This window comes from Malus domestica, chromosome 04, assembly GCF_042453785.1.
Source record: "Malus domestica chromosome 04, GDT2T_hap1".
NCBI classification, from domain to species: domain Eukaryota; kingdom Viridiplantae; phylum Streptophyta; class Magnoliopsida; order Rosales; family Rosaceae; genus Malus; species Malus domestica.
In genome coordinates this window covers 20,425,398-20,497,486 of record NC_091664.1, presented here as the reverse complement: position 1 = coordinate 20,497,486, position 72,089 = coordinate 20,425,398, and the positions used below count along the sequence as shown (strand labels likewise).

Sequence of the window (72,089 nt, the reverse complement as noted above, 5' to 3'; positions counted from 1 at the left end):
CTTCTTTAAGAAGACAGAAGAACATGTGATCACCTACAAGAGTGGGTCGTCAAAAACACAAATAGATTTTCTTCTAATGAGGAAATGGGATCGTATAACTTGTAAGGATTGCAAAGTTATACCGGGGGAGAGCTTGGCTAATCAACATCGCTTGTTGGTGATGGATGTACATATCAAAAGAGTGAGAAAAAAGAACAAGACTTGGAAGTGCCCAAGGACTAGATGGTGGAATCTAAAAGGAGAAAAACAAGTCATTTTCAAAGAGAAAGTAATCACCCAGTGTGTGTGGGATAGAAAGGGGGAAGCTAGCCAAATGTGGGATTCCATGGCTAGCTGTATCCGAAAAGTAGCAAAAGAGGTATTAGGAGAGTCCAAGGGCTTTGCTCCACACCGAAAGGAATCTTGGTGGTGGAATGAGGAGGTACAAACAAAGGTGAAGGCTAAGAAGGAATGTTGTAAAGCCTTATACAAGGATAAGACCGATGAAAATGGTGAAAGGTATAGAAGAGCGAAGCAAGAGGCGAAGAAACCTGTGAGAGAAGCTAAGTTAGCGGCTTATGACGATATGTATAAGCGACTAGATACCAAAGAAGGAGAGTTGGATATCTATAAACTAGCTAGAGCAAGGGAAAAGAAGACAAGGGACCTAAACCAAGTGAGGTGCATCAAGGATGAGGATGGAAAGGTTCTTGCTACAAAGAACGCGGTCAAAGACAGATGGAGAGGTTATTTTCATAATCTTTTCAATGAAGGACATGAAAGGAGTACTTCTTTAGGGGAGTTGAGTAACTCAGAAGAGTGTAGAAACTACTCATTTTATCGTCGAATCAGGAAGGAAGAAGTGGTTGTAGCTTTGAAGAAGATGAAGCATAGAAAAGCAGTGGGCCCAGACGATATACCGATTGAAGTGTGGAAAGCCTTGGGAAAGACAGGTATAGCATGGCTCACTGACCTTTTCAATGGGATTTTGAAAATGAAGAAGATGCCAAACGAGTGGCGAAAGAGCACCTTGGTGCCTATTTATAAGAATAAGGGCGACGTACAAAATTGCATGAACTATAGGGGTATTAAGCTAATGAGTCATACAATGAAGCTCTGGGAGAGAGTCATTGAGCATAGATTAAGGCAAGAGACATGGGTTTCGGACAACCAATTCGGGTTCATGCCAGGGCGCTCAACCATGGAGGCAATCTATCTCTTACGAAGATTGATGGAAAGATATAGAGATGGGAAAAAGGATTTACACATGGTTTTTATAGATTTGGAAAAAGCGTATGATAGGGTCCCAAGAGACATTCTTTGAGGATTTTAGAGAAGAAAGGAGTACGAGTAGCATATATCCAAGCTATAAAGGATATGTATGAAGGAGCAAAGACTGCCGTAAGAACTCATGAAGGACAAACCGAAAGCTTCCCCATAACTGTAGGATTACATTAAGGCTCATCCTTAAGTCCTTACCTTTTTGCGTTGGTAATGGATGAGTTAACAAGACATATTCAAGATGATATTCCTTGGTGTATGCTTTTCGCAGACGATATAGTGTTGATAGATGAAACTCAGGAAGGGGTAAGTGCAAAGCTTAACCTTTGGAAAGAAGTGTTGAAATCTAAAGGTCTTCGCCTAAGCCGATCAAAGACAGAATATATGGAGTGCAAGTTCAGTGTAAATAGAGGCCAAAATGAGTTAGGGGTAAGGATCGGAGATCAGGAAATACCAAAGAGCGACCGTTTTCGCTACCTAGGATCTATCTTGCAAAAGAACGGAGAATTAGATGGAGATCTCAACCATAGAATACAAGCTGGATGGATGAAGTGGAAGAGTGCATCCAGCGTGTTGTGTGATCGTCATATGCCACTGAAGCTTAAGGGAAAATTCTATAGGACGACAATAAGGCCGGCGATGCTGTATGGCACATAATGTTGGGCGGTGAAGCATCAACACGTACACAAAATGGGTGTAGCGGAGATGAGGATGCTTCATTGGATGTGTAGGCACACGAGAAAGGATAAGATTAGGAATGAGGATATCCGAGATAAAGTAGGAGTAGCCGAAATTGAAGGAAAGCTGAGAGAAAATCGGTTACGGTGGTTTGGACATGTGCAAAGAAGGCCTACTGATGCTTCGGTTAGAAGATGCGACTACAAGACAGAGGTTCAGGGCCGAAGGGGTAGAGGAAGACCTAGGAAAACTTTGGAAGAGACTCTAAGAAAAGACTTAGAGTACTTAGATCTAACGGAGGACATGACACAGGATCGAGCATAATGGCGTTCTAAGATTTATATAACCGACCCCACTCAGTGACTTGGATTTTTTCAAGTCTCCAATCGAGAAGTTTTCCCCACTCTGGAAATTAAGGGAACACTACCTCAACCTACATGCTCCACTCACAAAGCTTCAACATACAAGCTTCAACAAAAGAAAAATTTAAAGAACTTAGCGAAGAAGGCTTTGGTGTATTTAACACAATACGTTGAAATGAAACAAAACTTATTTATTGATATCTCCAATAAGTTACAAATATGTACATATACATGAGTCAAAATAAACAAACAAGAGGGAGCCTTCACAAAGGTTGCTTAGGAGAAGCCTCAGCAGTCGGTAGAGCCCCAGAAAGAGAAGGCACCAGAGGGGGATCATTCGGAGCCTCAGTACTGGACAGCACCCTAGAAGGAGGAGGCATCGGAGGTTGATCATTTGGAGCTTTATAACGCGGTACAGCCCCAGAAGACGAAGGCAATAAATGCCTTTGGAACAAACCCACAAACCTCTGATGATCATGTAAAATCTGACCATCAGATTCCTTCATCTGGTCAAGCTTCCTCTTCATGTTTGTAGCATAGTCATGTGCGAGCCGGTGCAACTGTTTATTCTCATGCTTGAGCCCTCTAATCTCCTGTTTGAGACTCATCACTTCAGCCGCCAATGATTCAACTTGGCGGGTTCGAGCAAATAGGCATTGGGCCATATTAGACACAGAACCTGCACACTAAACACTGAGAGCCAGAGAATCCCTAACAACCAACTCATCAGATCGTTTGGAAAGTAGTCTGTTATCTTTGGGAGTGAGAAGGTTCCTGGCCACCGCCGCAGCGGTCATATCATTCTTCATCACGGAATCCCCAATGGTAAGAGGACCAGTAGGGGATAAGAAGGATGGGTGCCATATGTTGTCTGGAGAAGGCGTGACTGCCTCTTCAACAAGGTTCAAGTCAAAACGACGATCGGAGGGGCCAGACATTTTCAAAGGTGTTGAAGAAAGAAGAGGTCGAATAAATCAAGATCTTAGAAATGCAAAAAGGGAGCTTCTACTGGTGGAGATTCAAGTGTGCTTTGGAACTTAATACCAGCCTCTATAAAAATCCGCACTCGATGAAGCTTCAGAAATCGAAGAGGTGCCTGCTCAGAAATCGAAAAGGCGTTTGCTTTCTCAAAAGCTGGGCTGCTCAGAGACCACGAGGGCCGATCTCAGGAAACGAATAGACGTTTGCTTTCTCAAAAGCTGGGCTGCTCAAAGACCACGAAGGTCGATCGCAGAAATCGAAGAGGCGCTTGCTTTCTCAAAAGCTGGGCTACTCAGAGACCACGAGGGCCAATCTCAGAAATCGAAGAGGCACCTGCTTTTTCAGCGTTGTCAGCACCTGTCACATGCACACTCAACTTTGCGAAAATTACGGGCATTCTGTCAAAGATTTCTGGTGAAGTAGAAAGCACGTGAATGTTACTGTTCAATCATCCACTTTCCACACGCAACATCAGCTCACGGGTACCACAGATAACTTTGCCAAAAATATCTGACAAAGTTTAGACACATGAAGCTTGCAGCTCCCATTACATCGCTATGACCAAGAAGGGTAAAAGAATAGCAAAGAAACAACACTAACAAAGTTTAGACACAAAAATTTTGAAGGTCTAGCTACCATATTATTACCCACAAGGGTAAAGGAACATGACCACTGCTGGATAATTGGAAAGTCCCTGTGTGTCAACCTCTGTGCTCCGTGGCAAGGTAGACTAGCAAACAGGCCTAACCTTTACTCATATTCGAGAAAACACTCCCAACAAGTTGCTTGCTTCAAGATCGAAGAGGCACCGCCCTCCGAATCTCGAGAGCCAGACTCCCAACATGATTACTTTCTCAAAAAGCGACGAGACACCGCTCTCCTAATCTCGAGAGCCAGACTCCTAGCAGGATTGCTTTCTCAAACATCGAAGAGGCACCGTTCTTCGAATCTCGAGAGACAGATCCCCGACAGGATTGCTTGTTCGAAAACTGAAGAGGCACCGCTTTCTCAACTTCGAGAGCCAGATCTTCTTGGATAAAGCTTGTCTGTAATCTTCACACGTAACATCAGCTTTCCAGATACCACAGACCACTTTTTCAAAGTGCTTTGACAGAGTTAAAACACGTGAAGCTGGCAGCTCCCACTACCGTGCTATGACCAAGCAGGGTAAAGGAATAGCATTACTCCTTGTTGTTAGGGAGACTCCTATATATGTCGACCTCCATCCTCAACGGACAGGCAGACCTGCAAAAATGCTCAACCCTTCCTCATATCTGACAGAGCACTCCCAACGAAGCCTATCAAAATACTCAGCTTTCTTTCCCCCCAAGAATACCTCTGCAAACAAGCTACACCAGAGCAAGAATATCTCATATCATCAAGGTTAAAAGCAAGTGTATCTCATATCATGCTTTTTCCCTGTCTTTTCCTTTGGCCTTGTTCTTACCTGCAAGACAAGGAGAAATAGAGCAATCAGTCAGCACTTGGAATCAAGCTTCCAGTCCGGAACTGACTGCCTGGAACCCCTTACCTGATTACTTACCTGGCATTGCTCTCGAGTACTCATCTTCAACATTTTATGCTTCCTGAGAAGATACCACATCTGCCTGAGGAACAAATAGGGCAAGTGAGAAGGATACAAGGAAGCATGTCGAGACAAGCGCAACAGAACACGTGCCGATACATCCACTACTTTGTCAACAGCAAAAGTATCCCATATCAACAGGGTCGAACGTACTCTAGATTTGATGGACTTGTTTTGACCCTCAAATTCTTCAGTCGGCCTTATACTCTGGCGGAAACCAGAAAACCCTCTAGCCCAGTTCAAGAATAAGCTTGTGGAAAGTTACTTCTTCAAAACCAAAAGTATCTCATATCACATTTTCTCCTTTTCTTCTCTTTATCCTTCATGCTGCCTGCAAGATAAGGAGAAGGATAACAATCAGCCAGAACTCGAAATCAAACTTCTGATCTGGGACTGATTGCTTGGAGCTCTGATTGCTTACCTTGTCTATCACCTCTTTCAGCAGATCCCCTAGCTCGGCGACTTGGAAGACTCCTACTACATGGTTTGTATCACGTTTGACCAAGCCTGAAACTACAAGTAAGCGTCAAGTGAAATTGATACATTACCTTGTGCATCTCCACCAGTTAAAGATACCACCCGTGGAGGGAGGAAGAGTACTTCCAAAGAAGATGCCACATCTACCTATGAGACAGATAAGGCAAGTGAAGATGATACCACACTTCGGTACTTAAAAGTTTCGTGATTACGAGATCATTCTCCCATAATATTTCCTAATGTCATTTGTACTAAATCATTCACTTATACTCACTAAAGGAGAGCTTGAACCTATGTACTGTGTAAACCCTTCACAATTAATGAGAACTCTTTTACTCCGTGGACGTAGCCAATCTGGGTGAACCACGTACATCTTATGTTTGCTTCCTGTCTCTATCCATTTACATACTTATCCACACTAATGACCGGAGCAATCTAGCGAAGATCACAAACTTAATATTTAAGATGATATTCTTTGGTGTATATTATTCGCAAACGATATAATGTTGATAGATGAAACGCAGGAAGGGGTAAACGCGAAGCTTAACCTTTGGAGAGAAGTGTTGGAATCTAAAGGTCTTCGCCTAAGCCGATCAAAGACAGAATATATGGAGTGCAAGTTTAGTGCAAACGGAGGCCAAAATGAGTTAGGGGTAAGGATCGGAGATTAGGAAATACCAAAGAGCGACCGTTTTCGCTACCTAGGATCTATCTTGCAAAAGAACGGAGAATTTGATAAAGATCTCACCCATAGAATACAAGCTGGATGGATGAAGTGGAAGAGTGCATTCGGCGTGTTGTGTGACCGTCGTAGGCCACTAAAGCTCAAGGGAAAATTTTGTAGGACGGCAATAAGGCCGACGATGCTGTATGGCACAGAATGTTGGGCGGTGAAGCATCAACACGTAGGTGTAGTGGAGATGAGGATGCTTCGTTGGATGTGTGGGCACACGAGAAAGGATAAGATTAGGAATGAGGATATCCGAGATAAAGTAGGAGTAGCCGAAATTGAAGGAAAGAGGAGAGAAAATCGGTTACGGTGGTTTGGACATGTGCAAAGAAGGCCTACTGACGCTCCGATTCGAAGATGTGACTACGGGACAGAGGTTCAGGGCCGAAGGGGTAGAGGAAGACCTAGGAAAACTTTGGAAAAGACCCTAAGAAAAGACTTAGAGTACTTGGATCTAACGGAGGACATGACACAAAACTAAGCGCAATGACGTTCTAGGATTCATATAGCCGACCCCACTTAGTGGGAAAAGGCTTTGTTGTTGTTGTTGTTATTGTGGTGATGGGTTGGTCGAATAATGACTCGAGCATAATTTATCGACCTACATGTTGCTTTTAAACAGGCCAACCCACCCAATGCTCAGTCCTAGTAGAGATTAGGGAAATGAACAATGCTTGGAGAAGGAAACAATTTTGATGAAGAATCGTATTTGTTTGATTTTTTATTTTCGATAGAACATAGTTGGATTTCTAATACAAAAAGAGTTAGATTTCAAATAAAAAAAGATTTGGATTTGTTAAGTGAGGTTAAGTGGATGGCCAGTTGCCAAACTTGTTTACAAAAAATATACAAAATTGGTTATACTAAAAATTATACAAAATTGATTTAACATATATTTAAAACTAACAAAAATAGTCGATGAGAGGTTGGGCCGATGGGATGTATGCATTTTTATTGAAAATATACAAACTAATTCTACTAAAACTATACAAAAAGATTCTACTTAAAAAGTATACAAAATTTGACACACCCTGACCCGGAATGTCCACTAGGACTCCGAATCGAGCTGTTCTGGCCGACACCGTGAAGGTGACGAAGCCATAAAGTGTGATGATGTGGAAAATTGTGAATAAATTTAAACCTAAGAGTGCCTAAATACCAGAGTGCACTGGTGAGAGGGAATGAACCCACTTTACACGTGACGTTAAAGCATAAGCAAGTACAGAAGAGTGAATTAAGAATCGTATCCTCGAAATAGTCTCCAATACTAAGAATTGCCACGAATCTTCGGCAATAAGAAAGCTCAGCTAATAAAACCAGGAGGGTGAAGACAAGACAAGGGTGAGTGGCCCTGTAAGTAAAATTTTAATCGAAACCATATAAAACATTATAGCCTTTCGCTACAACACCTGTATAATTTCCAAAAAAAATCATAAATATACCACAACACAGCATCTCATTAATAATATCAAATAATCATGTGATTAATAATTCATACTAGCACGCAAGTCGGAGTCACCTAGGGTGACCTGTACAACTTACCCATATCTCATCACATATACTAGTTCATCACATATGCTAGCTTATCACATATCTCATCACGTATGCTAGCTCATAGACAAGACAAGGGTGAGGGGCCTTGTAAGTAAAATTTTAATAGAAACCATATAAAACATTATAGCCCCTCGCTACAACACATGTATAATTTTCAGAAAAATCATAAATATACCACAACACAACATCTCATTAATAATATCAAATAATCATGTGATTAATAATTCATACTAGCACGCAAGTCGGAGTCACCTAGGGTGACCTGTACAACTTACCCATATCTCATCGCATATTTCATCACATATGCTAGCTTATCACATATCTCATCACGTATGCTAGCTCATCACATATTCATCACATATGCTAGCTCATAACATATCTCATCACATATGCTAGTTCATCACATATCTCATTACATATGCTAGCTCATCACATATTCATCACATATGCTAGCTCATAACATTTTCATCACATATGTTAGCTCATCACATATCTCATTACATATGCTAGCTCATAACATTTTCATCACATCTGCTAGCTCATCACATATTCATCACATATGCTAGCTCATAACATATCTCATCACATATGCTAACTCATAACATTTTCATCACATATGCTAGCTCATCACATATCTCATCACGTATGCTAGCTCATAAGTCAGAGTCATCTCTAGTGACCTGTATGACTTATCCATACCCCAATAAGTATACCTACACACGAGTCGGAACTACCTAAAGCGGTCTGTACGACAGGACTGGGTGTAAATAAATACGCTCAAGTGCTACGATCACGTGAAGATTGTACGAATAATCGCAGGTCATCTACGAGTCGAAACCACCTATAGTGGTCTGTAAGATAGGCATGTGCACCTACCTTGGATCCAAAGTGAGCATAAGGTGCGGGAGGTGAACATCACGTGAAGGACTGTGCACTGGCCACGGGCGGGAGCACTAACACTGGGGTGCAGGTTTATGAGCTCTCAATGTATCTCAATATAACATATACGACTTATGGACAACCCATACGACAATGTCGAAGTTGCTTAAAACATGTATGTAGTCATGCCATGACTCCATCATTTCAACTAATACCATAAACTTACTTGAACTTACCTGCGTGTCCTGCATTTACTTTTGCACTTCAAGTGTTGACAATAATTATGTGCAAGTAATGTACATATAAATGAAACATGATGCAATCTGATACTCAAACATGTCATAGTATTATCAATTATATACATCCATATATATATGGCATAAAATGCATAAGCTGTAACGCACTACTCTCAAACTATTTATTTTCAGAAATAATTATCGGTGATAGGCCCACTAGACACTAGTTTAATTAACTATCATTACTTACATTTCCTTACTTCAAATTCTTGATTCTTCACACATTGATTTATGACCAACAATTAATCACCAAGTAGTAAGGTTAACCTTCACACTTTCCACCAATGTCCCTCACATTACTCAATTCCCTAACTAGACTATTACCTCAATTATTTAGTTTCACTTCTTGTATGGTTGAATCTAACATCTCGTTAGACTGCCTACGTACCCTAAACAGGGATCAAGCCATTCGTAGTTCACATTAGTACTTCAAAGCATTAACAGTAATTATATGCAATAATCAATTTCTGACCATTTGTGGAATTGTCAATCATATATATATATATATATATATATATATATATATATATATATATATATATATATATATATATAACCCACTCACCTAAGGTCCGTGCTATGACTCCCTAGCACACATATCGAGACATCACGAACTATCGTCGTATGTGACCAATTATCAAATCACATCTCAGAGTTCTGACCGATAGAATACATCATTTACATAAAACACATCACTACATAATTCAATTCGGAAGATCTGCACCACAGATTTCCGATCCATTTCTTCCAAAGATCCAAATTATACTTCTAGAACAACATCCTAAGGTTTCATTATGATTCAACGGTCGGATCTCCACCAATTGCCAAAAACCAAGTGGTGGTCAACATTTTATTTTATGAACTTACAAATCCAATTCCAAAAGATCTGTATGTCAGACTCCCGATCCGTAAGTTTCTATGGTTCTCAAATATTACGTACTATAACATATTAAAGTTTGGTGACGATCCAACGGTTGGATCGTCAATTCATATCTTTACCAAGTAACGTAGAGGATTTAGATTCCAACAATCAACCTATGTCATACAATTACCAAAACTGAACTCAAGGCATCTAATTAGCCTAACAATAACATCGACAACCCCCTGACCACGCGTCGCCACACCAGCCGGCGCAGGTGGCGGTCGGCCGCCCCGGCTCGCCGGAAAACTCAACTATTTCTAAAAATTCTCAAAAATTACAGAAATGAAGATCTCAAAGAGTAGAGCAAACTTTATACCTGTGGCCAAGTCCAATTTGGCCTAAAAAGGCTTCAATTTGCCTTGAATCCGCCGGGAACCCTAGAAATGGGTGTTCTTGATTTGTCCCTAATTCGACTCCGACACTCCAACCAATGGTTGGACATTGTTCTAGGCTTCAAGGGAAGTCTATTAGTGGTGGCAATTGGAAGAAATTGCTTCAGAAATGGGAGAATCGACATAAGACCCGTCGGTGTCACCATTACAAAATGTCACAAATATGACCCAATTTCCATATAATCTTGATAGAAGAATGAAGGGGAATAGGTATGGTGATGATTGCAGGTGTAAATGGGATGAAATTCGCCTAAAAAAACCACTCGAAACTGCCGGAATTCCACCGGTTTCGAAGCTCGGTTGGGTGCGGGTGAACGGGTCACCAAAAAGGTTCCGGTTGGGTGCTCTACACCTTCCTCCTTTCCCTCCTGGTTCTTCTCTCCCATTCGTCACTCTCACTCTCCTCCTTTCTTGATTGGGCAGTGTCCATCTTCTTTCTCTCCCTCTCCACTTCGCTACCATCAAGCAGCCTTCCTCTTTTCTTCTTTTCTTTTTATTTTTCCCTCAATTTTTCTAGCCCCTCAATTAGTAAAAATAACAATAACCATAAGAAATGAATAGAATAATGAATAACAACCCTTAAAAATTTATAAAATCGTAAAATTTGGGACGGGTTGTCACAAAATTGATTCTATATGAATTTGAAACTGATTCTGCAAAAAATGGTTAAATACGAGTTGAACTAATTCTGCATAAAATGATCGAAGATGGGTTGAACTGATTCTACAAAAAAAAAGGTCGAACGGGTTCAATTGATTCTGCAAAAAAAAATGATCAAAGACAGGTTAAACTGATTTTGCAAAAAAGAAATGGTCGAGGAGAATTTGAAGTGATTATGAAAAAATTGTCGAGAATGAGTTGAAGTGATTTTGCAAAAATGGTCGAGGATGGGTTGAAGTGATTCTGATTCTACAAAAATAGTCGAAGACGATTTGAATTGATTCTACAAAAATAGTTGAAGTCGGGTTAAAATGGTTTTACAAAAAATGGTCGAGGAAGTGTTGAAGTGATTTTGTAAAAATGTCGAGGACGGGTTGAACTGATTATGCAAAAATGGTCGACATCAGGTAGAAGTGATTATACAAAAATGGTTGAAGACGAGTTGAATTAATTCTGCAACAATGGTCGAAGATGGGTTGAACTGATTCTGCAAAAACGGTCAAGGACGAGTTGAATTAATTCTGCAAAAACGGTTGAGGACGGGTTGAACTGATTCTGCAAAAATTGTCAATGACAGATTAAGCTGATTCTGCAAAAATGGTCAATGACAGATTAAACTGATTCTGCAAAAATGGTCAAGGACGGGTTGAACTAATTCAAGTAATAAATGTTATAAACTGGTTCTACATATAGGTTCAAAACTAATTCTGCAGAAATAGTCGAGCATAGGTTAAGCTTATGTCACATATTAATTTTGTTGAACTTGTGAGGGTTGAGTTTTATATATAACCCTAAAGCCTTAGGGGTATGACTGGTATTTTAAAACATTGTTTCCATGTTTTTGGGCTAGGCTTTAATTTTTTTTTTATATTTTTGTCTCTCATTGACATATTTAAAAACTAGTGGAGTTACTTGAAATATAGTGAAAGTTTTTATCTCTATATATAAAGCTCCCTTGATTAAACATTCTCCTACAATTTTGGTGCCATGTGTATTTTAATTAACCCATTGTAATGTACCTAAATTACATATTTTGCCATAGCTTTTAACATATCAGTTTCCCATATCCAATTTCTTCACGCCAAAGGATAGAAGGTTCCTAGATTCTTGCTAACTAATGTCTTAGAGTTTTAATCTAAGAAGAAAATTGATTGTTGAATATCAAAAGGATTTAAATTTAAGAAAAACTAAGCAAAAGGCCAAAAAAACTTCTCTTTTAACGAAAAGCCATTTTTAAATGTATAGTGAATAATGTCAGTTAAAGGTAAAAATATGATTTTTCGTTAAAAGTGAACAGTACCGGGAGTGTTTTGTTAAAACTCCCTTAAATTAAATTTAAGGATATTAGGAATGTTTTTTTTCTCTAATGAATTCTATTTTCCAACGACACTTTCTTCCCTCCTATGAACGTACCATAAGTTTCATAAGCCTTCTTTCCGTACCGAGGTCGACGCTGGTATTCAGGTTCTAATTATTGATCTTTATTCAAATTATCAGTTGGGTGCATTCATTTTTTATTGTCTTTTGAAGTCAAAGGTTTTGATCTTATGTGTGTTGGCTGTGATTGGTACATTGGTTAGCGTACTGCTATATCTCTTCTTGTAGTATGCTTGAACATGAATATGATATGCTGTTTGGTTTTGATAGTCTTTTGAATTCAAAGGTTTTGATAGCAATTTTTAATTGGTAAACATGTTCGTAGTTTAACACCTACCTTTTGGTACGTTTGTAGCCTATAATTTATGATTCGTGTAGTGTGCTATATATATAATTCGTGTGGACATCTTGCATCCTAGAATTTATATATATATATATATATATATATATTGGTACAAATTATTTGACTAAAAATGTTTCAGGTACATCATGGCGATACTAACGGCTAAGAATGGGAGCATGAACTACTGACCTAATCTTCTACACTTCGCTGGTTTGTATGGTACAATTGAAGAATATGTTAAAGCTGGACATGATATTCATATGAAGACAACACTATTTTGGAGATATATTGAGCATACAGAGATAAGCTTGTGACAACTGAGCACTTTAGACAATGATATCAAGATGATAATTGAACAATATGACAAAGACCAAAGGTGCTTTGTATTTGGTGACATCAAAGGGGTGATATATTTGGCATTCCTAATGAGGGGAACAAAATTGGAATACACCAGTACGCCAGGAGAGAAAACAAAAAAAACAACATTCATACAAAGACTAGAATTGAGGCATCCATAAGAAATATAGTTGCCGAAAGATCAAATGAAGAGCGTGTAGACCTTGCACGTTTAATGTGCATTTATTTCTGTAACACACTCTTATTGTGCAATAGTTGTACTCAAATTTCGTGGAAGCTTGTGGGTATATGTGAAAACTTAGATCAAATTCAAACATATAATTGGGTAGCAGCGATTGCTGAGTGTTTGAACAAATCGCTTGTACATGCCAATAAGCCACATTTGGTAACAAGACGTGTTCCGGCTTTGTTGGTACGTTTTTCATAATGTGGTTTTTCTTTCTTTTGTTGAAAAAGTGCTATAGTTGTTGATTCTGATGCATTATACTACTATTTATGTCTATACTTTTGGTTTGGTGGAAAAACAAGATTACTTACCCCATCATTGGTAGAGAGAACAAACTACCTAACTTTTTAAGGTGAAGTTTATTCCAATTACACAAAACATTGACCAAAATGGACTTGAAAACCTTGGAGGTACATTTATATATGTTAACTAATGATATTATGCTTTTTTGTCTAACTTTCTTTATTTCGTGCATCTTACTATGAAAATAAATGAATTTTTGTAAACTTTCTAGTTTAAGTGTGATTGTGTAAATCCCAAATTAGATTTGATTCTAGTTATTCTTTCCTATGCGGACTTGTATTCCTTAGGGATGAAGGATTTCTTCTCTCCCTTATTACTATAAATAAAGGCACTACGTAGGGGGGAATAATATAATCCTCTACACATTCTTCTACACAACCCTACAAACACATATCTCTTCAATCTCTCTCTGCCGCCAGCCCTCTTCCCCTATCAATTAAATATAGGCCACAACACGTTATCAGCATGCTCCTACTGCTGTGCTTAGGAATCTAACATAAAAATTATTCGTCTTTAATCAGGGGAGTATTACGTTTCAATTGTTTTTAATTGATTCATATACTTTTATTGATTCAATTTAAATTTTTTGTGTTGAACATGATATAAACTTTGGAGATGGAAAGTCGAAATTGAAGAATTTTTTTTGCATCAAACCAATTCATCAATATCATCACGCAATCATGTTCTTTCTAAACAACGATTTTTATCTCGATATTTTTGCAGCCCTGATAGCATGAACATGCACCATAATGCATGGCACAACTATACATTTTTCAAATTTTAGATTTTACATAAATTGTATATGCATTATATCCGTAATTGTTGAATTATGTGAATTTGATATTGCCATGAATTGTATCAAATATCTGCTCATGCATTAAATTATTTATATGAATATGCATTGAATTAATCTGGAATTGAAAAAAGTTATAAAGAATTTTTTAGGGTTTCGTTGAAAACTCATCCATGTCGATTGGCTTCTTTTCCCCCGAGCCGAGAACCCGAACCTGGATCCACGTCTCCAGACCCAAACCCTAAGCTCGACGCCTAGATGGTGTCGCCTCCCTTGAACTGTCGAGTAGCATAGCATGCAGCCATGCCCAGCCATTTCTAGTTACTTCCCTGACGACCTGAAGTCGTCATCGACGAGTCCTTGCTTGAAATTCGATGTATTTTTTCTTTTTTGAAATTAATATCGAAAAATTCTAGGTTTTACAACATTGAGAGTTTTTCACTCTCCATTCAAATTTATGGGTTGTCGTCAAACCAACAGCCTTTGCAGTGATTTTTTACACCATGACAGGACCGCCTAAAGTGGTGGCGCCGGTCTTCTTCTTTAGCGAGTTCACCCAGCTCACACTGGGGTGTCTAGATAAAAAACCCAAGCACACTTGGGCTTGGCCTGTTTCTCGGCAAGTATCAGCCCGTTAGTGTCCCCCGTGTCCCTGCTACAGTAGAACCCAACCTAAGCGGCAGTTGTGGACCCCCTACGCTGTGACACACCGGAACCTAGCTTTGCTGGTGCATCCGTGCCCATCGCACACAATCTAGCCGCTGCTGGAACATCGGTGCACTGCGTAGCACTGGATCAAAACCCATTTGGGCTTTCTTTTGGGTTTTGCCTTTGCAGCCCACTCCTGATTCCTGGGCCTGCAGCCCTAGGCTTGTTACCTGTGCCTTACCCTAGCCCAATTTTTGGGCTTGCGCCTATCAATCCGATTTGCTCAACCCACCTGTGGGTTTATGGTCCCTGTTTTTGGACCCTGAGTTTAATTTTTTTTTTTTTAGGCACGTTGGGTTTTATATTTTTTTCACCCACACTTTAAATTTGGCCTGAAGTCCAAATAATTAATTCAATTATAATTCTAGACCTAAAGTTCTATTTGCATATTTTCTTATTACATATTTTTGTATATATATATACATTTGTTTGTAGGTACTATGAACCTGAAGTTCATAAATTTTTCTTGACAAAATTAATTGAATGGATTTAAGTTTTCAAACTTTTATGCATGTGGCCAATTCAAATTAATTTTTATTCTAGGCATGATTAGTGGGAAAGTTAGTTGTCTACCAGATAATGCAACCATGCACATCGTTTTGCATGAACGCATATATTTCACTAACTTCATACCTAAGAATACACCTCTGACAACCCTTTCAGGTTCATTCAACCTAATTGAAGGATATGGAAAGGCCTGTATAATGTTGTCCAATGTCATTATTTTGACCATTCAAGAGGCACTTTATTTTCCACATTTCGAAAGAACGTTGTTAAGCATTAAAGATATTCGAGACAATAATTACCACGCTAAAACCTATGTAGAAAATGGATTTGAATTTCTGTGCATAACGTCCTACGAATATGGCAAAAAGCGTATTCTATAGAAGATGTAGGGTATCTCAAGTGGTATGTATACTACGACCATACACCCTATTGAAAGCCACTATATGGCTGGCCTTACCTCAAGGGACCGCACACGAAATTACACTTTAGCCTGATCATTTGGGACAACTTGGATGAACAGTGATACGCTGTATCTTCAAATCTTCACATGGGCATCCACTAACCTGAAGTTTAGGTTCGATTCAAGGAATCACATGCGAAACCTGCTTCATGGGAAAACTTATTATTAAGCTTTCTTATGATAAGATTCGCTCGAATCCTCCTATTTTTCTACAAAGGATTTAGGAATCCTCCTATTTTTCTACAAATGATTCAGGGGGACGTTTGTGAACTGATTCACCCTCAATGCAGACCATTTAGATATTCTATGGTTTTGGTTGACGCCTCCACACTTTGGTTACACGTATGCTTGTTGTCCACAAGGAACGCTACATTATCCAAATTGTTGGCTCAACTTATTAAGCTTAGGGCTCACTTCCCTAATTATCCGACCAAATTTATTCGATTGGATGATGATGGAGAATTCACATCTAAAACTTTTGATGACTATTGCATGTTGGTTGGGGTTGAAGTTGAACATCATGTACCCCATGTTCACACCCAGAATGGCTTGGCTGAGGCATTCATTAAGCACTTACAAATGATTACTCAATCGTTGATCATACGTACTAAGCTCCCGATCGTTGCTTGGGGCCATGCAATATTGCATGCAGCCATGTTGGTCTGCCTGAGGCCTATTGTAACCCAGCCATATAGCGCATTTCAGTTGGTTACCAAATACGAACTCGACATATCGCATCTGTGTGTTTTTTGTTGTGCGGTCTATGTAACAATTTCTTCGCCTTTACGTACAAAAATGGGGCCTCAGCAAATGATGGGAATCTATGTCGGATATGATTCTCCTTCAATTATTCGTTACTAAGAACCTTTAACAAGCAATCTGTTTACCGCTAGTTTTGCGGATTGTCACTTCTATGAGACAGTCTTTCCGTCATTAAGAGGAGATAAGAATGTCAACGTTCCTGATGAATGACGTGAATTATCATGGACGACTCCCACTTTGTCTCATTTAGATCCCCCCACTGCTCAGTCTGAAACTGAAGTGCAACGCATATTAGATCTTCAGAGCATAGCTTAGAGTATGCCAAATGTTTTCATCGATCTAGCGCGAGTGACAAGATCACATATTCCAACTGCGAATCTGCTTGTAAAGATGGATGTACCAAATGTACGACGGATTTCCCTCCTGGAGGCCCGGAATGCCACTTTAGCTAATCCACGTACATTAGTAGCTAGCCAATCATCTGCCCCTACACAAAAGCGTGGCAGACCTCTTAGTTCAAAGGATTCACACCCCTAGAAGAGGAAACCCATGACACAGGCACCTGAAGAGCCTACCGTGAATCCGACTGTCGCTTACTCATTATATCCAACTCATGAGGAAATTCAAGATTACAGAAGTGTCCTTGAAGAGATGAATCTACCTCCCGAGAATCATGAGATTTTGGTCTATTATGCTAGCTTAGATGATGTGTGGTGTAGAAATGAGATAATCATCGATGATGCATTAGCATATATAGTAGCTACTGAGATCATGTTGAGCAATGACATTGAACCACGTTCTGTTGATGAATATCAATGTAAAACCGATTAGTCAAACTGGAAACAAGCAATCCAAGTCGAACTCGATTTACTTGCGAAACGTAAGGTGTTTAAACCTATAGCTCCTACTCTTCCACATGTGAAGCACGTTGGCTAGAAGTGGGTTTTCGTTCGAAAGCGTAATGAGAAGAATGAAATTGTGCATTACAAAGCTCATCTTGTTGCGCAAGGCTTCTCACAACGCCTTTAGATTGACTATGACGAAACTTATTCATGTGTTATGGATGTGATTACTTTTTGCTACCTTATCAGTTTGGTAGTTTTCGAAAAACTGAGTATGCAGCTGATGGATGTAGCAACTACGTATCTCTATGGGGATTTTAATACGGATATGAAAATTCCCAAATGTCTTACATTGACTGGATCAAATATTTCTAAACCTCGGAACACACTCTCAATTCGGTTGAGGCGTTCACTCTACAGTTTGAAGCAATCCGGAAAAATGTGGTATAACCGTCTGAGTGAGTATAGTCAGGGATATGTGAACAACGAACTATGCCTTTGTGCATTCATTAAGAATTCACATTCCGGTTTTGTAATAATTGCAATATATGTTGATGACATGAACCTTATCGAAACTCCTGAGGAGCTCGCGAAAACTGTTGCGCACCTGAAGTCAAAATTTGAGATGAAAGATCTAGGAAAGACTCGATATTGTCTCGGTCTTAAGATATAGCACCATTCGGATGAAATCTTAGTACATCAATCTAACTACACCCATAAGGTGTTGCGCTGCTTTATGAGGATAAACCAAAGCCTTCGAGTACTCCTATGGTCATTCGATCGCTAGATGCAAAATGAAATCCCTTCCATCCGAATGAGGATGATGAAGGGATTTTAGAGCTTGAAGTTCCTTATCTAAGTGCGACAGGCTCGTTATTGTACTTAGCTCAATGCACTAAACTCGACATCTCATTCGCTGTTAATCTTGTGGCAAGATACAGTAATGCACCAACACGCAAACATTGGATTGGCGTTAAAGACATCTTTCGTTACCTTAAGGGTACTACGGATTTGGGCTTGTTCTATCCCTATACATCCTCGAGTGATGTCGCACACCCTTAACTTGAGTCGATTCTCGCCTTGTTGATTATGCCGATGCAGGATACTTATCTAATCCGTACAAGGTACGCTCTTGAACGGGTTATGTCTTTATCGTTTGAGGCACCGCAATTTCTTAGAGGTCAACTAAACAGACCTTAGTTACCACTTTGTCTAACCATGCTGAAATTCTTGCCTTACACAAAGCAACTCAGAAATGCTTTTGGTTGAGAGCAGTTGTGGGCCATATTTGAAGCTTCTGCAATCTTTACCCCGTCGTTGATGTCCCTGATAGGAGCATATTTATGCGACTTAATTGGCTTGTTCTTGTGCATTTATGTCGTGTCTCTTTAGTTATTTTAGTGTTTAAAGTCATTTTCGTGTGTTTTCAGATTTTAAGGACAAAGTAGGCAAGAAGATGCATTTTGGAGCATTTTGGAGCAAAATGGAGCTTGGAATGCATGTCACATATTTGGAACCAAGGTTTGGACGAAATTGAAGAATTAAAGATGCTAAGAATGTGAAGAATTAATGTACAAAGGATCAAGAATTCAGCCACAAAAGAACACCCACTCCTTGCCGTGTAACCACATAGCATTCCCTTTGGATTCCCATGCATGCTTAATCATCCTTGTCCCCTAAAATATTTCTGATTTCATGCCTCAATTCACTCAATTATCACACTCAATTGCTGCATACCTCTTGTTCCCTTCACCCATCAGATTTCACACAACTTTCACAACCATTCCATGCACCAATTGATGCTCCATCATCCACATTTGGGATCCAATGCTGTGTGCAACACATGTTGCTGCACCTTTGACTAATTTTTGAAACATTTCACCTCCCCTTTTCATTTCCATGCAATGAACACAATCATTCATGCTCTCTAGCTGAAATACCACTCCATTTTACCCTCCATACTTTGCATCATTGCTCCATTTTCATCCTTGGACCATTGCACACCACAAATTCACCCTCCTTGCTGTGCATTTTCCCCACTGCCCAATCTGATTCTCTAGGGTTTTTGGGGCCTATATATACATGTTTACACCCCTTGGCAAAGGGTTCACACTCTCATATTCACCATTCATCACAGAAATTCGTCCATACTCACCCTAGGCAGCAAAACACCCCAAAAACACCATTCTAGTGCCCAGAAAATATCACAGCCACTCCACCTTCTTCCACCCTCTTTGCCTAAGTTCTCCACCACCCTTCCACCATCAAACACTCCTCTACACTCACCATAAACCTTTCTGCACCATAGAACTACCCAAAACCTGTCCACAAACCAATCTGCCACAAGCAAGGGAAAGGAGGAATCTTGGATGCACTTGCTGCCAAGTTGGAGCATTCTAGGTGTTTTGCTTTATTTGGATTTTAATGTCTAATTCATGTAATCTTTGTTTTGCTTTAAGTATGATTGGCTAATTTCATTTTGGCTAAGGGTGGATTCAAAACCATGATTATATATGTGAAATAAGTTGATTACTTTCAGTTATCGTTGTATAAGTCGTGAATACAATTTGCTTAACCGTTTGATTTAGAACTTATTCTTGTATGTTGGTTGAGAGTGCACGCTTAATTTGCATGCTTGAATTTGATGCTAGGATATAAGTTTGTTTCACCTAATCGTTATGAATTTATATTCGTAAGTAGTGAAGGTCGCTAGTCACGATCGTATTAAGTAGATTCCTGGCAAAAGTATCATGCTTTTCATAGTTACGAATGCCTTGTCGATGCTTATGATTTCCAAGGAACGTAATGATTCTAACTTGTGTCTTTATCATGCTGTTCATATAAAGAACTTGTTGGGAATAATTTGTTTGCGATGCATATTCATCCAATTCAATGATTCTAGGGAAATCTGAAGGTTAATTTAAGCGGACCTAATTAACTTGGAGTGTCGAGATTCATAACTTATTAAATTGATAACTGAAAATTAATTTAGGTTGCATATATTTCATGTGTGGAGAAGAACCCCTTAGCCATTCCATCATCCATTGATTATTCATAACTTTGTGTTACAATCTGTTTCTATTACAATCTGTTTTCCTTGCAATCTGTCCATTTAGTTCATTTTCGTCCAAATCAATTCCCCATTTATTTTGAAGTCCTAGATTAGTTAGAAAGTGTGTTGGTTTATGTTTTTAAGTGTTTTGGTACAAGTTAAAACCCAAATTCGTCCAAATTGGTGCTTTGTGTTCAAAACTGCCCAGAAAGTGTTTTTAAGGCAGTTTTGAGTCTTTTAGTTGCTGTTTTGAGTTATTGGTTTATTTTAGTATTTTAAACGTGAGTTTTGCATTCTTTGAGTCTAATCTAGTGTTTTAAACTTTGTTTTTACATTTCTAAGTCAGTTTTCAAGTGTTTAGCAATCCCTCCTAATCCCCGGTTTAGAACGATCCCTACTTACATGCTTTGCTACAATTGATAAAAAGAGGGTTTAATTTTGTGTGTTAACTTATTTTTCACATCAGTCCCGACGATTATCAATGAAGATAAAATAGAATGCATTGAACAACTCAAGAAGGGTTATATCAAATGAGACAACACCAAGCACATTACGCCAAAGTTCTTCTTCTCACATCAACAACAAGAGCATCAGAAGATTGAAGTCACGCAAATCTGTTCACAAGACAATCTGGCCGACCTCTTCACCAAATCACACCGAAGGCGACGTTTCAAAGCTTGTTCAAGGAATTGGTATGCGTAAACTTTTTGAGTTGTAACATTGCTAATTCTCTTTGGAATTATGTCAAACTCAGGGGGAGTATCCTAAAGTATACTTGCTTGATCTTAATGTACTTTTTTCCCTACGATTAGGAGCATTTTTCCCACTGGGTTTTTGCTACCTAACTAGGTTTTAACGAGGCACCCACCTTGGGTTGATCATATCCCTGATGACGTTCCGTAGACGTTTCATTTAACTTTGCATTTCTCACGCATTTTTCCTTGGACTATGGATTTTGTCCCTACTCGGGTTTTTGCCATAGCCATAGGGTTTTTTGTGAGACTTACTTCCTTATGCAAGTTCCTACCTTATTGAGAATAGCGTGTTCCCAAAATTAGTAACGACGAGTTGACTTCCTCAACATGATGACAAATCTACTTGAGTATTTACGCACTCAAGAGGGAGTGTAGTAAACTTTCTAGTTTAAGTGTGATTGTGTAAATACTAGATTAGATTTGATTATAGTTATTCTTTCCTATATGGACTTGTATTACTTGTGTTTGTAGGGTTGTGTAGAAGAATGTGTAGAGGATGATGTTATTCCCCCCTATGTAGTACCTTTATTTATAGTAATAAAGGAGAGAAGAAATCCTTCATCATCTCTCTCCTTGCAGCCGACCCCCTTCCCCTGTTAGTTAAATATAGGCCGCAACATGAACTAGCATATGTTATCGTTGACATATTCTTTTGAATGCCACCCATAGTCTAACACAGTATTTCTGTTACATTCCATGACTTCAGGTTGACAAACTCTACCATTTCGTGAAATTTGCACTACCAATGATTCTTTAGCTTCATACACAAGGAGTTTACTATTAAGTATAAAATTATTACAAAGTATATGTTTATAAAGTTTCATTCTTGTTTATGAGTTTGTTTGATTTATATTTATATTTTATTGAAACCTTTGTGGTTGGGGTTTTGATGGTGATGTAGGCCTATGATGAAGATGATCCATTGCCTAAAACATAAGTAGAATTTCAGGTAGATGATCCTATTAAGGAAGATGAAGTGGCTAAAGATTTCAGAATTGTAGTTGTTGGACATTCGAACATACCTGTTTCACCTATAGAACCTATATTACGTACGCCTACATCCAAATCAACGGAAAACAACATTGAAAAGAACATGTGTAGTGTGAAGACAATAAGTGATCAATTTGAAGCACCTACAAGGGATATACTTCCAAGTCAATTCAAATCCCCACTGAAAATATTTGGAGAGGTATAGTCTAATGACATGGATGGAAAGGAGAACATAGATCAACTCCATGTTGAAATGAAATTCTAAAGAAGGAGTTGGATGCGAAGAATGTTAGCCGTGAACAAGTTGAAGTATAAGCTATTATGTTGAGTGAGGCATTGGCTGCAACTGAAACTGAATTGGAGGAAGCTCGTAAACAAATCAGTGTCTTACTTGAAGATGCCGATAAAAAAAACAACTATCTCCAAAAATAGGATTCATAATCAAAGGAGTGAAAAGAAGACAATTACGAAAGGTACTTAGAAAAACTGACTTCGAATATGCAAATAAAACAAAAAATTTGGCAAAAGAAAGAAAAATGTGGAACACAAGATTTTGGTGTTGTTGAATCAATGAGGAAAGTTGGTGACATACCTTATGAAAATGCAGAGAAAGGAAAGAAGATGAAACCAATTGGATGTCGGTCACCTCATGATCCAATTAGATAAGAGATAGATTGTGATACTTATGTTTTGAAGAAGGTTGCAAGAAAATGTCGTGAGAAAAATATTGTTCTGTCTAAAACATTTGTCGGTCCCATGTTTGATACAGATGACTACGAACGCCTTCAAAACTTCTTAAATAGCGATTATTCAGGGTAAGTAATCATTTTTACACCATTGTATAAGCATATTATAGTACTGGTACATTTAAGCTATTTAATTAGAGCATTGTAATTAATGTGTTTGTATTATTGAACCATATATAATAGAATAACATTATGGTCAGGAAAGACAGCTCAAATAATGCAAGAAGATGTAGAGTTTCTAATCACGAACAAGGGAATCACAGGGCAGGTAATTAATGGGTCATTTAAAGGTATAAAGATTGGAGAAGTAATAATATATGTAAGTGTATTGTACTTGTAGACCATACATGTGTACACGGAAGTGCTATCTAGGAGGCTAGCAAGTGATAACAAATTGAAACATAAGTCATACTTTATGACTATTCTTGTCTCGGTACTTATTGAAAAGATATTCGCATGTTTGGGTTTATTATTTTTCATATATTTGCATATTTTTAAATTTACCTATTGAATGTTTTAACTAGTATGTTATGTCTTCAATATGATCATGTCAAATAGGAATACCACAAGATGAATGACATTTCAAAACTTCAAAAGGTTCTTTACAATTCATTGTTGAACGAGTTTGGCAAGTATGATCTTTTCTTTTTTCCCTTGAGGCATGATGAGGAATATCACTTTACTTATCATTGACAAACCTAACATGATGTGGCGCACTATGATCCAAACCTACCAAGAAGTGGAATTTCTCATAATCCATGCTATGAATATGCAGAAAAAATGGTGATCATTCTATACCCTTGTTGGTGTGTTGAAAAATATTATTGATTCTGACAATTTTATACATGATTCTTGTATGTGATGACAGATGGAAGATATAATGACATTCTTACGTCATCACAAGAAAGGAGCAAAGTCGGCATTGCGCAATGGCAAAATTAACAAACGTGTAGTTATACGTACCAATACTATGAGTGATTCTATGAATCAACCTCTAAATGACAATGAAAGAGCAACTTTGAAGATTCTAAATGGCATGGACCTTGATATCCCAATGCAGCGAACGTTACATAGCTCGCAACAAAAATCAGACTCGTAAAGTACATATATATGTATACTATCACTATTGTGTGTGTGTGTAACTAACATTTATCTATATTGCAGATTAGATTGTGGCATTGCAGTTATAAACATCATGGATAGCATGGCTTCTGGCTTACCCGTTTTTTAATATTTTGCAAATTATGACATGAAGGAAATGAGAGCTACAATAGTAAGCAGTCTTTTAAACAATGAATTTTATTGGAGTAGGCAAAATGCTACTATATTAGTACTACTTGAATAAGGCATCATTGTGGTGAATCGTGGGGATCCGTGAATCGTGTCCGTTTATCATACATCATGCGGTCAGTTTTTGTCAGATACTGTTTGTGTTTAATTTTAAATAAAAATATTTAAATGATTTCTGACCGCGCGATGTACGATGAATGGACACGATTCATGGATCTCCGGGATCCTCACAAAGAGGATCCAGATTCCTTCATTAGGATAATATTTTGTATTTATTTTGGTTTAGTAGAAACATACTTGCAAGTAATTTTTATTGCTCTGTTGAGAATATAAGTTGACTTTGTAAGGATCCTCGCCGGATCCTTTTCTGGGGGATCCTAGGGATCTCGTGATCAGGACCGTCCATCGTACATTGTGCGGTCAGAAATTATTTTAAAATTTAAAAATTAAAATTAAATATAAATAGTACCTAGGGAAAACTAACAGGACAACGTACGATGAACGGTCGCGATCACGAGATATCTAGGATCCCCAGGAAAAGGATCCTCAGATCCTTTTCCATTTGATTTATGTTTGTGCGTTGGCTCAAATGTACTAGGTAACATTTTTAATTTGGTACATCATTGGACTGCAACTTTGTAATGTACCAAGAGTTTGGTACGTCATTTAATGTTATGCTGACATATATTGATCGTTTGGTACGTAAAGTTTTTATTTTTGAAATGTATCAGTCTGGAAATATGTTATACAGTGTGTTTGTGATGTACCAGGAGTTTGGTATGTTACTTAATGTTACATTGACTCATATTGATTGTTTGGTTTATGAAATAATATTAAATTAGATCATTCCAGGCGTTTGGTACGTAAAGTTTTTTATTTTTGAAACGTATCGGTCTAGAAAAGCATTATACATTGTGTGTTTGTAATGTACCAAGAGTTTGGTACATTACTTAATGTTACATTGACTCATATTAATCGTTTGTTTCATGAAATAATATTAAATTAGATCATTCCAAGCATTAGGTATGTAAAATTTTTTTATTTTTGAAACATAAGGATTTGGCAAAGTGTTGGTGTGTTAATCCAAACGTACCAATTATTTGGTTTGTCTTTTGTCATTAGTTCGATGATTAATGATCAATTGGTATTAAACTATCAACTAATAGGTAAGCTAATTAATGTTATTGACATATTAATGCGATAAGTTTGAACTATTGTAAATTACCAAATGGTTCCCTAATATATGGGTTTATGAGATATCGAGAATATTTTGAAGATGAGCTATGTCTTTCAAAATTGTATCATAATTGAGCATATACAACTAGGGGTGGGCAAACGGGTCCTGGACCCGCAAGTAGGGACGGGTACTAGCGATTCGAGGCGGGTTCGAGGCGGGTCCGTGTTTTTTTATATCACAACGTGGCGGGACGGGCCGGGTCCAAGTAAAAAGCGGGGCGGGGCGGTTCCTAATTCCTGAAGACACGGGCCCCCGGCCCGAGCCGTATCTAGTGTTTTTAGGTGGAGATTACATCTATGTTGTTCATATCTCGCCCATATATCAGTCTAGGGCCGAACTTTCTACCGTTCACTTTTGCAAAGACTCGACTCCCATATTGAATGTTGAATCTTCTCTCCTCAGTCTTCCTCTAGTATCTCTATCGTCTAGACTGACTCCCACTCGAATCGCGATGGTTGAGATCCCGCAGCTTCTCAGAAGTTGACTCCGAGTCTCCGGCCACCACCATCCTCTCCTCTCAACTTCGACCACCACCTCACGGTCTTGAGTCTCCAAACTCCTGAGTCAATCTTGAAGCCAAATATTCAAACAAAAGGTATTTAATTTTAGCCTTTAGGGATTTATGGAATTAGGGTTTTTTTTTCTCTAGATTTAGGGATTTTGAGTTATTGTGTTCCATTCTGGGGATTAATTTAATTTCGCACTCTAGTTTAGGATCTGGGTTTTTGTACTTGCAGGCTCAACAACAAACTAGGATGAATAATTAATCTCTTACTCCATATTAATTAATTAATATTTTTATTCAAATAAATTTAAACATGTAATTCACCTTCGTCAATCGGCCTCCTCCCGTATCCGATCACTCGGTAAGTCCCTCTAAAATCAATTTTTTTTTATTTGTCAATTCATATTTCGTCTTATTTCGAAATTGCGATTGGGTATGTTCGGATTGCGCTATGGATTTCCGTTGATGAATTTGAGTTGGGTAGTTTTGTTTTTTTGTTTTTTAATTTTATTTTCCAATTTAGTCAGATGAATAGCTAAAGGTTTAATCTTGTACTGATTTTGTTTTGTTTCTATAATTCATTGGATAATTTTTATTTTTTATGATGGATTGTTGAGAAAACTGAGAGGGATTTATGGATTCAGCTGAATGCAACAAGTGGTCAAAGTTGCATGATTTAAAAGTTGACCATCTGGGATGATGATGATGATAAAGTTCTAATCTTTTTTATTGAATTGTATATTTGGTGATGATACATGATAAAACCTATAATCTGCCATAAGAAAAAAATGAAGGTTGGTTCTGATTTAGTTATTACCTTCTGAACATGTTGAAATTAATCACAGATTTGAGCCACCAAGCTTGTAGCTTTTGGATTTCTGATGCTTTCGTTTTTGTTTTGGTGGTCCTGGATTCGCGTTGATACGTCTCGCAATTCTCAGATCATTGAGGTTGATAAGTTCACAATGATGGAGTTGTCATCTTTAACTCAGGCTAACATTAGGTATGCTTTCAGTATCTGAGAACCTTCATTATTCCGAAGCATTTTTTAGCCATTGAGTATTCTCTTGTGATCATCTATTTGGTGATAATTGTTTTGTTCCAGTCTGCCTTTCATTACTGCAACTGCCTATGGGCTGAAGCACATTGAGACAACCCTTACAAGGGCGAAGTTTGAGGAGTTGTGCTTAGTTCTGCTTGACAGGTGTGAAGTTTTGTTTCAATGTGCTCAGATATTGTGGATATCTGCATATTTGGCTATAGTTTTTTTTTTTTTTTTGCTAATTTCAAGATGTCTCCTTGATGCCTAATGTTGTGGAATGTATTTTGGTTGCTATATTTGGTGGTATAATTTTGATTCTATGAGCTTGGGAAATATTTTATTTTTTTATGCGACAGTTTATGTGGAGAAGATCATAAGACCTTGGATATCTATGTATTGCAGTATGTGGTGGAGCTTCAGGTCTTGTAATTTTCTAAAACATGTATGTGTTGATGTGCAGTGCAGTTTATAAATTACAAAAAAAAAGAAAAAGAGTTGGACCCATGGACCCGCCCCGAATCGGCCCGTTTGAAATCGATCGGGTTAGGTCCGGTTCCAAAACTCAAAGTCCCTCTACCCGGCCCGTCCCGTCCCGTTACTGTTTAAAACAGGTAAGGTCCAGTTCCTCCAAAATTGGGCCCGGCCCAGCCTGTACCCACCCCTATATACAACATTAAGCATGAAGGAGAAGCGTTTATAATGGTAAGATAAAAAAACCATAATGATTTATTACCAAAAACATAATACTGAGCAAAATCAAAAGGGTGTTGAGCAAATTATATATAAAAAAAAGATAGATATGATTGATAATCAAAAGGGTGTTGAGCAAGTGTTTTTATTGTGGTGTCCAAGCTTCTTGCACCTCCCACACTTCATTGGTCTTGATTCTTCCCCATTAGACTTAATTCTCTTAACCTTTAGTCTGCGGGGTTGTTTTCTTGCCATTGGAGGCTTGATGACAAAATCCTTCATTATATCAAGTAGGGTTTGATGGATGTCAGGAATCGGTTCAATTGAAAAAGAATATGAAGACTTACAGTACTCAACTGTGAAATAGTCTTCAATGTAATAATAAGGATTGCTACCTTTGTGCATGATAGCTGCAACTGTGTGTGAAATACACGCACATCCATTTCACATTCCGAAAAAGACAGCATGTGCATCCATTCATAGCATATGTAAGGTTAAATGAACCAACTACCAAACCATTGAGCTAACCTGGTTGCACAACTCAAAAAATGAAGTGTGCTAAAAAATGGGAATAGAAGCAGTAATATCATTATGGGTACATCTCCCAACAATAGCTCATTCCATGAAGTCCTACATACAAAAATAAATTGAAAAACTGAGCTATACACACCAGATTACCAATGCAAAATGTAAAATTATATATCGACCAATATTGAAGAACTAAATGGACCAGGGAATTCCTATTTAGCAAAGTAGCAGAGAAGAAAGCAAAAAACAACCTATTCTACATCAACTTATTTACACCAAAGAAGATATATTAGTGTCCTCCCCATTGTTATTAGTTGCTTAATTTTTCTCTTGTTTTTTTTTTGTTAAAAATTGTTGTAAAACATGACTTTCATAAGCCTACACGCCCAAGCAAAATGCACGCAGCACCAATGCTTATTTGGACTTTCAAATTTTCAAAAACTCATCACAACTTCTTCAATGTGCATCTTCTAGTGTTATAACTTATTAATATAAATGAACATTAAGCAGCAAACCCACAACAAAATAACCAATCTAAATCCCTTTTCGAATCCAAACTAAAATCGACAATACTACAAAAAGACATTAACTTTATGATAATTATCTGAAACCCCATTAAGCACATTACTTTAGTTTAAAGTAGGAAATCCAATTGTACTGTTAAACTGAACAGTGTTTTGGCCGAATTCCATTTTATTTACAAAATTGCAAGCACTTTTTCTTTCCCCCTCTATCACTGTTCAGTTGAACAGTGATTTGGGGAATTGTAGTTTATTTACGGCCATGCCATCAATGCAAAGGGACGCGTGTTGGTCATCGTGAAAAGGAAGGAGAAGCTACGTTTTTTCCAGTTATATTTCCATTCAAGGGTAAACTGTCGGTTTACCCCCTGAACTTTCACCTCACTTTCGATTTCCCCCCTGAACTTTTCTATTGGAAAATTAAGGACTCAAACTAATTTTTTTAGCCAATTTGCCCCCTACCGTTAGTTTTTCATATATTCCATCCATATTTCCGTTAAGTGAGACCATGTGCATAACATGTGAGGATAGTTAAGTCATTTTAATTTAAAAATGATTAAAAACTGAAAATAAATAATAATAATAATTTTCCCTCTATTTTTTCCCGCTAATTCATATCCTCAATTTTAATTTTCCCTCTCATTCCTATGCATGAGAAATAACATATGGTGTTATTGTCTTCATAAGTAGCTAAGTTAATCTTTTTTTTTTAAGCATGTACTACCATTTTTATTTTCTCTAACAAATTAATAATTTGACAAATGCTCATGGTGTTATTGTCTCCAAAGCAGTGCATTAATATAAGAAGCATGTCCATAAAAAAGACTAGGGTTTCTTATATTAATGCTGCTTTGGAGACAATAGCACCATTAACATTTATCAAATTATTAATTTGTTAGAGAAAATAAAAATGGTAGACAATAACACCATATGTCATTTCTCATGCATAGGAATGAGAGGGAAAAATAAAATCGTGGATAGGAATTAGCGGGAAAAAATAGAGGGAAAGTTTTATTTTTTTTATTATTTTCAGTTTTTTAATCATTTTTAAAAGTGAAATAACTTAACTATCCTCACATGTTGTGCACATGGTTTCACTTAACAAAAATATGGATGAAATATATGAAAAACTAACTGTAGAGAGTAAATTGGCTAAAACAATTAATTTAAGTCCTTAATTTTCCAATGGAAAAGTTAAGAGGGAAATCGAAGTGAGGTGAAAGTTCAGGGTAAACGACAGTTTACTCTTCCATTCAATGATCTCGTAAGGGGAGCCCGCACTCCTCATCTCTCACTCTTCCTCTCTCTTCTTCTCTACTGGAAAATCCAGTCTTTCATCTTCCTCGGCTCTTCCTTTCTCTCCGCTCCCCATATCTCTCTCCGTGGAGCCTACAAACTAAGTAGTGACGATCGACAAGCTTCAAACATGGCGGACGCGTACTGGAGAAGGGACAGTTCTGTCCGTTGCAGAGAGAGACGGGGGAGTATGGGCGTAGGGGAGAGGATTTACGGCAGGGAGGTATGGGTTTAGGGAGAAAGAGTAAGGGAGAAGTATGGGGTAGGCTGATTTCCAGGGATTTCTTTTCACCCCTTCACTCACCACGAACCCACCTTTCCTTTCTTTTCTCCCGCCCTCAAATCTTCCGTTTTCCCTCTCACAAAATACCCACCAGGGAAACCCTGCTTTTGGTTTATTTTGGGATTTTGTTTGCGCTCTCGATTTTCAGACGACGGGCCATTGGTTGAGATTTGGATTTCTTCCCCTTTTGTCGAAACGCACAAATTTTGTTTCGGTGGGATCGGTCTCGAATAGCTGTGTGTGTCTACCCTTTTCAAGGTATGGTGTTCACCGATGGCATGTTTTAGTGCGTTTCTGTTTTTCTTTTTTTTCTTTGTTTTGAATTTCTAATTTATCGTTTGCTGCTTGACAATGGTGATTGTATGTTTTAGTTTGGATGTTTTTCTGATTTTGGTTGGTCAGTTTTTTGGGCTGCTTGAGAAAATGTGATCCCATGTTTTGATTGAGTGAAATAATTAAGAGATAAAAAAGAGTGGAGAATTAGTGTCAATAGTAGTGATGGAAAAAATGAGGAAGAAAAGATAGATGTGGGAGAAAGGGGGGGGAGGGGACTGGAAACCGAGGAAAGTGAAGAGAAAAAAAAATAGGGAAAAAAGGCTTAATGTGGGGAGTAGGCAAAAGAAAAAAGCATGATAAGGGAGACAGAACAGGAACAAGGTGTGGTTTTGTTGTTGGTTTTATCCAAATTTTTTATTTGGAATTTGATTTGAAGCTTATATTTTATTAGTTTAGTCTAATGTAGTGTTAGTTTATGTAGGTTTGTAGCTAATTTAATGTTAATGTTGATCTAGACGTTTTAATTTGTTATGAACTTATATGGGTTTCGTTTTTTAATTGTTATTTTACAGTTGCTAGGGATGACTTTGGCTTTTATATTGGTTTGGGTATGTTTTTTTATTTCATTTGAAGATTTAGTGTCATTATACACCTTTGCACCACTGTTTTTTCTGTTTTTCTCGGTTTCTGTATATAGTTTTGGTAGAATTGGACTGTTCTTTTTAACTTGATTATAGTGTTTGAGACTTAATTGAATGAAAGTTTAGTTGGGTTTGATCACGATGAGGTGTTTGATGTTGGGTGTATGATCCTTAGGTCCAATGGAAATGTGTAATTCCCATCTTCCAGTGATAAGCTTTTAGGATTTTACAAATTGTGGTTCATAAAGATCATTCACTGTATAGAAGCATTATGATTTCTGGGGTTTGATATTTCATTTAGTTTTGTTATGTTTTGAATATAAGTTTTTCAAATGGTTTGGTTCTTCTTGGGCCGTGCTATGCAAGAAGGTTATTGAAAGAATTTTTGCTAAGGGTTTATCAAAGAGCTCTGTGTGTTTACTGTAAGGTACAGTGTTCATTGATCTCAACTTTTAATTTGTTTCTCATTTTTTTATAGTTTTGGATTTGTAAAAACCCTCCATTGAATTGGATACTGGCATGGTCCCTTACAGGAGAAAATAACTTCATTTTTTTTTCTTAAAATTTTAGTTTTTGTTAATATTTTTCAGAGGAACTCAGGTGGTAGCCGGTTTGCTATGTCACTTTTTGGGATGAAATTACTATAAATACATAGGAAAAATTGGATTGATATTATTGGTTTGTATTCAGAAATCCAAAGTACCCAGAAATCTGAAGTGGAAAAGAAAGGTATCCATCTCTTTTTCTTCGACTTTTGCTTAGTTTTACCTCGTTTTCCATTTTTGGGTGATGTTTTGTGCTTCATAATTGGCTTTAATACAAAATTTTTGAAGCTACTAAACCCCCATTTGGTTCTGTTTGATTGATTGTCTATTTAGGGTGTTTTTTAGTTTTACTTGGTGGGTTCAGATTCATTTGGGTTTATATGTGATTTCCAGTCGATTATTTTTTTATTAGTTGCAGATCATATTTACTATGGAAGTTTGAATCTTTGTGGTTGTTTCAGTGTAGTTCTTGGGTACACACACATTTATCCAATAAATAAGTTCATGACATTGTTTTCAGGGGATGGACAGAAGTCCCAGGCAGCAAACTCTCTGTAATCATCATTGGGAAAATATTGTGGTCATTTTGAGCTCGGATTCAGCCAGCATGTGGTGAGCATTTCTTTTCCTCTTACTTTCATTTGTTTATTTGTGAATCAATAACTTTTTGTGGAATAATGAATGTCACAATTGCTAATAAAGTGATACTTTGTTCGGAGCTTGAACTGTAGATCTGTGCAAGATATCCATATATGGATCAATGCTATGGACTCTTTTCAACCTATTTACCTCAAATTTCAGTGCGTCTTCCATCATTTCTCCTACCTCATTATATATGGAGCTATTACATTTGCAATCATATTAATTCCTTGAAAACAATATTTATATTTCTCTGTAAACTGCTAATTTTGGAATATACTATCGTTTCCTTGCTGGTACATTAAAATGGAAATATGAAAAGTAGAACCGGTTTAAGAAGCATGCTAATCTCTATTTACGTTCTTGGTTGTCTACGATAATTTTTAGTTATGTGAACTAGAAACCATTTGTGATTTAACTTGGAAAGTCTCTTAGCACCCCTCTGTGTATTTTCGTGAATGAGAATAAGCACGTCCCTATTTGTAGTTTTACTCTGATTAAAAGTCAGAACAATGTCAAGGCAAGCTGCTTTTTGTAATCTAGGTCTGGGTTATGGTCAAGTTATTGCTATTTGTTCTGGGTATTTGCTGAAATTTGTGTTCAATTAGTGTGAGTTCTGTAATTGGTTTGTGTTCGTTCATATAACCTTCTGTTCTTGGAATGTGATTTAGCGAAGGCCCTGTAATTTGATTCGTAATTCTTTATGATTCAGCACTATGTTGATGACCCTGAAGTACCTAATGTCCAACACCATTGTAACATTTTGAAAGAACAATGTTTTTAAGGAGGTTGGATAGCATCTTAGGGCATGTTTGTTTGGCCTCACTAACCTTCCTTAGACTAGACTGGACTACCTATGAATCTAATCCCGTGTTTGGTAGGTGCTAGGATTATGTTTAATAAGACTAAATGGGACTCGCATGGACAAACTCCTTCGCTAGGAGGCCTTAGCGAGACCCCCCAAATTGAAGCGGACTGCTAAGACCATCACAGTTTATCTGCTCTGCTTCGCTTTGCCAAAACCGCTTATCTTGGATCGATTGACTGCTCTTCCTCATGCGAGTCCTTAGGTCAGTTTCTTCTCTTATCTCTCTGTTTTCTTGGATCGATTGGCTGATCTCTCCATTTTTACGGTTTGATTATGGGCTATATTCTTTATCTGCTTCTTCTGTTGCGATTGGCCGATCCCAAATTCCATTAGTTTATCAATTCTTTGTTTGGTGTGTACTGGATTCTTTGTCACAAAATGGGTGTAGCGGAGATGAGGATGCTTCGTTGGATGTGTGGGCACACAAGAAAGGATAAGATTAGGAATGAGGATATCCGGGGTAAAGTAGGAGTAGCCGAAATTGAAGGAAAGATGAGAGAAAATCGGTTACGGTGGTTTGGACATGTGCAAAGAAGGCCTACTGACGCTCCGATTAGAAGATGCGACTATGGGACAGAGGTTCAGGGCCGAAGGGGTAGAGGAAGACCTAGGAAAACTTTGGAAGAGACTCTAAGAAAAGACTTAGAGTACTTGGATCTAACGGAGGACATGACACAGGACCGAGCACAATGGCGTTCAAAGATTCATATAGCCGATCCCACTCAGTGACTTGGATTTTCCAAGTCTCCAACCAAGAAGTTTTCCTCACTCGGGAAATTAAGGGAATACTACCTCAACCTACATGCTCCATTCACAAAGCTTCAACATACAAGCTTCAACAAAAGAAAATTCAGAGAACTTAGCGAAGAAGGCTTTGGTGTATTCAACACAATACGTTGAAATGAAGGAAAACTATTTATTGATATCCCCGATAAGTCACAAATATGTACATATACATGAGTCAAAATAAACAAACAAGAGGGAGCCTTCACAAAGGTTGCTTAGGAGAAGTCTCAGCAGTCGGTAGAGCCCCAGAAAGAGCAGGCACGGGAGGGGGATCATTTGGAGCCTCAGTACTGGACAGAACCCTAGAAGGAGGAGGCAGCAGAGGTTGATCATTTGGAGCTTCATTACGCGGTACAGCCCCAGAAGACGAAGGCAATAAATGCCTTTGGAACAAACCCACAAATCTCTGATGATCAAGTAAAACCTGACCATCAGATTTCTTCATCTGGTCAAGCTTCCTCTTCATGTTTGTAGCATAGTCATGTGCGAGCCGGTGCAACTGTTTATTCTCATGCTTGAGCCCTCTAATCTCCTGTTTGAGACTCATCACTTCAGCCGCCAATGATTCAACTTGGCGGGTTCGAGCAAATAGGCGTTGGGCCATGTTAGACACAGAACCTGCACACTGAACACTGAGAGCCAGAGAATCCTTAACAGCCAACTCATCAGACCGTTTGGAAAGTAGTCTGTTATCTTTGGGAGTGAGAAGGTTCCTGGCCACTACCGCAGCGGTCATATCATTCTTCATCACGGAATCCCCAACAGTAAGAGGACCAGTAGGGGAGACGAAGGATGGGCGCCATATGTTGTCTGGAGAAGGCGTGGCTGCCTCTTCAACAAGGTTCAAGTCAAAACGACGGTACGAGAGGCCAGACATTTTCAAAGGTGTTGAAGAGAGAAGAGGTCGGACAAATCAAGATCTTAGAAGTGCAAGAATGGAGTTTCTACTGGTGGAGATTCAAGTGTGCTTTGGAACTTAATGCCAGCCTCTATAAAAATCTGCACTCGACGGAGCTTCAGAAATCGAAGAGGCGTTTGCTTTCTCAAAAGCTGGGCTGCTCAGAGACCACGAGACGTTTGCTTTCTCAAAAGTTGGGCTGCTCAAAGACCACGAAGGCCGATCTCAGAAATCGAAGAGGCGCTTGCTTTCTCAAAAGCTGGGCTGCTCAGAGACCACGATGGCCGATCTCAGAAATCGAAGAGGCACCTACTTTTCCAGCCTTGTCAGCACCTGTCAGCTTTGCGGAAATTATGGGCATTATGTCGAAGATTTCTGGTGAAGTAGAAAGCACATGAATCTTACTGTTCAATCACCCACTTCCCACACGCAACATTAGCTCATGGGTACCACAGATAACTTTGCCAAAGTTCTCTGACAAAGTTGAGACACGTGAAGCTTGCAGCTCCCACTACACCGCTTTAACCAAGAAGGGTAAAAGAATAGCAAAGAAACAGCACTAACAAAGTTTAGACACATAAATTTTGAAGGTCTAGCTACCATATTATTACCCACAAGGGTAAAGGAACAGTACCACTGCTGGATAATTGGAAAGTTCCTGTGTGTCAACCTCTGTGCTTCGTGGCAAGATAGACTAGCAAACATGCCCAACCTTTTCTCACATTCGAGAAAACACTCCCAACAAAATTGCTTGCTCCGAAATCGAAGAGGCACCGCCCTCCGAATCTCGAGAGCCAGACTCCTAACATGATTACTTTCTCAAAAATCAAAGAGACACCGCTCTCCGAATCTCGAGAGCCAGACCCCTAGCAGGATGGCTTTCTCAAAAATCGAAAAGGCATCGTTCTTCGAACCTCGAGAGCCAGATCTTCGACATGATTGCTTGTTCGAAAACCGAAGAGGCACCACTTTCCCAACTTCAAGAGCCGGATCTCCTTGGATAAAGCTTGTCTGTAATCTTTACACGCAACATCAGCTTTCCAGATACCATAGACCACTTTTTCAAAGTGCTCTGACAAAGTTAAAACATGTGAAGCTGGCAGCTCCCACTACCGTGTTATGACCAAGCAGGGTAAAGGAATAGCATTACTACTTGTTGTTAGGGAGACTCCTATATATGTTGACCTCCATCCCCAACAGACAGGCAGACCTGCAAAAATGCTCAACCCTTCCTCATATCTGAGAGGGCACTCCCAAAGAAGCCTTTCGAAATATTCAGCTTTCTTTCCCCCCGATAATACCTCTGCAAACAAGCTATACTAGAGCAAGAATATCTCATATCATCAGGGTTAAAAGCAAGAGTATCCCATATCATGTTTTTTCCCTGTCTTTTCCTTTGGCCTTGTTCTTACCTACAAGACAAGGAGAAAGAGAGCAATCAGTCAGCACTTGGAATCAAGCTTCCAGTCAGGAACTGACTGCCTGGAACCCCTTACTTGATTACTTACCTGGCATTGCTCTCGAGTACTCATCTTCAACATCTTATGCTTCCAGGGAAGATACCGCATCTGCCTGAGGAACATATAGGGCAAGTGAGAAGGATACAAGGAAGCATGTGGAGACAAGCGTAACAGCACACGTGCCGATACATCCACTACTCTGTCAAAAGCAAAAGTATCCCATATCAGCAGGGTCGAACGTACTATAGATTTGATGGACTTGTTTTGACCCTCAAATTCTTCAGTCGGCCTTATACTCTGGAGGAAACCAGAAAACCCTCCAGCCCAGTTCAAGAATAAGCCTGTGGAAAGTTACTTCTTCAAAAGCAAAAGTATCCCATATCATCTCTTCTCATTTTTCTTCTCTTTATCCTTCATGCTGCCTGCAAGATAGGGAGAATGTGAACAATCAGCCGGAACTCGAAATCAAAGTTCTGATCTGGGACTGATTGCTTGGAGCTCTGATTGCTTACCTTGTCTGTCACCTCTTTCAGCAGATCCCCTAGCTCGGTGACTTGGAGGACTCCTACTACATGGTTTGTATCGCGCTTGACCAAGCCTGAAACTACAAGTAAGCTTCAAGTGAAATTGATACATTACCTTGTGCATCTCCACCAGTTAAAGATACCACCCCTGGATGGAGGAAGAGTACTTCCAGAGAAGATGCCACATCTACCTACGAGACAGATAAGGCAAGTCAAGACGATACCACACTCCGGAACTTAGAAGTTTCGTGATTACGAGATCATTCTCCCACAATATTTCCTAATGTCATTTGTACTAAATCATTCACTTGTACTCACTAAAAGAGAGCTTGAACCTATGTACTTGTGTAAACCCTTCACAATTAATAAGAACTCCTCTATTTCGTGGACGTAGCCAATATGGGTGAACCACGTACATCTGGTGTTTGCTTTCCTATCTCTATCCATTTATATACTTATCCACACTAATGACTGGAGCAATCTAGTGACGATCACAAAAAGCGACCGTTTTCTCTACCTAGGATCTATCTTGCAAGAGAACGGAGAATTAGATGGAGATCTCAACCATAGAATACAAGCTGGATGGATGAAGTGTAAGAGTGCATCCGGCGTGTTGTGTGATCGTCGTAGGTCACTGAAGCTCAAGGGAAAATTTTATAGGACGGCAATAAGGCCAGCGATGTTGTATGGCACAGAATGTTGGGCGGTGAAGCATCAATACATACACAAAATGGGTGTAGTGGAGATAAGGATGCTTCGTGGGATGTGTGGGCACACGAGAAAGGAGAAGATTGTGAATGAGGATATCCGAGGTAAAGTAGGAGTAGCCGAAGTTGAAGGAAAGATGAGAGAAAATCGGTTACGGTGGTTTGGACATGTGCAAAGAAGGCCTACTGACGCTCCGGTTCGAAGATGTGACTACGGAACAGAGGTTCGGGGCCGAAGGGGTAGAGGAAGACCTAGGAAAACTTTGGAAGAGACCCTAAGAAAAGACTTAGAGTACTTGGATCTAAAGGAGGACATGACACAAAACCGAGCGCAATGGCGTTCTAGGATTCATATAGCCGACCCCACTTAGTGGGAAAAGGCTTTGTTGTTGTTGTTGTTGTTGTTGTTGTAATGGTTTTATTGCTTTTTATTTAAATTTAAATTTATGGGTATTCTTTCTTTTGAAGAATTATTGTTCAGGGATGAATGTTACTTTAAGTAAATTATGATAACAGATGAATCCCATAAATACTGAAAAGATCGATGTAAAATTTCAGAAGAAACAATAAAGCACTGGTCACCGATTTTGACCAAAAACCAAATCTTTAAGTTAAACGCCAACCAAAAAGTAAACTCATTTAGTTAGCTGGGGAATTGGGTGTTGAAAACTGTGGTTCGAAATTTTGATGTTGGTTTCAAAAATTTCTTTTTTATTTTCAATATCTGGATATTATGAAGATTGGTTGGATCGCAATTTGTTTTGGTTAAAGTTGTGCCTGTATCATGCACTATGAAGTTGAATTTAATTGAATATCACTGAATATTGTTATATGGTGCTTTAGTACCTTCAAATACTTGTTTATGTGTGGATAGTGAGAATAATATGAATGTTGCACAAGGGCTGAAAGAAAAGAAGTGTAAATGGGAGGCATTTGAAGAAGAAGAAGGCTAAATGGCGCTACCATGTTGTATTGGCAGGTCGGGAAAAGTTTTGAAGAGGATAGAGAGTGAGCTTGGAAATGTAAGGATTTTGCATGTGTTGTGTAAGGTGACTGGCAATAACCTTATCTTGGTCAATTAGCAAAATGCTATCAGAATCTTTCACAGCATCAAATATCTTTGAGAATTCTTGAGCTGCCATTGATTCCTGCATTTGTGCACACTTTCATTTATTCAAGACTTATACAAATGTCTTTGAGAATTCTTGACTGCCATTGGTTTCTTCCGTGCCATGTAATTTCATACTTATAGAAATGTCTATGCGTTCCTCAAAGCTTATGTTTTCCCAAGCCAGAGCAATGTTGAATCTTTTGGGGGTTTTTGTTAATTATTTGTTGATGGTAATCCCATCTCTCTTAAGACTGTTTTAGATGTACAATATATGTCATTTTTTCTCTATGGTATGACTGAAACATTAGCTCCGTTTCTGGTATCTCACCCTTAAGTTTGCAGGTTTATATGTTCGTTTTGTTTCAAAAGATTGCTGGCTGTCTAGTTGCGGAACCAATCAAAACACACAAAGTTCATGTGTAGTTGATGGAAGTTCTGATAAAAAGGTCCAAAGCTTTTGTTGATGCTTTGCCCTCATGGTAGCTAAACAACTCTGCTGAAAAAAGCACTGCCAAGATGAAGATTGAGGACGATGATCAACTATTTCAGAACAAATTGTCAAATTCTCATCTGGCTTTCGCCAATTTTGCAGGAGAGAGAAGATAGAGAAAGTGGTGTTGTACTAGATGTGAAGTTCTCTATTTATTTTTATTTTTTTAAGTTTTAGATTTTCCTTTTCTAAAACAACAAGTGTGGATTAAAATGTGAATTAAAAATGATAAGAAAATTAATTTGGGTCCCAAAAATATTTTAGTCCGGCACTTCTCCAAACACTTAACTATTCTTATCCTGCTTAGTCTAAGCCAAGCTTGTCCACCTTAGTCCCTGAGACTAATCTAGTCTGAGATAGTTCAGCACAACAAACGCATCCTTAATTTATATGGGAGTTGGTTTTATCTTCCTTTTGTGCTGCTCTTTCAGTTTTTCAGTCTCTCTGCATAAATCAAACCGTATGTGTTTTGCCCGTTTTTGTTCATGGCCCTATTGTTTGTAATTGTAGTAGTGATCCTGTGTTTGATGTTGCAGAAATTACACCGTATGTATTTCACCATGAATATGCATGGTGAAAAAAAAAAACCATGGGGAAATCATTTTTCGTATGATTTGTATTACCTGACCATGCAGGGATGGTTCAAAAAACAACAGGTGACGTTTGTGATTTGACATTTGACGTTTACCTTTGTTGCCTCTCTCTTTTTCTCTTCATTAATCTGCCTTTCCCTGCCTTTTCGTTTGTAAAATGTTCGAATATAGTCATCTTGGGAGTCTTAATATGATCGTTCTTTTATTTCTTAGATTCAAAATGTTTTTAATTTCTTATTTATTTGGTGTAGCTTTGGTCATCTCTAAAATTTAATCAGATTTGGTTGTTGAATTTCTTTGAATTGCTAATGGATTTACTTTCTTTGGAAATTTCAGAAATTCTGATCGTGGGAGGAAGAAGCTGGTTCCTTACGGCATGTTCAAAGCCTAATTAGTCATGTAGATTTTTTATTTATCTTTGTAAATCTTTCGTGCTTGGATTTTAAATATATGATTGATTTTTGAGAAATAAATGAAAAAAAGAATCTAGGCGACATTATTATTTTTGGATTTTCGCCTTTGCATTGTTTCTTGAATGAATTTGGATTAATAGATGCAGGGGTAGAACAACGAGGTGTAAATAAAAGGTCTCGATGTAACCATTTCTGGGTTTAAAATTGATTAGAAAATATGAAAGAATATTGCGTTCTCTAATTTTTTATGCTATTTGATGTTGTGATTACGGGTTAGTTTATACTCATTTTTAGTTGTTAAATATTGTGACATTTGAAAATCTTTAGTTCTGTGTTGGATTTCAGTATTGTCCCCGCATGTAATGATTAAAAGGCTACAAATTATTTTCAAATTTTTTAGTGCTGTTAGGTCTGGTATTGGGGGATGGTTGTTTCTCTATTTATCTGTTTCATTTTCTCATTTTGGGTATTCTTCTCTTTGTTCTGTGTACTTGTTCTTTGTTTTAAGGTCAATTGCCTTTTTTTTTTTTTTTTATGTTCTTTTTTTTGGGGGGGGTTTCATTTTGTTAATTTGCGACAGGTGATGGATGATCAGGACCTGGGCTTCTTTGCCAATTTTCTCGGCATCTTCATTTGGTAATAGCGTATCATTTTGTGATGCCCGACCCAAAATATGAAGGCAACTAATGATCTGTTTCTTTTTTATGTATTTGCAATGGATATGCAATTTTCTCGCGACTAATGGAGTTAAGCTATTATTTTTGTAGCGTGAACTATTTCAGAATGGATACAACTTGATTTAGTGAGAAGCTTTGGTATACAATATGAATGTGTGCTGTTATGATTTTCTTTCTCTAGTTTATCTGTGCTTCATATTTAGTTTTCCACGCCTTTGCATTGTTAAGGGTGTGGACCGTGTTCGGACTGTGTTTTGAAGGTTACCATTGCCTGTGGTAGTGAATCAAATGATCCGTTGTTCGTAGAAAGTGCGAAAAACACATTTTAGGGTTCATGGAAAAAAACATTCCTTTTGGTGAATATTCAGAAAGATATAGGGAAATTACAATGTGTACTGAGGTCAATGGAATATTGAAAAATCTAATGGCATTTGCCAATCTGTTATATGTAGTGTCAAAGCCAACCATCTCTCATAGGAGCTATGTATGTGCATTAAATTTGACTAGTTTTCTCACATCTTTCTTCATCTCCATTGTCTCTCGTAATGCTTTGAATGCAGAATCCCAGGCTAGTTAAACAAAGAACCATTTGGCTCGTGTTTCTCTTCATTGTCACAAGCATGTACCTTGTCAGCTACATCTTGCAACGATGGCCTACTGACGTTCCGGTTAGAAGATGCGACTACAAGACAGAGGTCCAAAACTGAAGGGGTAGAGGAAGACCTAGGAAGACTTTGGAAGAGACTCTAAGAAAAGACTTATGACGTGTTTACGAAACCGGAACAGAATGGCAAAAAACGGAATTGCATTCTTTTCTAGGCATTCAAGCCGTTTACTGATATTTTCGGAATAAAAAACAAGATGAGGTCCACTTAAAATCAGGAATTGGATCCCTAAATCTCTCGGAATCGGATCCCCTAGATGGAGGTGGTATTTAGATTCCAGGGAGAGGGCTCTTCCAGGAATCCAACTTTTATACCCAAACTACCCCCTTATCTTCTACCTCCCTCTTCGTACTTGTGACTCTCTTTGCCCAGTCTGCTGACTCTCTTGCACGTTCACCAACTTAATCACGATTCTGGATGATTTTGTGCCAAGATGGGCTTCGAAGATTGAGTTGGTGGAATGGGTTGTCATTAGCGAATAACAGATTTGAAACTCGTTCGGTGCCATATCTGCCAATTGAACGACACTCTTAACACCTGGAATTGAAGTTGCAGTGGTGGTGGGGTATATTCCAGTGACTGTGTGGTTGGAGAGAGATGGAGGGAGATGAAAAATAAAAGACGGAAGCTGAAGATTGTTGGGGTATGAGGGCGGTGCGGACTTTACGAGAAAGAAGAAAAACGTAGAGTTACTGGGGGATTGGGAATAGAGCAAGGAGATTTGATGGTGGAATTTAATTTAATTAATTAGTATGAAAATAATTTATATACGTAAGAGCAATTTAGTAATCATCCTAGTTTTAATTCCGATTGAAGTGAATTAGTAAACAACTTATATGGACTCAACATCATTCCTATTCTGATTCTAATTCCAGATAGTTTTAGTAAACAACTTCAACATGAATCTAATTCTGATTCCATCTCATTTCAATTCCTCCTGAATCCAATTCCTCCTGAATCAAATTCCTTATTACGGATTAGTAAACGTGCCCTTAGAGTACTTGGATCTAACAGAGAACATAACACAGAACCGAGCGCAATGACGTATTAGGATTCATATAATCGACCCTATTTAGTGGGACAATGCTTTGTTGTTGTTGTCTCAACCTCTTCATCATCAATATCCAAAGTCGCCTCCTCAAGGCATCTTAATGGAGAGTTTATTTTTTCCTTTAGTAGCTATAGATCAGCATTCATTTGTTGCCTTAGTTCCTCCCAAACACCTCAAAAGTTCTGCTCAACTTGTGCAAAAAACTTCGATAAAGATCCTAGGACCCGATTGTAACTGGAACCCATGAAGGGCAAGAACCAACAGTTAGGCTTTGTTTTAGCTTCTTGGATGAACGTTTCTAGTTCCTTGACATGGGATTTTAGCTTCCTCTGCTTATCCCTCAATCCGGTAGAAGTCGGTACACACAAATTTACGCCTTCGATGCAATCTCGAAGCACCCCCATGCTTTGTGAGATCTTGTTTTTTGCTAGGGTCGCCGCTCTCATTGGATAAAAAGGCGATCTCTACTGTTAGGAAACAAAGCAACCCAATGGAAGCCTCTATGATTCTTACAATTGCAAATTCACTTGGAGCACCATAGTTGTCCCTACCTAAGATTAGTAGAGCCCCAGTAGCTGCTGAGATGCCACCAGATTGGTCGTAGATCCTGCTGTACCCAAGAAAATTGGAGATAAAAGACCCAAGGTATAAGTGGTAAGAGCCTGAATTTCTCAATTCCGTTGATAAAAACCATAAGATCCCGAAGATTGATCTCACTTCCGTTCCTTGAACTTAGGCATTTGTAACTGTGAATGTTGCTTGCCTTCCTGTTACAAAGCTGATGGCAATGGTGAAGCGTGACCAATATCCGTTTTCCTTGTTATACAGCAAGCTGAATAACACAGCAAAGCCTATTGCAAGTAAGCACTTGAGAGCAAAAATTAAACTTCCGCAACTCGGGATTATGTTTCTCCCAACCCTTTTAAAGCTCCACCGTTGTTGATTTTGTGAATCGCTCAGTTCTTGGTTAGGTTTCCCAGTATTTCTGGGATTTCGGGTAATGGGTTGGTTTTCTAGTAGGAGTTCCTTGCAATACAAGAAGAAGAAAGCCAGAAGGTCCTCACGGTTTTTTGTGGTAGGTTTTTCGGCCCAAAGAGGCTTGTCGAAGGTTTCTCTGTTCAACTCTGGAGCCATTGTTGCATTGGAAGGCAATGAGTACTTAGCTTGCAGAAGCCTTAGGGTAACATGTGCTTCTCAACTTTGTAAATTGCCTCTTAGCTCTTCATCAATTAGGTTAATAGGATGTGAAGAGCAACTAGATAAAGCTATCTCCATCCCCCTCAATGGAACCTTCATTTCTTGCAACCTTTCACCCAAGTCCATATATTTTGGTTTCAGAAATTTGATATGTGGTATCTCCCACACCATGGTTTCCTGCTTACAAAGAAACAAAAGCCTTTAACTACCGTACCGAACTAACTGACGCATCTCAAACTTACCTGCCTATATAACAGTTTGACACGTGTAAAAGCTCATTGTAATCAGTTGTTACTCATGTGACAACTTGTCCCTACTTTCACGATTTCATTAATTTTTAAAAGCACGAATTGACGAAAATGCCCTAGAGGCGAAATTATTGGCTTTCGTTGATCGTTAGTTCGTGACATGTACGAACTATTACTTTACAGTATTCCAGAAGTACTCGGCGGTGCGAACGCGTAAACGTAAGTATAATTGAAATCGAAACTATGACGGAGGTTTTACGAAACTAAAAATCCGGAAAGTACTTTTATAAAGATTACTATTTATTATTTTATATATTTCTCATAATTATTATATTATTATTTTAATATTATTTTGTTATTATGTTATTATTGAATATTAGTTAAGGGAGAGGGATGAGTGAGAGAAAAAAAAAGAAGAAAAAAAAAAGAAAAGAAGGGACCTACTGACCAATCAGGAAAAAGAAGGAAGAAAGGAGAAGAAGGAGGAAGGCTCAGCGAATGGGGAAGAGAGAGGATAGACAAAGACTGATCGGGAGGAAAAAAGAGAGGACCAAGGAGGGAATGAGTGAACAGGGGATTAGAAACCCCTTTCTCTTTGACCTGTTTCGGATCCATGACCCGACTGCAGACCTGATGGCTGCAGTACAATTCCGGCACTCCTCCGGTGATTTTCAGGCAAAATTCATCGAGCTTTCACTTGGAAACTTGTTCACGACCTCTCCTCTTCCATTTCCACCCATTATAGACGAAGATTAGCTTCTATTTATAGTATAATAGCATCGGTGGCACCGGGGCTTCCTTGGCGTCGATTCGCCATTCTTGAAGGCGTTACCATCGATCCCCACCATCAAACAACTTCCCTTGAGATCAGGCGGCGGAGCACTGAGGAGGAAGAATCGAAGCTCACCCATTCTAGGGTTTCCGGCAGGTGCGAGCTAAATTTGAGCTTTTCCCGGCCAAATTGGACTTGGTCATAGGTATAAAACTTGCTCTACTCATTGAGATCTTCATTCCTGTAAAATTTGAGAATTTTTGGAAATAGTTGAATTTTCTAGCAAGTCGAGGCGGTCGGCCGCCGCATGAGCCGAGGCACCCCCATGACCTTCCTAAGCTAAGTTTTATACCTCAATTCCATAGGTGAAGTCTGATTGATGAAATCTCATCGTTTGAACATAGTTTTGATAGAAAATGTTACTTTATCCTTAAATGAATTGAGGATTCGACCGTTGGATTATCACCAAACTTTAATACGTTATAGTACGTAATATTTGAGGATATTAGAAACTTAGCGTATGGATTTTCTCGAATTGGATTTGTAAGCTCGTAAAATAAAACGTTGATCGTCATTTGAATTTGCAATTGGTGGAGATCCAACCGTTGGATTGTAATGAAATTTTAGTATGATGTTCTAGAAGCATAATGTGGATCTTTGGAAGTTATGGATCGGAAATCCAAGATGCAAATCTTCCGGATCAAATTACATAAGGTTATGGACCCTACCGTCGACTTTGGACCACGGTTGACTTTTGGTTAATGGGTTTCAAATCATTTTAGAACGTCCTTAGGGATGTGTTTTATGTAAGTTACATGTTCTATTGATAAGAATTCTGAGACGTGATTTGATAATTATTCTAGGCACCAATTATTCGTGATGCCTCAATATTCGTGCTAGGGAGTTGTAGCGCGGACTTCAGGTTAGTGAGTCTTTTCCTATTTATAGTGTGTGTGTGTGTGTGTGTGTGTGTGTGTGTGTGTGTGTGTGTGTGTGTGTGATTGATAGTTTCCACAAATGCTTTTGAATTGATTGATGCATATCATGCCATGATTAAATATCGTTATTATAAATGTTGTACTATGGTGAAATGCTCAATAAACTTACTGGATGCACTGGTAAGTTCAAGTAAATTTATTATGTTGTTTCGAATTATTGCATCATTATGGCATGCTTATATTCATATAGTCTGCTCATCATTGCTACACCCAGGTGTTAGTGCTCAGCCTAGGGCCAAGCTAGTCTTTCACGTGTTGTTAACATCAGCATCGCATGCTCTCCTTATATCCAAGTAGGTGTTAGTCCTGTCATACATAGTGCAATAGGCAATTTCGACTCGTATGTGATAATGAATAGCGCTAGTCTTCACGTGATTGTAGCACTAAATCGTATATTATTACAGCTAGTCCTGTCGTACAGGTCATATTAGGCGACTTCGACTCATGTGCTAGCATAGATTGATGAGCAATAGGTGCAGTTGTACAGGTTGCATTAGGCTACTTGCGTGCTAGTATAGATTGTTGAGCACCTGATTTTACTTATATTGCTATTGAGATTTTGTGATTTTGGGATGTCATACCTTATTTACGTTTGGCAGGCTACGGTAAGTATTTTTCATACTATACGTAGTATGTATATTTTGGAAACTATACATATTTTACGGTAAGGGGTTATAACATTTTCAAAGGTTTTTATATAACTTTATTTTCAGGCCCATTCACCCTTGTTTTTCACCCCTCAAGGTTTTAGTAGCTGAGCTTTCGTGTCGACGAGGATTCTTAACAAATATTAGTATTGGAGATTACCTTCAGTGGTATAATTCTTATCATACTTTACTGTACTCTACTTATGCTCTATCATCATGTGTGAATTGGATTCATTCCTGCTCACAACTCACTCTTGTATTTAGGCACTTTTAGGTTTAAATTTATTCACATTTTCCACATCACTACACTTTATGGCTTTGTCACATTCCAGGTGTCGGCCAGCACAGCTCGATTCGGAGTCCTAGTGGACATTCTGGGTCGAGGTGTGTTCATTTGGTATCAGAGCATAAGTTGGACAGTATTGCATTCATCACACACGCGATGTAAGCATTATAGGTTCTTGAGCTTAATGTTTGAATCTTGCCACCTCGTCGAATATGAAAAATGTGTTAGCTTTTCCTAAGTTTTGGGCATTTTGTCGACTTATTAACATTCTAGAACATAGTTTTGGTGACCGCCCCTAGACTTAAACGAAGAACCTCCCTGTCAAGAAAAAATCCCGAGTTAAGACAAGTTGATGACCCTAAAGCAAGGCTAATGTATCGGTAACTGTGTGCCACCAGAGATCTATCAATTAATTCCATTACCATTTGGTCATTTGTACCAACTCTTTCGAGAATGGAAACCAGAAATGGTTTTGATTCCTTGGCAGCATTCGTTAGTACAATATCTATTGGAATTCCTACGAGGTTTACTTTGTCAAGATTCTAGAAATGTCTTTAAGGGACATCTTGGTGCTAAAGTGGTAGCACCCGACGAAAGAACATCTAGGGACAATCATTTTTTTATCCTCGATAGCACTAATTTTTCCAAACGCACTAGTGATCATTCTAGGTCTTCGGGAGGAAGATCGACTTCCATTTAAGTTTGTCCTAAAGTAGATTATTAGAAAATTCTTTTTTTGACCTTTGGACGTTCCAACCAATGCTAGTTTCTAGAATTTCCTTTCGTGATGTACTCGTCATTTCAATGAGCGTGGGCACATTTGTATGAGTTATTATACCTATAGTTGTTAGAAATCCCCGCGTAGCAAGTATTTTCCCTAGAATCAACGAAACCACTTCACCGGACCAGTTCCTTACCAATCATCCAAAACCAACTATCTGATTGGGCTCTAGCCTGTAATCAGTCTATAGTGGCGCTATTAATTGACTATATTGTCCGATATCTCATAACTGTCAACCAGTATTCAGGCATTATGATTTCTGATACCGAACACATGTACTAGTATCTGGGAGTGATACTTCTATGCCAGAATGCCGGTTCACGGTTTCAGGGTAGTGAACAATATAAAAAAAATATCATATGTGCGTTAATGAGCGACACGACTAATATGTCGATTAACAGTTACTACCTAAGTTGAAGACACTTATGTTTAAGCTTTGTATTAGGATAGTAAACGAATGGTTGTTTATACCTTATAAATCATCTAGGTAAACAAAACCTCGTCGACTAGCCACCTTTTCGATCACTTCAACAAGCAAACATTAGAATTGAAGCACGAGTTAATTTCCCACTGTAAGAGCAAGTAGAGTATCGAGAAAGTTGTGATGACCTTTTAGTTCACGTTGTAGTGAAAGGAAGTAGTATGGTACGTTTCGAGGACGTACATTTAGGCTTTATATTCCAAAATTTTACCTGGGATATCATCAAATGGTGAAGTGAAGTACACCATCAATCCACTTTATCGTACTACACCAGTTTGCCCTTGCATATTTTCGGACAAGTCCTACTTCATTAAGAGAACTTATTTACTAAAGCTTACCGATTAGGAATTTAAGCAACCAAACACCTTATCTAAGAAACCTCAAACCTATTTGCGAAGGCGAAAGGCCGAACCTTATGGTCATACCTAGATTTAGCAACTTCCTCAGACGACGATTAAAACTGTTAATACCCATATTTCGAACTAATGGTCTAGCTGACCAACCTTTGTAACTCGAGTTTTCTTCCATAGCCTGACGAATTCAAAATGGTCTTATCAACGACCTTCTCATCTACCTCAGCAGTGAGACCAAATTCTCTAAACATAGACAATCAGCTTCATACCAAATTTCTCAAAACATGATCTCGGTAGATGATATTCCTTTCTTTTTCCAAAAAGATTGTAGCGGAAGAAAGTGGAAATTCTCATAAAGTATTGTGAATTTTGAGATATCTTTGGTCTTGTCGATTTTATCGACAATTGGTTAGCGATTTTTTGGCTATATTGTTTTTCCTCACTCACGACCAAGGAAAGTTAGTTTAGTTGTGATGTTAGTTATCAATAAAGTTTCTGACAACCGAATTGTTGTCTCAACCTACCTTTGTGTTGCACATTTCGATGACATTGGTCATGTTGGAAATCCTTGATGACATGTTCTTTGGATGTTTCGATTGTGCTGAAGCAACATGATGGAGAATCGCTTATACTTTCCAACGATTAGAACCATTCGAAATGAACCGTCTTATTCATACGAAAACCGGATGACACTTCCCTATGGAGAAACGTGTTCAAAATCTTTATCAACCTTAGACCTCTCAAGTACATATTCAATTGAAAAGACTTAGATTTCTGATAATGGCGATAGAGGAACCAAATCAACATCTATGATTGCACCACCGTGTATCACCCCGGTAGTGCATATGTAGTTACGCTTCACTGTGACGAAAAATATATTTACACTTGGAACATTTTTAGCCTTCCCTATCCCATTCTAGCTGGAGTTCACAAACATCGATTTAACGTTATTTCCGAATTATTAAGAAATCGTTCGAGTAGTTATAATCATTTCCTGTAAATGAATGGAGATGGGAAATCTCACCATAAGCTCATGGTATGAGGTATCTTGTACATGTGGAGATTAGGATGATGTTTCGATGATTATAGATCGACTTGACAAGTCAACTCACTTTCGTTGGTCCATATGGACAACATTTTAGATCCCTTGGTAAATTGCTCATTCTTGAATTTATTAGGTTTTATGGTGTTTTGATCAACATTTACTTTGATCATGATGCCGTAGCCACCTTTTTGTGTTATAAGACATTCTAGTCAACTTTGGGTACTTGTCTACTCTACTACAGTTCGTATTATTTCGAAGGCAGGTAGAATGTTCAGAAAAATTGCTCGGATATTGAAATCTAGTTGTGATCATAAATTCTTCAATCACTCGACAAATACTCCGTCAAATGGATCGTTACCGTCGATGATTGAATTTTTCGAAAGTTTCTTTTGGTAGTGTGATGGCATGCAATCAACCTAGATATCTTAAACTTTAAATTTGATGGACTTTTTTTTACCCTAAATTTTTTTAGTGTTCTTTTAGCCATTTCGACATAGTTCATTGCCAAATTTGAGAAGAATTCTATATGAATCTGCTCACTATGGCATTGTGAATTGCATTGTTCGGCTATATGGTGTGTGTGTCAGTACTGTATCTCACTGTGACACATGTTTTACTTCCAAGTCTTTGGCAGTCTTCTTGAAGGCCATGTGTACTAAGGTTATGCTAGTATCACATTTTTACCCTTAAGCTAATGTTTAGTCTGAAACAAACTACTCAAACCTTAGCGAACGTGTTGCAATTTGTTCATTCTACAATTTGTCTATTCTGATTTTGAGTATGGCACTGTTTGAAACGTTGCATGGAGACTTTATGCACAGTATATGATTGACAGAAGAGTATTGTAAACAGGTATTTGAATAATCGAGATTACGATATAGAAAATTTTATGATGTTGACGATGTTGTCCTAGTGCGTGAATACAATCGAGGCTTTGTTCAGACGTTGTATGTGTATTTCCCAATGGGGGACATGATGGTAATATTGCATCGTCGGGAATTTGTTACTTGCTTATTGAGACACAGTGAGTTGTTGGTATTGCGGCCTGCAGATCGTAATATTGAGAACTTATTTGTAGAATCCGTTAAGCAAGTGAACATCTAGGTCCTCTATGTTAGTATTTTATTTATTTATACGTTTAGTTATTTATTTATTGTTTGGTCTTGATCCAAGGTTACTACACGCTTACCTTTGGAATACGAGACACAATGAGTGTGTAGGTGAAAAATAATCTATTCAATTTTGATTTCAGTACAACTATTTTAAATGGTATGCTATATGATATATGTATTTTGACTATATGTTGCTATATATCTATTTTTGACTTGATGTTTTCTTAAAGGATTTTATATTGTAGTATTGGAGAAAGAAAGTATGAGTTTGGGGGCATGAAAAAGGAATCACTGCACTCTAATTGCGACGGAATGACATTCTCTTTTACACAACCGCTCTAGCTTGATTTCTTCCTTATATATACTTTTTCCTACCTTTTGGAGTATATTATGTATAGCAAATGATTTTAAATTTCAGGGACTACATTTTTTTTTAGGTGGGTAGATTGTGACAACCCATCCCTACTTTTACGATTTCATTAATTTTTAAAAGCACGAACTGAAGAAAATGCCCTAGAGGCGAGATTATTGGCTTTCGTTGACCGTTAGTTCGTGACGTGTACGAACTATTACTTTACCGTATTCCAGAAGTACTCGGTGGTGCGAACAGGTAAACGCAAGTAGAATTGAAATCAGAACTATGACGGAGGTTTTACGGAACTACAAATCCGGAAAGTACTTTTATAAAGATTACTATTTATTATTTTATATATTTCTCATAATTATTATATTATTATTTTAAAATTATTTTGTTATTATGTTATTATTGAATATTAGTTAAGGGAGAGGGACGGGTGAGAGAAAGAAAAAAAATGGAGAAAAGAAGGGGTCTGCTGCCCAATCGGGAAAAAGAAGGAAGAAAAGAGAAGCAGAAGGAGGGCTCAGCGAATCGGGAAGAGAGAGGAAAGACAAGGATCGATCGGGAGGAAGAAAGAAGGACCAAGGAGGGAAAGAGTGAACAGGGGATTAGAAACCCCTTTCTCTTTGACCCTTTACGGATCCACGACCCAACTGTAGACCCGATGACTGCAGTAAAATTTTGGCACTCTTCCGGTGATTTTCAGGCCAAATTCATTGAGCTTTCACTAGGAAACTTGTTCCCGACCTCTCCTCTTCCATTCCATCCATTATAGACGAGCATTAGCTCTTATTTCTAGTATAATAGCATCGGTGGCACCGGGGCTTCCATGGCGTCGATCCGCCATTCTTGAAGGCATTACTGTCGATCCCCACCATCAAACTTCCCTTTAGCCCTCGAACAAAGCCCAATTAGTTATAGGGGCGGCGTAACATTGAGGAGGAAGAATCGAAGCTCACCCATTCTAGGGTTTTCGGCGAGTGCGAGCTAAATTGGAGCTTATCCCAGCCAAATTGGACTTGGTCACATGTATAAAACTTGCTCTACTCATTCAGATCTTCATTCCTGTAAAATTTGAGAACTTTTGGAAATAGTTGAATTTTCTGGCGACTCGGGGTGGCGCATTGGCCGAGGCACCCCCTTGACCTTCCTAAGTTTGATATCCCAATTCCATAGGTGAAGTCTGATTGATGAAATCTCATCGTTCGAACATAGTTTTGATAGAAACTACTATTTTATCCTTATATGAATTGAGGATCCGACCGTTGGATCATCACCAAACTTTCATACGTTATAGTATGTAATATTTGAGGATATTAGAAACTTACGGATCGAGAATCTGGCGTATGGATTTTTCCGAATTGGATTTGTAAGCTCGTAAAATAAAACGTTGATTTCACTTGAATTTGCAATTGGCGGAGATCCAACCGTTGGATCGTAATGAAATTTGAGTATGATGTTCTCGAAGCATAATGTGATCTTTGGAATTTATGGATCTGAAATCCGAGTGCAGATCTTTCAAATCAAATTACGTAGGGTTGTGGACCCTACCGTCAACCTTTGACCAAGGGTTGACTTTTGGTCAATGGGTTTCAAATTATTTTAGAACGTCCTTGGGGATGTGTTTTATGTAAGTTACGTGTTCTATCGATAAGAATTATGGGGTCAATTGTTCGTGATGCCTCGATATTCGTACTAGGGAGTTGTAGCGCGGACTTCAGGTGAATAGGTCTTTTCCTTTTTATAGTGTGTGTGTGTGTGTGTGTGTGTGATTGATAGTTTCCACAAATGCTTTTGAATTGATTGATGCATATCATGCTATGATTAAATATCATTATTAGAAATGTTGTATTATGGTGAAAGTAATCTTACGGGATGCATAGGTAAATTCAAGTTTATTATGTTGTTTCGAATTTTTGCATCATTATGGCATGCTTATATTCATATAGTCTACTCATCATTGCTACACCTAGGTGTTAGTGCTCAGTCCAGGGCCAGGCTAGTCTTTCACATGTTGTTCACATTAGCACCGCAAGCTCGCCTTGGATTCAAGTAGGTGCTAGTCCTGTCGTAAATATTGCAATAGGCAATTCCGACTCGTGTGCTAGCATAGATTGATGAGTAAAGGTGCCGTCGTACAGGTTGCATTAGGCGACTCCGACTTGGGTGCTAGTATAGATTGTTGAGGACTTGATTTTACTTATATTACTATTGAGATTTTGTGATTTTGGGATGTCATACCTTATTTACGTTTGGCAGGTTACGGTAAGTATTTTTCATACTATACGTAGTATGTATATTTTGGAAACTATACATGTTTTACGGTGATGGGTTATAATGTTTTCAAAGGTTTTTATAAAACTTTATTTTCAGGCCCACTCACCCTTATTTTTCGTCCCTCCAGGTTTTAGTAGCTAAGCTTTCATATTGACGAGGATTCTTGGCAGATATTAGTATTGGAGATTACCTTCAATGGTATAATTATCATCCTACTTTACTGTACTCTACTTATGCTTTATCATCATGTATGAATTGGGTTCATTCCCACTCACAGCGCACTCATTTATTTAAGCACTTTTAGGTTTAAATTTATTCACATTTTCCACATCACTACACTTTATGGCTTCGTCACCTTCCAGGTGTAAGCCAACAAAGCTCAATTAGGAGTCCTAATGGACATTCCGGGTCGGGGTGTGTCAGTTTGGTATTAGAGCATAAGTTGGGCAATATTACGTTCATCACACGCGTGATATAAGCATTCTAGGTTCTTAAGCCTAATGTTCGAATCTTGCCGCCTCGTCGAATACGAAAGATGTGTTAGCTTTTCCTAAGTTTTGGGCATTTTTGTCCACTTATCGACATTCAGAACATCGTTTTGGCGACCGCCCCTAGACTTAAACGAAGAACCTCCCTATCAAGGAAAATTCCCTAGTTAAGACAAGCTGATGACCCTAAAGCAGGGTTAATGTATCGGTTACTGTGCGCCACCAAAGATCTATTGATCAATTCCACTACCATCCGGTCATTTGTACCAACCCTTTCAAGAATGGAAACCATAAATGGTTTTGATTCCTTGGCAATATTCGTTAGTACAACATCTATTAGAATTCCTGCGAAGTTTACTTCGTCTAGATTCCAAAAATGTCTTTAAGGGACATCCTAGTGCTAAAGTGGTAGTACCCGGCGGAAGAACATCTAGGGACAATCACTTTTGATCCCCGATAGCACTAATATTTCCAAACGCACTAGTGATCATTCCGGATCTTCAAGTGTTAACTCATGTTATAATACATGTATTTATTTTATTTGTTTATTAATAGTATATCATAAGTATCTTTGACGACGTGTGAATTTTGTTGACTCCTCAAAAAGTTTTCCCAAAATAATCATTTTGCTAAGGTGATTGCTTGACAAATTTGGAGCTCCAAACATAGGGCTCTTTGTATAACAAATTTAAGGCTATGTTTGGCATGCAGAAATAAATGCATGAAAAATAAATTCTAATGCATTTTCTAGAGAATGAGAAATGAAAATTTTAGGCAATGAGCTTTTAGACACTAAGAGTATCTTAAATCATGCTATTTATTTTATAATAAAGTTTTAGTTAAAATTATCAAAAGTTATTTTAGACGCTCTCTAGAAGAGTTATATTCCAACCATACTCCCAAAAGAGACTTTTCAGTTGGCACACGGGGCGGATACCACATGTCATTATAGAATTGGAGGAAAGTTTTTTTTTTTTTTTTTTTCTTCAAGTGTCCCTTCAATTGTACATTGAATTTTTTTTTTTTTTTTTTTTTTGCACACAGGGCGGATACCACATGTCATTATAGAATTGGAGGAAAGTTTTTTTTTTTTTCACACAGGGCGGATACCACATGTCATTCAGTGTTCTACTCCATGTTTCGGGTACACTAAAAAATCTCTCATAATTTATGGAGTCATATTCACTATGAGTCAATAGTTAGACAAAAGGAAGTAATTACTTATTTAAAATAACAGTAAAACAATATACATTAATAATAGAGAGTCACTAAGAGCATTTACAATGAAGATGTCCAAAGACAAATGTCAAATGTCAAATGTCAATTTATTTGATGGATGATGTGATAATGTCAATTTTTTTCTTTCTCCAACCCATATGTTTTTATATATATATATATATAAATGAAATTTGTAGGACTCATTTTTAAAATGAAATCAATTAAAATAAATTTTCAAGATCTATAATTGGTGCAATAATGAGGCTCACACAATAAAATAATTAAAAAAATATTTGACATCACATTTTCTCAGAGCATCTTCAAAGGAGATGTCAAAAATGTTATGTAGACATATAACAGTAATAAATGGCAGCAAACTCTCTCCAACCGAACCTTCAATTTTGTATGTGGCGCTGAGTCATTTGAAGGCAAATCCTTTTGCTATCAAAGTTGACAGCAGATGTCAAATTTATTAAATGATTTTTTGATAGATTAATATAATATATAATAAATCTTGTTATGCTTTTCAAATATTTGATTGGTTGCCTTAATCATTGTTGTGACAATCCGTCTCTCATTTTACGATTTTATTAATTTTAAATGAGTGAATTGAAGAAAATGCCCCTAGAGGCAAGATTATTGACTTTCGTAGACCATTATTTTGTGACGTATACGAGCTACTATTCTACCGTATTCTCGAAGTACTCAACGATACGAACGCGTAGGCACAAGCGGAATCGAGTTCGGAGCTACGACGAAGATTTTACGGAATTATGAATCCGAAAAATACTTTCGTAAAAATTTCTATTTTATATTTTATATATTTAATTATTTATTCAAACTTTTATATTACTATATTATTAGTTAAATTTTTTTTTTGAAAAGGATATTTTATTATTTTAATTATATTTCTGACCGTGAGGCCCACACCTACACAAAGCCTCCTCTCACTTCTTGCCACGCGTCCTACTTTTTCCAGAGCTGTCGGGCTATCTTTTCTCTTCTCTTCCCGTAGCTCTCCCTAGTTTCTCTCTCACTCTTCACTCTCTCTGTCTCCCTCATCTATCTCTCTCTTTCTCGGATGACAGACCACACCACCACCACCACTTGCCGTTTCGACGAACACCACCCACATAATCTCCCATCACGAACCTACCCAAGGCTGAGACCCATCACTTCCTTGCTGTACAATACCATCATTGTGCAAAAATTGAATCCGGCAAGTTCTCGTCGTCTTTGGTGAAGGTAAGGCCTGAAACCTTCTTATAAATTTGTAGATAGTGCCTAGGATGATGATTTAGATGTTTTTGAGATGGTTTAGTGATGTTTGAACAAAGAACCACATTGAGGAAGAACTCCCCAGTTTTCCGGCGAACCATCCGAAGCTTTGCAGGTATTTTCTGGCCAGTACCAACCACGACTCAGCCCCACTTAGGTATTATTGTTCTTTATCTCTTGAGCTTCATTTTGGCTTTTGAATTTCTGATTTTTGTTGTGAAATGAACTAGTTAAAGCATTTGGATTTCCCAGTTCCGGCCACCTTCTTCCAGTCTTTGGAGGTTGCAGCAACAACCGACCAAAAAAAAAATTAGAATATTCTCTTAACCATGACCCATTAACCTTAGATCCAGTTGGTCCATTTACCAAATGGATTGAAATATTCTTTGAAATATTCTTTCTATTAAGTTGTTGGAAATTTTCTCAGAAACCTTCCTAGATTAATTTCGATGCCCCGAGTCTATTTTTGACATCCATTTAGTGTAATTCCAAAATTTACCGAGGACCCTCCTTAACATATTTCGACGCCCTGATTCCAAATCCGCACTCCGTTTTCCCAAATTTAATTATTTTAGTGCTGTTTTGTTAATGGGTCCTAATATTATGCTTAGATGCGATTATTATCGATGACTCTAGCTTTCTTAGTTCGAATAGCTTCGACCTGACAACATGATATGTGAGTGGGTCTTTTCTTTTATATACTATATACATATTTGTTAGTTTCCATTTATACATTTGAAAAAGAATTTCCTACATATGCCTAGATTAGACTAATGTTTACAAGAATTAGCGAAATGACGGAATTTACGAAATTATTCAAAATCTTGCGGGATGCACAGTTTATGTGGGATGCCTTAATTATATTTGCAGCCATGAATAATATATGTTGACTAGAATTATCGAATCACTGTGGTGTGACCATATTTATATTATCTGCTCATCGTTTGCTGCACCGGTGTTAGTACTCACTCGAGCCAAGGCCAATCTTTCACGTGTATATGCACATCGCACCGTACGCTCACTTTGGATCCATTGTAGGTGCCAGTCTTGTCCTAGATTACTATACGCAATTAGGACTCGTATGTGTTGTGCATAGCACCAGTGTTCACGTGATTGTAGTAATAAAGCATATATCATTGTTACACCCAGTCTTGTTCATGCCAGAATATCTCTGCATGAACTTGTGTGTCAGCATGTGTCGATGAGCACTTGATATGATATGTTTTCTTATGCGAGATTATGTGATTACGAACGTCATGTGTCTACTTACGAAATATTATGCCGTATTAAATTCTTGAAATATTGCAGGTTACGGTAAGTATTTTCTTACTATATGTAGTATGTATATTTTGGAAACTATAATTGCTTTATGGCAAGAGGTTATTATGTTTTTGAAAAGGTTTTACGAAGTTTTATATTTAGGCCCACTCACCCTTGTTTTTCACCCCACCAAGTTTTAGTAGCTGAGCATTCGTGTCAACGAGGATTCTTGGCAAATCATGGTATCGGAGATTACCTTCGATGGTATAATTCTCATCTTATTTTACTGTACTTTACTTATGCTCTGACATCACATGTGAAATGGGTTCATTCCCGCTCACTAGCGTACTCTTGTATTTGGCATTTTTATGTTTAAATTTATTCACATTTTCCACATCACTACACTTTATAACTTCGTTACCCTCTGGGTGTCGGTCAGCATAGCTCGATTTGGAGTCCAGATGGACATTCTGGGTTGAGGTGTGTCAATTTGGTATCAGAGCATAAGTTTGGGCAGTATTGCGTTCATCACATGTGTGATGTAAGCATTCTCGATTCTTAAGCCCAATTTTCGAATCTTGCCACCTCGTCGAGCACGAACAATGACTACCTGAGCCGAAGAAACTAAATCATGGAAATTTAGGAGCAAGCTTTGTATTAGGACAATAAAGTCATAGTTGTTTTTACCTTATCACCTATCTAGGTAAACAAAACCGTTTCGACTAGCCACCTTTTCAATCACTTCCATAGGTAGATAGTAGTATCAATAACTTATTCGTTGGGTTCGTTATGCAAGTGGATAAATAGGTCCGTCTACGTTGGTATTTTATTCGTTTATTTAATTATTGTTTGGGCTAGACTCAGAGATACTACACACTTATCTTCATATTACATGATGCAATGAGTGCGTAGGTGGAAAACTTTTCTATGTTTAGTTTTAATTTCAATACAACTATTTTAATACTACGTTATTGTATATATGTATGTTGACGTTATGTTATTATATATATTTTGACCTTATGTTTTTATAAAGGTATTATATTTTAATATTATACTGAAGGAGAAGGAAAGTATGAGTTTGGAGGCATGAAAGAGGAACCATTGCAATCCAATCGCAACAGAATGTTATTCTCTTTTATGCAACCGCTCTAGCTTGATTTATTCTTTATATATTTTCTTTCTATCTTGAGTATTTTATGCATAGCAACTTATTTCAAATTTCGGGAACGAAATTTTTTAAGGTGGGTAGATTGTGACAATCCTTCCCTAATTTTACGATTTTATTAATTTTAAATGAGTGAATTGATGAAAATGCCCCTAGAGGTGAGATAATTGAATTTCGTAGACCGTTATTTCGTGACACGTACGAGCTACTATTCTATCGTATTCTCGAAGTACTCAACGGTACGAACGCATAGGAGCAAGCTGAATCGAGTTCAGAGTTACGACGAAAATTTTATGGAACTACGAATCCGAAAAATACTTTCGTAAAAATTTATTTTTTATATTTCATTTATTTATTTATTTATTTATTCAAACTTTTATATTACTATATTATTAGTTAAATATTTTTTTGAAAATGATATTTTATTATTTTAATTATATTTCTGATCATGGGGCCTACACCTACACAAATCCTCATCTCACTTCTTGCCAAACGTCATCTTTTTTCCAGAGCTCCCAGGCTCTTTTTTCTCTTTTCTTCCCGTAGCTCTCCCCACTCTATCTCTCGCTCTTCACTCTCTCTCTATCTCCCTCAGTTATCTCTCTTTCTCGGATGGCAAACCACCACCACCATCACTCGCCGTTCCGGCGAACACCACCCAAAGAATCTCCCCATCACAAACCTAACCCAGGCCAAGACCCATCACTTCCTTGCTACAGAGCACCATCATTGTGCAAAAATCGAATCCGACGAAGGTAAGGCCTGAAACCTTCCTATAAATTTGTAGATCGTGCCTAAGATGACAATTTAGATGATTTTGAGACAGTTTAATGATGTTGGAACATAGAACCACGTTCGAAAGAACTCCCTAGTTTTCCGACGAACCATCCGAAGCTTTACAAGCCATTTCTAGCCAATATCGACTACGACTCAGCCCCACTTAGGTATATTTTTGTTCCTTATCTCTTGAACTTCATTTTGGCTTTAGAATTTTTTCTTTTTGTTGAGAAATGCACTCGTTAAAGCATTTCAAACTTTCCCGGCCAAACTGCGCCCAGTTTCGACTTCCTTCTTCCAATCTCCGGCGGTTGCAGCGACAACCGTCAGGAAAAAAAAAAAGGGCTTAAGCCCAAAACCTGATCCAAGCTCGACCCATTAACCCTAGATCCGGTTGGCCCATTTACCAAATGGATTTGGAATATTCTTTGGAATATTCTTCGAAATATTGTTTCCTTTGACTTTTTAGAAATTTTCTCGGAAACCCTCTTAGACTAATTTCGACACCCCAAATCTATTTTTGAAATCCATTTAGTGTAATTCCAAAGTTTTGACGTAGTTGACCGCCGGGGCGGCTTGGTTGACCTTTTAGGGTTGACCGTTGACTTATTGTAAAATTTGTTAGGGACCCTCCTTAGCGTATTTCGACGCCATGATTACAAATCTGCACTCCATTTTCCCAAATTTAATTATTTTAGTGGTGTTTTATTAATGGGTCCTAATATTATACTTAGGTGTGATTATTATCGATGACTCCAGCTTTCTTAGTTCGAACAGCTTCAACCCGACGACATGATCTGTGAGTAGGCCTTTTCTTTTATATAGTATATACATATTTGTTAGTTTCCATTTATACATTTGAAAAATAATTTCCTACATATGCCTAGATTAGACTAATGTTAACAAGAATTAGCGAAATGACGGAATTTACGAAATTATTTTGAATCCTGCGAGATGCACAAGTATGCATGGGTTGCCTTAATTATATTTGCAGCCATGAATAATATATGCTAACTAGAATTATCGAATCACTATGGCATGACTAAATTTATGTTATCTGTTCATCATTTGCTGCACCGGTGTTAGTACTCATCCGGGCCAGGGCCAGTCTTTCACGTGTATGTGCACATCGCACCGTACGCTCACTTTGGATCCATTGTAGGTGCCAATATTGTTCTAGATTGCTATAGGCAATTAGGACTCGTATGTGCTACGCATAGCGCCAGTCTTCACGTGATTGTAGTATTATAACGTATGTCATTATTACACCCAGTCATGTTCATGCCAGAATATCTTTGCATGAACTCGTGTGTCAGCATGTGTCAATGAGCATTCGATATGATATGTTTGCTTATGCGAGATTATGTGATTACGGACATCATGTGTCTACTTACGAAATATTGTGCCGTATTAATTCTTGAAATATTGCAAGCTACAGTAAGTATTTTCTTACTATACGTAGTATGTATATTTTGGAAACTACACTTGTTTTATGGCTAGGGGTTATTATGTTTTCGAAAAGGTTTTACAAATATTTATTTTTAGGCCCACTCACCCTTGTTTTTTGCCCTTCTAGGTTTTAGTGGCTGAGCATTCCTGTTGACGAGGATTCTTAGCAAATCTTGGTATCGGAGATTACCTTCAATGGTATAATTCTCATCTTATTTTATTGTACTTTACTTATGCTCTGACATCACATGTGAAATTGGTTCATTCCCGCTCACTAGGGTACTCTTGTATTTAGGCACTTTTAGTTTTAAATTTATTCACATTTTCCACATCACTACACTTCAAGGCTTCGTCACCCTCCGGGTGTTGGCCAACACAGCTCGATTCGGAATCCAGGTGGACATTCCAGGTCGGGGTGTGTCAATTGGACTCCACAAAAAGATTATAAATAAATAAATAAATTATTAAATGACATTATTATTTAACATATCGGGTGGAACAAAATATTGTACAAAATGTCATATTGCCACATAAGCCATCAAGTATCATTTTGATGTTTAAAATTTGGCATCTCATGTGGAGATGCTCTCATATGTCAAATTTGACATATAAAATTTGATTACATGACATTCCATTTAGGATTTGACATCTCTTTTGGATAGGCAATCTCCAAAAGAAATGTCAAATTATAAGAGTCAAATTACAATTGATGGCTGATGTAACAATCTGAAGCCTTATGTCAAATTATGTATCTCTCCAACCGAATTGTCAAATGTTATTTTATTACTTAAATAGAGTTTTAAATGCTTGCAATTATTTAAAAAATGTTGAAATAAAATTTTTACTTGTTGAAATGTTAGTGGAATAAATGACTCATCATTAAATGAATTAAAAATAAAATTGACATTGATGTCAAATTTGACACTAAATCACAAAGTCTTCAAATCCAGTCAGCAAATAACATTTCGGTTGGAGAGACTTTTGAGGTCAAATATACACAGTAAAATTCCACCTAGGATTTTGACATCTCCTTTGGAGATACTCTATCTCTAATGGAGATGTCAAAAGATAAATGTTAAATGTTAATTTGATGGCTGACGTGGCAATGTCAAATTTTCTCTTTTCCAACCGATATGTTTTTTTGTTATAAATGATATTTGTAGAATTCATTTTAAAAATAAATCAATTAAAATAAAATTTTAAGATCTATAATTGGTGCATTAATGGACCTACACAAATAATTAAAAATTATTTGACATCACCTTTTCTCATATGTCAATCCACATAGGATTGACATATCGGTTGAAACTTGTTTCGACCTTCAAATTTGATTACATGACATTCCACTTAGGATTTGACAAATTTTAAACATAAAATTTAAATTTGAAGTCTTATGTGGCACATTCATTATTTTGTAAGTTTCGTTCTCCAACCAATATGTCAAATTTAAACTATTATTTACTTTTATAGTTGCAATTAGTATTTTAAAACAAAAGATAAGTATAAAAATTATTTATTAATTACTAAAAATAGATTTGAAACTACTATCAAATTTGACAACAACTTTTTCTGCTGACTTTCCATGTCTGCCACATAGGAATTGGCATTTCGGTTGGAAAACATTTGTATGTCTTGTTTTTTACCATTATTGCTGATGTTGACTTTTTGACATCTTCTTTGAAGATGCTCTAAGAGTTCATTTCTCCCTCACTATATTTAGGAGCTCCTATATGAATCTTAGGAAGTTCATAGGGAGCATGACTGAAGTTGATTTGTTTTTAAAATTCTCCCTAAATTCCCGTTAGGAACTCATTTAGGAAGACCATTAGAGATGTTTAAGTCATCACTTCATTGCATAGACTAATAAAAATTCTAAAAGCTTCTTGCTGATACAAGTTCAATTCTTCTGTATTCAAAATTCTCTATGCCGTCCATATGCGCTATCTACTTGAGCGACCTCTGGCCATTCATTTAAACCCCACTTAATAGCGTTAATGCTTCAACTTATCTCCTCAATAAAATAAAAATAAAAATAGAATAAAAAGATAAATTAAGTCAAAATGACACGTGTCACTTAAATAGATTGAGCACAAAAAGGCTAAAGAGATTTGAGTGCAGAAGATTTGAAGTCTGCTAACATGGGTTTACATTCAATACACTAATAACAAGTATCATTCTTTCATCATGTTTTCGGCGAATCCAGATCCTCTTTATGAGGATCTCAAGAATCCGTGAATTATATCCGTTCATCGTACATCGTGCGATCATTCATTGTCTTTCTTTGCAACTGTTTGCTCACTTGGCTTTACATCCAATAAACTAATATGCTATAGATGAAAAGTTAGCAATACAAAACTTGAGCAATTAGCAGGGATGATTAGTTTTTGAGATTTCATTGCATAAATGATCAATTTTTGTAATGATGACATATTAATCATATTGAATTATTGATCATATATCAATGATTCAATGATGATATAACAACCACACAATGATGATGTAATAATAACATAATAAACACTGAATATTTTTGCAATCAAATGTCAAATGTTGATCATTCCTGCGAAGTGGCAAAAAAAAAAAGAAAAAAAAAACTTTGGGATTTCAGCAACAAATTGATTGATGGCGATTCCAAAAGCTGAATGAGAAACTTGCGCATATATAATATTGTTTTGTGGTGTGATTGCGGTGCAATTGGAAACTTCAAATGTTTTATGGTCATTGTCCTCTGGTTTTTGTTTGATGATTGTACTGTTAACTTTGTTAGTTGGTAGCTTGGTATGTAATGTTTTTAAAATGGTAATCTGTATAAAAATGAACACTTGACTCCAAGACTAAGGGGTGGTTTGGGAGTGAGGTGCTTAAAAAAAAAGCACCCATGAAAAAAAGCTGTGAGGGTTTTAGGTGTTTGGTAAACTGAAAAAAAAATGGCTTATTTTGGAAGCTGCTGTGAGAATAAACTGAAATCAAAGGAAAAAGCTGAAGCTGCTATTTGCAGCTTTGGAAAACTGGTTTTTTTTCAAAGCACACGGAGCTACAGTGCTCATTTAATGAAAAGATCCACTATCAGACTGTTTTTTTTTTTTTTTTTCCAAAAGCACTTTTACAAAAAAGTTTACCAATCACTCTGCTGATTTATTTCACAGCCGCTTATTCTCACAGCACAGCCGCTTATTCTCACAGAAGTTTTTTTTCAAATCACAGCAATACCAAACTAGCCCTAAGCTAGGAATCTAAAGCGGCCGGGATGTGACTCATATTTTTTTTTCCTTCAGGTCAAACGCATTGAACCAATAATGTTAATCAAGTTCTTTAAGAAAATGTTTTAATTAAGAATAACTAATTAACAATGTGTAATTTGATAGGTATATGATGCTTATCTGAAATTAATTGATAGTGAGAATATAAATTTTTTAATGTTAATATAATTTTTTTTTTTTAACAAAGCGATATTATTTACACTAAGAGAAGGGGGTGAGTTTAGCCTCACAATGGGCTAACAATAATGTGGTTCAAATTCACTTTTGGTAAGAACCAAATCTAAGACCTCTCACATACCAGTGAAAAGGAATACCACTAGACCGTAGTACTAAGTGACTAATATTAATATAAATGGTTTCATTCATTTACAGATCATCGAAACAATACTACTAATTGAATCTGAGTACCATCACTTGATACAACCTTTCACGTATATTATAATAGTACAAAATACATATTATTTGGTCATTCATGTTGTACCATGTAAACGAATTATACTACGCATTAATATTTCGCTACGACAGTATAATGTTTCCACATAGAGGAATTAGTCAGGATGTTCATGGGTTCATACAGGAGTCATGACGTGACCACAACACCCGTTCCTTGCGCTACGATTGGTCCTTTGACCTCGTCCTACACCTAGACGCCACCAAAGTCCGATTGGTATTGAATGACATAATCGTTGGACTCGACGGTAACGCGTAAGAGTTACACTTCTCATTTACTCACAAAATCCCAATTGGGCGGGACATGTTTTTAATTCTTACCCTAAATTGCCTCCCAACAGTAAATTCGACCGACTTGATTATATCAAGTTAATTACATTTACGTCTCTGGTGAAACTCAATTTGTGTCTCACTTTGACTCTTATTGTTAAAATCCCGTTAATTTAATTCAATCATTAACAACTGCATCATATGATCTTCTAGCATTACTATTTAACAAGTATGTTAAAACTGTTTATGTGGAACAAATAAGACCAATTGTTGTCGAGGTGTGTGACACACATCTTTACAACAATGGGTCTCGTTTGTGCCATATAAACAATTGGCGGTTTTGTTAACTAATTTTAGAGAGTTAATAAAAAAAATTGAGTTTAAAAAATCTTAAATTTGAATCTCATGAGAGTTTGATACCAATTTATTACTCCACTCTTTATTTTACTTTTTAACAAATATCTTACAGTTAAAACATCAGATACTCCTTGGAACTGAAAAAAAATCCTTAAATGAGCCTTGAATAGAGTTTGAAGTGGCGTTGTCATAAATAAACCTGATATTATTTGGGACTTTCTTGGGTGTTCCGGAGTATCTAATACTCTGAATATTTAACCATTTGATTTTGTTTAAAAAACAAAAATCAAGATTTAAGGGTTAAATACCAAGAATTTTTGTTATTAAATACCAACACTCAACCCGCCATAATGACATCTAATGTATTTTTGTTTGCTTTGGTTCTGCATCTTTGTCTTTACCCTCTAAAAGTTTTCAATTCTGTGATTCCAAATTGCTATAAATTAAGCAAGAAAGACCTTCAATAACTCAAATCGTCCCTCACATGTTCTTGTGCTTTTGACAAAAAGGAGAAGGAAAAAAAAAAAAGAACTCTGAGCTTCTCTGACTCTGTGGAGTTTTGTTATTGGTTGGTTGCTTAATTTTGTGAGATTTTTGGGAGATGGGTTTCTTTGCATTGGTGACGGGAAGGCGAGGGCCAAGTGGGTTTGGATCAGCTTCCACTGCTGAGCAGGTTACTGAAGGAGTTGATGCATCCAACCTCACCGCCATTGTTACTGGTCAGTTCTATTTCCATATTTTTTTTTTCTTGTCCTTTATGGGGATTTTTAATGGTCCGGAGTATTAACCGTTAAATTTTTGTCTAAAATACAATGATTTTGATCTAATGGTTTTAAAAGAACATAATACAAAATACTCGGGAGCACCATAAAAATTTCTTTTAAGGTGTTAATTTTCCTTCTACTTGTGGTTTTTTTTCTTTCAATTGTGGGGCTCTTTCAGACTACCAATCTGCAGGAGGACAAATATGGTTGGTTTTGTTGGTATTGATTAATTATCAATAAGGGAAATATCGTAATCTTCTTTAAAAAAAATCGTGTGTATAAATCTAACTATGACTATAAAGAAATGGCTTTGTCATTCATTGGAACCCTTTGCTGGGTTTTATTATGAACAAAATTATAGATATGGATGTGAGGATTTGAATTGTCCCACTTTTGAAAGTTAAGTTTTGCGTGAGCTTATAAGAATTTGGACTATCATTTCCATTTACAAAATAAGTTTGGGTGGAACCTTTTTTTTAGTAAATCGATATTTTTACACTAAGGGGATGGGGAGTTCGGCAAAGCCACACAATAGGTAGCCTAATTTGGTATCGAATTCGTCATCCACGAGATTCGAACCTAAGACCTCTCACTTCCAAATGAAGATGAATACCACCAAATCGTAGTACTGAGTGACAATTTGGGTGGAACCTTTAAATATACTTTCATAGTATCAGAGTTAGATTTGCTGACACGTGCTACATGTCACTTGATTTCCTAATTTGTTTGGTGTGTAACCTCAACTTTCTTCATACACAAATAAACATGAAATCAAAAGCGGTATCAAGCTGTACCATACTGCTTTTGAATGTAAATTTTGCGCAGCTAATTAACTAGAAACTGGGCCAATATCTTATTTCTTGGATTAACTATGTTCTGGTTTGAATTAAACTTTGCTGGCCCTGTTTTGTAAACTGCAGGAGGGGCTAGTGGGATTGGGTTGGAGACTGCAAGGGTGTTGGCACTCCGCGGAGCGCATGTCATCATCGCCGCCAGAAACCTTGAGGCTGCAAACGAAGCTAAACAGCTTATTCTTAAAGACAATCAAACTGCTCGAATCGATATTCTGAAACTTGACCTCTCCTCTATCAAGTCTGTTAGAGCATTCGTCGATAGTTTCAACGCTCTCGATCTCCCTCTCAACCTCTTAATGTGATAAATTCTTTCCATTTTTCCTAAAAATTTGATCACCATTTTTCAGTTGTTCAGTTTTACATATTTATATGTATTGGTTTTATATATGTTGCAGAAACAATGCTGGTGTTATGTTCTGCCCCTTCCAGCTTTCAGAAGATGGAATAGAGATGCAATTTGCAACCAATCATCTTGGTAATTTTCTACTATTATCTCTTTTTTGTTGTCATCTATCAAATTTCACTGTGGGGCCCATCTTGAATGGGAGAACATATAGATTTTTCGGTATGCTGCTACATCAAGTGTAATAATACAATTGGTTAGAAACTTGAAAAAGAAATTCCAACTTATTGTGTTATAACACTTAATGTATCGAACCGTGTTCTCGGCACTCTAAAAAATTTATCGGGAGAACAAACCGCTCTGCTAGGCACTTATCATATTCTACTTGGTAGTTAGCAGTCAAATTCATTTGGTGCCTAGTGTTTTTCTAAAGTACTGGGGTTGGAAGTGTTTTATTCCACTGATTGCAATCTAGTTAATTATATTTACCTATTTTACAGGTCATTTTCTGTTAACAAACCTTCTGCTTGAAAAAATGAAGACTACAGTTCAAACTACTGGTGTGGAAGCCAGAATTGTGAATTTGTCATCGATTGCTCATACAAGCACTTACGAAGGCGGGATTCGATTGGACAGGATCAATGATCCAGATAGGTAAGTAATGATTTGAGTAATCCATCTCTTTCCATGGTTTGATAGTTTATAAGCAGCTAGCTCTAGCTCACTGTTCTTTATGTGTCCTTTCAGTTACTCCACGTTAAATGCATACGGGCAGTCCAAATTAGCAAACATACTGCACGCCAATGAGCTCTCTCGTCGATTGCAGGTGATCACCTTTTACCTATATGCTGTGCATTACCCTCTTTTACATCCTAATTTCCATAAAATTCCCCGACCATTGTTACACATGTGCATCATATACCAATTAAATCACGAGGCATTTAGATTTTCATTCTTTACTAAATCGCACATCATGTTTGGTATCGGTTTTTTTTTTTTTTTTTTTATTACGATAAAGCATTTTATGTAAGAACAACAATCTATATAATGCTCAATCTACTCATTTAGATTTTAATTCTTTACTAAAATCGCACATCACGTTTGGTATCGGCTTTTTTTTTTTTTTTTTTTTATTACGATAAAGCATCTTATGTAAGAACGACAATCTATATAATGCTCAATCTACTCATTGTAGTCCAAAAGAAGGGATGTTTTGACACTTCATTAATGTCTTGCCTCAAAAGTTGGTAACTTGTGCCGCATAGGACTCACACTCACAATAAACATATATGATCCCTACAAGACTCTGGAGGCAGATGTAGCGGGTCTCGGAGATACAAAACTAGGCCACTCCAATGGAGATGACTAAAGGTTCAAAAGTTAAAATATTATCTAATTTGTCTAAAAATTTATCTTTAACCGAAAGCTGGGCTATAATTCTATGGAGTCCACAAGACCATTATTTAGTCAAATGAGCATTTGCATGGCTAAATATAGTTGCAATAATTGATTCATTCAACAAGTAAATTTGAAAACATTCAAAAGTCAAATTAACTAATAAATTTAAAAAGTAAAATTAAGACTAATAAATTATTAAGGAGATTATATTTAACCCTTCTAGTTTGAGATAGCTACGAAACCAAAAAGTATATTGAGCTTTGCCAAAGATGGCTGTCCCTATGCACAAAACTAAGAGTCATCAATGTTTTCGTACGGACAACGATCATTGGGTCGAGTAGCAATTTGGTATTTACACTAGGACGTTGCTTGTCTCTCACTGTTTAAACGTCATAATTTGAAATTTTGATTTATTCATTCTCTTTATTATTATTTATATAAAATTTTATTATATTTGGATGCCGTTTAATTATCTATATGAATCAAACAAGTTGATGGTTGATCACGAGAATATTATTTGTTAGTCGATTTGTTCGACATATATGGATGATTAAACTGTATTCAAATCAATTAAATTTTTTTATAGATGATAAAGAAAACAATCAATTCAAATCATGATATTTGTATGGTGAAATGTTTCACATAGCCATGTAAAGGATCCGGCTTCTCTGTACTTCCACTTCCCATACATTTTCATTCTCTCTTATTTTGTGAGATCACGGTTAAGTCATGTCAACATTTTATAATGATTTTTTTTTATAGAGATAATAAGACAAAAAGAAATAGTAATATAAATGTTAACGTAACTTAACCGTGACCGCACAAATAGGAGAGAATGAGAGTGTATGAAAAGTGTGAGGGCAGAGAAGCTCGATCTATGTAAAAATGAATGATCCAATTATAATTCTTCATTTTATGGGAATCAACATTTTCTGTAAAGATGTGGCTAGTAATTTCTGATGTCAATCAACCTTTTTTTTTTTTTTTCTTGTAAACTCAAGTCAAGTTCTGGTCCTAAATGGTATACTGTTTTGCCCGTCTGTGTGCAGGAAGAAGGGGTGAGCATTACAGTCAACTCTGTCCACCCAGGATTGATCACGACACGTCTCATGAGGCATAGTCCTCTTTTGATGAGTATGTTATGTTACACTCTCCCCACATCCGGAATTAATAAAAGAGCAATTATCTTACTTGCTCAATACACTGCATGATATGGTCTGCGGTGTTTGTATCAATTCATTTAAGTTATAACACGTGGTATTGTATTAACATAATTGAATGGTCCTTCTTTTCCAGAGGCTTTTAAGATATTCACCTTTTGCATGTGGAAGAACGTACCTCAGGTGATTAGTCTCACTAATTATATTTCAATTCCTCGTTTTAACAGAGGGGTTAAACTGTTATTAACTGGCTTGTTATGTTATTGTTTTTTTTTTTTCAGGGAGCAGCCACAACATTGTACGTGGCACTGCACCCAAAGTTGAAAGGTATAAGCGGAAAATACTATGTCGACTGCAATGAGACGAAACCCAGCAAAGATGCTGGTGATGAAAACTTGGCTAAAAAGCTTTGTGATTTCAGCAACAAGTTGATTGATGGAGCTTCCAAAATGTGAATCTTGGAAGCATCTTGTGTTAAATCTACGACAACATTATTATATGCAAAGGTTCGAGAGAAACTTACATACCATCGAAATGTTAAAGTCTGCATATTATTGAGTGATTAATTTGAAATACTGTCGTTTTGTCATATTAGTCGTTTGAATGTTATTTCCCATAAGGAATAAGCCGTTTGTTGGATAATATAGGTGCTATTAGGGTCATAGTGATTGTCATAATTATTTAACTTTAATGTTAGTTTAAATTGAAATTTTGCTTTGGAGTGAACTCCTTGTCTCTTGGATTAAAATAAGATACTACTCATCCTTAACACAAAGCAACTTTTTTTCCTTTTGCACCAAATTGGAACCTTGGTGAAACTTAGGACCAAATCTAAAAGTGCCTAAAAGAAAATCAAAAGTAGGAATGAAGTATAAAAATATATGAAAATGATAAACAATTTTTTCTGCTTGCACATTTTATTAATCATGTTTGTTGTTTTTATTTGACTTATTCACTTTTATGGTCAGAAATAAAAATATATATATAAGAGGCCGAAAAGAGTGAACTCAGTTCCATTCTTTTGAAATTTTAAAGTGATGTTGTACGCACCAATTATCTTATTTTCCTCCTACTTTAATACGAAAATTTTATTGACAAATTTAACCTCATGCAAAATGACCATGAAGACCTAAAAAAAACAAGGTTCTAAATTTAAAAAGTGATGAAAGAGACTTCTTAACGTCACCAGCTAGCACCCACCTAACCCTTTTTGTTGGCAAAGAGACCAAAGAACACTCGATGACACTAAGAAATGTCCAATCGCCCAAGTAAAATTGCAGTCGTGCACCAGATTCCTCCTGCCCATTATTCCGGAATTGAACTTTTCGTGCCAATTTCCTTGATTTCGACGGCGCAGTCAATAGAGAGCAACCGGAAGAAGGAGACCATGTGAGGACAATTGTTCTTGATAACAACCAGTATGGATGCAAGAGAGAAGAGGGGAAGACAAATACAGAGAGAATAGAGAGAGAATTTCAATCCATCCTTGTTGGCTGTTCATGGTCCGGTGCGGAACTTAGGATAGAAGGGGGTGTTTGTAGCCGCGACGGGTAGGTGGATACGGATGCAAGATTCATTGAGTTGTTCTTCATTTTTTTTTTTTTGTTTCGAAAAATATATCAAGGTATTTTAGGAATCTAGGTGGGGTGAGAAAAGAGCATTTTCATTTTCAACTTTTATTGATGGGTGAGAGTATGAGGTGGGGTGGGGAATCAGACTGGTGGGTGGGATTAACAGCACTCATATTTTACAATTTGAATGTGAGAGAAAGAAAAGAATTACTAAATTTAAAATTAGTTGGTATTTTATGATTTGATTTTATCAAATTGTAACATGATATTGCTTATCTACTTAGTTTTTCAACCTATATTTGAATTATTTTGATTTTTGACTTCTCATACGTTTTCAAAGACACAAGCACAAAATTACTCTAACTTACCCTAGAATTACTAGCACTTACTTATAAAAAAAATATGAGAGCTCCACATCACATTTCAAATTGCATAGTTCAATGCATGAAAAATCAAGAATTAAGTTGATTAAACTTATCATTTTTCTTTCATCTTTGACTTTTCATTCCGTGCAAGTAAACAAGATGAAAATTGTAACAAAAAATAAATCTAAACACTAACAAAAAAATAAAGAGTAAACACCTAAACTTGTAAGTCGAAGCCCAACAGGCCCAACTCAAGGGACCTCATCGGCCTCCCACAAGCCCACGGCTCTAACCAGGTAAGCCGACGCAGCCACCACGGCTGCCGCGAAAACAGGAGGCACGATGTAATCGATGGCGGACTTGCTGAACAGGTG

The 72,089-nt window shown here is 37.4% G+C and overlaps 2 protein-coding genes and 4 long non-coding RNA genes across 11 annotated transcripts in view; 5 read left to right on the top strand and 1 right to left on the bottom strand.

Annotated features, from left to right (window-relative positions):
• Nucleotides 1-26,996: 26,996 nt before the first annotated feature.
• On the top strand, nt 26,997-27,367 carry LOC139195214 (uncharacterized). Its single transcript, XR_011579854.1, has 2 exons — nt 26,997-27,032; nt 27,135-27,367. It is a non-coding gene; the product is annotated as an uncharacterized lncRNA (long non-coding RNA).
• A 2,669-nt stretch (nt 27,368-30,036) lies between these two features.
• On the top strand, nt 30,037-39,590 carry LOC103419322 (uncharacterized). Of its 6 annotated transcripts, none has more exons than XR_011580092.1 (6): nt 30,037-30,647; nt 32,372-32,463; nt 32,583-32,651; nt 33,372-33,560; nt 38,713-38,782; nt 39,187-39,590. It is a non-coding gene; the product is annotated as an uncharacterized lncRNA (long non-coding RNA). The 6 variants fall into 6 exon arrangements; XR_011580096.1 differs by having other exon boundaries at nt 38,634-38,755; XR_011580097.1 differs by lacking the exon at nt 33,372-33,560.
• A 257-nt stretch (nt 39,591-39,847) lies between these two features.
• On the top strand, nt 39,848-41,076 carry LOC139195302 (uncharacterized). The gene is made up of 3 exons (XR_011580098.1): nt 39,848-39,990; nt 40,264-40,326; nt 40,921-41,076. It is a non-coding gene; the product is annotated as an uncharacterized lncRNA (long non-coding RNA).
• An 18,156-nt stretch (nt 41,077-59,232) lies between these two features.
• On the top strand, nt 59,233-61,486 carry LOC139194906 (uncharacterized). The gene is made up of 3 exons (XR_011579665.1): nt 59,233-59,641; nt 60,209-60,273; nt 61,051-61,486. It is a non-coding gene; the product is annotated as an uncharacterized lncRNA (long non-coding RNA).
• Nucleotides 61,487-65,492: 4,006 nt separating this feature from the next.
• Nucleotides 65,493-70,505, top strand: LOC103433478 (short-chain dehydrogenase TIC 32 B, chloroplastic-like). The gene is made up of 8 exons (XM_029101163.2): nt 65,493-65,979; nt 66,945-67,176; nt 67,274-67,353; nt 67,722-67,875; nt 67,969-68,047; nt 69,669-69,753; nt 69,916-69,962; nt 70,061-70,505. Exons 1-8 carry the CDS (start codon nt 65,862-65,864, stop codon nt 70,232-70,234), a joined length of 969 nt encoding a protein of 322 aa, XP_028956996.1. The 5' UTR covers nt 65,493-65,861; the 3' UTR covers nt 70,235-70,505.
• Nucleotides 70,506-71,771: 1,266 nt separating this feature from the next.
• LOC103433389 (uncharacterized) overlaps nt 71,772-72,089 on the bottom strand; it is a 676-nt gene continuing 358 nt past the window's right edge. The window contains exon 1 of the mRNA XM_008371642.4: nt 71,772-72,089. This exon is cut by the window's right edge and continues 358 nt beyond it. Coding sequence (XP_008369864.1) covers nt 71,967-72,089 — 123 coding nt within the window. The 3' untranslated portion in view covers nt 71,772-71,966.

Bases quoted from the DNA above. Each gene is read 5' to 3' on its own strand.
- LOC103433478 (XM_029101163.2), top strand. From the start codon at position 65,862: ATGGGTTTCTTTGCATTGGTGACGGGAAGGCGAGGGCCAAGTGGGTTT. The intron at 67,177-67,273 runs GTGATAAATTCT...TATATGTTGCAG, and splicing joins CTCCCTCTCAACCTCTTAAT to AAACAATGCTGGTGTTATGT. The intron at 69,754-69,915 runs GTATGTTATGTT...CTTCTTTTCCAG, and splicing joins GCATAGTCCTCTTTTGATGA to AGGCTTTTAAGATATTCACC.